Raw genomic sequence first — 55,000 nt, forward strand, 5'->3', positions numbered from 1 at the left:
AGTTTTATAAGCATTCTTTTTATCTTCCTCTTGTAAACGTTTTGTTTTAATTACTAGTCCTTTTTCTACATTGCCGTGGTTTTACCTTACCGATCTTAAGATCAGCCACTAGTAACCTGTGGTCTGAAAATAAACTCACTCCTGGTATTACCTTTATATTGGTGAAAATTCTTCTGTCTGAACATATTATGTAATCGATGATTGATTTTTTATCAAACTGTCCTGTATTTTGATTCCATCTATATCTAGCGAATTTATATTCCTCTTTATGTTGGTAAAAGCCGTTCATTATTTTCAAACCGTTTCTCATGCAGTAGTCTATCAGTTTTTCTCCTTCTGAGTTTCTTGTCTCTTCTCCAAATGTCCCTATTATATTTTCTATTCCTTCTCTTTCCTTTCCTACTCTAGCATTAAAATCACCAATCAAAAGTCCTATATCGCCATCTAGAATCTCACATTCTTCCTCTAAAAGATCTAGGAAAATTTCTTCTTCTTCTTCAGGACATTCCTGTTGTGGTGCATACACTTGATATATATTGTACTTTCTTCCTTTTATTCGTATTGTACACTTCATTAGTCTTTCATTGATCAATTTCACCTCTTGAATATACTGTGTCAGTCTTGGTCCCACTATCATAGCTACCCCGTGCCTTCTCCCTCTCTCTTCTGATCCACAGTACATTAAGGTATATCCCCCTCCGAGGTCTCTTCCTTCATCTTTTCCCCAATGTCTTGTCTCTGCCATTCCTATAATGTCTATAATGTCTTTCTATTCATCATCTCCAAGATTTCTTCTTCTTTGTCTCTATATGTTGCGATGTTAATCGTTGCAAGTCTTACTTTGTGGAGTGTCTTATGCGAATTTCCTTTACGTTTCCGATTTCGTTTACCAAAGAGCCGTCTGGATTCCGAGGCTGGTCGTGGAGTTTCACGAGCAGAAGACTTTTTACACTACCGGCTAGCTAGGCCTGTCGTAGCAACCCTCTTCCTTTCTCATCCGGGATTGGGACCGGCAATGGCTGAGTTATATATATATATATGTATATGTATATGTATATATATATATATACATATATATGTATATAATATATATATATATGTATATTATATATTTATAATACATATATATATATATATATATATATATATATATATATATATATATATACATATATACAGTATATATACCAAAGTTTATTTTTTTCTTACATAAGAACATAAGAATGAAGGAGACTGCAAGAGACCATAAGGCCTACACTAGGCAGCTCCGTATCCATCACCACCTGTCATCCCCATCCATAAAGTTGTCTAATCTTTTCTTAAAACAACTGATAGTTTCAGCGCTTACTACATGGTTACTAAGTTTATTCCATTCGTCGACCACCCTATTAGTAAACCAATTCTTGCCTATTTCCTTTTTAAATCTAAATTTGTCCAGTTTATAACCATTACTGTGAGTCCTGCCCTGTTGTTTTAATATGATGACCTTGTTTGCATCACCCTTGTCAAAGCCTTTGATCCACTTGAACACCTCTATTAGATCACCCCGCTCTCTGCGTCTTTCCAGAATGTGTAAGTTAAGGTGCCTAAGCCTTTCTTCGTAAGGCAAATTTCTGAGTCCATGTATCATTTTGGTCATTCTTCTCTGTACTGATTCTAGTGAATTGATGTCCATTCTGTAGGACGGAGACCAAAACTGTACCGCATAGTCAAGGATGAGTCTAACTATCGCTATATAGAGTTTAATAATTACCTCTGCATTTCTATTCGTTACCGTCCTAGCAATGAAACCTAGTGCTCTGTTAGCTTTCCTGGTTTTAAGGTCCGGACTCACTAGAATTCCCAAGTCTCTCTCACACTCAGTTTTCTCTAAAAGCGTGTTATCTAAGCTGTATCTATTTTCGGGGTTGTGTAGACCTACGTTTAACACGCTACACTTAGAGATATTGAAGTTCATTTGCCATTTCACCGACCATGTGAACAATTTGTTAAGATCATCCTGCAGAATCTCTGCGTCGTCTCCTGACCTAATTAGGCGTCCTATTTTAGTGTCGTCCGCAAACTTACTAACATCACTATTTATCCCGTCGCCTAAGTCGTTTATGTATATAATGAACAACAAGGAACCCAAAACCGAGCCCTGGGGGACCCCACTAGTAATATTGCCCCACCTAGATTTTACTCCATTTATGGTGGCCCGCTGTTTTCTGTTACTAATCCAAGCTCTAATCCATTCTAACACTTTTCCTCTTACGCCATGGGCTTTGATTTTATTTAGTAGTCTCTGGTGTGGCACCTTATCGAACGCTTTGCTAAAGTCAAGGTAAATAATATCGCAATTATCATTGTTATCTGACACCTTAAATACTTTAGTGTAAAAGGATAGAAGATTAGTCACACATGACTTACCCTTGAAGAAACCATGCTGTGAATCACGAATTAGATTATGTCTTTCGATGTGTTCTCTGAGTCTATTTACTATTACTGATTCAAGCATTTTCCTATAACCGATGTCAAACTGATTGGCTAGTAGTTGCATATAGACGATCTATCTCCCTTCTTGAAAACAGGAACAACGTTTGCTTGCCTCCAAGCAGTAGGCACAAAACCAGTGTCAACTGATTTATTAAATATTTCATTTAACTGGTCGCAGATTTCAAATTTACATTCCTTTATCATTCTCGGAAAAATTTCGTCTGGACCCGGAGATCTTGTAGCTTTAAGTCTTTCAATCTGCTTGACTACTTCTACTTTACTAATGCTGATATTAGATAGACTACTTTCTTCATCCCCTCTGAAAATCGGATCGCAGTCAGGTACTTTATCTAACCTCTCATTATTAAACACCGATAGATAATAATTGGGAGATAGCCAATAAACAAAGGCATAAAAACCATTCTTACCCATTCCATCCCCAATACACTCCACTCCCCTCCACCCTCTACCCTCCCTCTTATCTTGGCACCTCCTGGATGACGGGTCATCCCTGTATCTTGTCCACTGCCCTGGGTCAGAAGCAGTGTCGCAAGACACAGCACATCCACAGCAAGGCCGCTTCATTAAATCGGCGACCCCCCCTCTCCGTCCCCCCAATGCATAAAGGAGAAGACGGGGAGAAATCCCTTCGGGCTGCGTCAAAATTTGCTCACACATACTACCTCACCCCCTATCCCCTCACCCATTCCAACATCATCCATATACAACCATTTTCCATTCATCCCTGTCTTCTGTCCTCTCCCGTCCTTCCCCAAAAGCCCCTTTCACACCCATCCATCCATCTCATCTTAGGTCGCCCCCTCATGTTCACTCCCTCCACATTTGCCTTCCATACCTCTCTCACTAGTCTTTCTTCACTCATTCTTTCCATGTGTCCAAACCATCCCAATACTCTTTCATCCACCTTATCTCCCAGCTCCCTTACCGCCCATGTTCTCCTACTCACCTCCTCATTTCTCACTCTATTCAGCCTAGTAACCCCCATCATACTTCTCAGACACCTCATCTCAAATACCTTCAAACTCCTTCTCTCTTCCTCTCTTATGTTCCATGTTTCTGCCCCATACAGTTCTGTTGGCACAATCACTCCTTCATATAATCTCCTCTTAGCATCTATTCCTAAATGTCTATTCCTCATTACACTTTTTAATCCACCAAGGCATTTACTCGCCTCTCCCATTCTACATTCTACCTCCACCTCCGCTCTACCCTTTCCTGCCACATTCGCACCCAAGTATCTAAAACTATCCACTTTCTCCAGTCTCTCTCCCATAATGCTCACTTCCAGTCTGCTGCTACTTTCTCCCCTTGTACATCTCATCACTTTACTTTTACCCACATTTATCTTCCTTCTTTCACACACTCTCCAAAACTCTGTCACCAACTTCCTCAATCCCTCCTCTGATCCTGCTACAAGCGCAGTGTCATCCGCAAACAACAGCTGGCTCACCTCCCACTTTTCTCCATTTTCTTTGGTCATCTCCAATCCCCTGACCCACTACCCTTGCACCTACCTCTCGCACCACCCCATCCATGTATAAGCTGAACAGCCAGGCCAACATAACACATCCCTGACTAAGTCTCATTTTTACCTCGAACCACTCACTCTCTCCATTTCTAATCCTAACACATGCTCTACTACTCTCATAAAAACTCCTGGCAGCTCCTAAAAGCTTTCCTCCTATCTGCATAACCTCCCACATTGCCTTTCTGTCCACCCTATCATAAGCCTTTTACAGATCCATAAAAGCCCCCCCCCCAAAAAAAAAAAAAACATCCTTACCTTTTCCTATAGCTTTCTCACATATCTGTCTTACCACAAAAATCTGATGTACACAACCTCTACCTGTCCTAAATCCACACTGTTCCTCACCAATTACTCCCTCTGTTCCTCTCCTAATCCTCTCAATCAGGATCCTCCCATAAGCCTTCCCAACTACACTTAACAAGCTAATCCCTCTGAAACTACTACACTCACACTTGTCCCCTTTTCCCTTGTAGAATGAAACTATACAGGCATTCTTCCAGTTATCTGGCACTCTACCCTCTCTCCAGCAAACATTAAATAACCTCACCAGCCAGTCCACCATCACTGTTCCTCCTTTTTTTAGACATTCTGCATGGCATCCATCCAGACCAGGTGCCTTACCTCCTCTCATCATCTTAACAACTCCCTTCATTTCATCCTTCCTTATTTCTCCTCATGGAGCAACAGAGATGTGTAAATCTTAGTCTATTAGCGGAATATGTAAAAGAAAATAGGAAAATTATGAAAAATGAACAAGATTGAAGAATTACGATCATCACAATTTATGAAAAATCTTCATCAGGTTTAAACGAACTGAGTGATATGAATTCACATTTTCACTCCTTCGCAGCAGAAATCCCTAGTATATCCCCATTTGCCAAGGATCTTTGTGATGCATGACATCCGTACGACTCGCGACGGTGAATTACCTCTTGTAAACATGCGGATGTACACTGACAGTGAAGAATGTTGTCCTGTTCTTTGTCTCCTTTCTACAGTGGAATAGAATTACCATACTTTTTATGGTATATTGCATGAAAAATACGTGAATAATAGATTGATATTATAAACAGTTACGAATATTGAAAGCATTGTTGGTAGTGCGCTTATACGTACTTATCTCGATTTATTTTATCCCGATTGGTATTTTTTTTAGATTGTCCGCGAATTCATTCAACTACGTGGTAACTTTCTGAGACTATTGTATTTTCATTTGTCACATTTTTTGTTTATTCATATACTTATCTATCTATCTATTCATTTATCCATTTATTTATTGCCACACATTTTACTCAGCCAAGATCTATCTTCTATGATTAAAAAAAAAAGCCTTTGGTATATGTATTATTGTGGCTATAAGTTTGTAACAATGGGGACTTTTGGGCAGTAATGGTAAAATTTGTAGACACAGATTGTGTTGTACATTAAAAAAATGAAGTACATCTGTTTAAAAAATTTGCTATATATTGGTCTGTATTTACACCTGACACTGGCAGATGCCAGGTCTCCCTCTAGGTCCACGTCATCGGTACTTGTGTGGGTGCGGGCAGGGGGATAAAGTTGCCGTAATGCTCTGTGGTCACGCTCCGAGTCCGTTCAAAATTCAATCGTCAGTCTTGGTATTTATTTTCCGCCCTCCCACATAAAACATCCTTCTTTATCGGGCTATATTCCTATCTTAGTACTTTGTTCACCTATCTTCATACCCTACATGGTTTATATATATATATATATATATATATATATATATATATATATATATATATATATATATATATATATATATATATATATATATATATATATATATATATATATATATATATATATCAAATGTGTTGATAATAGCATGTCTGTTTTTGTCTTGCAATCGTACACACACACACACACACACATATATATATATATATATATATATATATATATATATATATATATATATATATATATATATATATATATATATAAAAGTACAACGTACAAAATTGCATTTGATACTTATTCTCATTGTGGTCCTCGGGGGTGAGGCATCTGTTATACGCAACAGCTGAAATTGTTAAATATTGCAATTCATATATCACTTCACAGCCATTTGATTCAAACGGCTTCAAATTCAACAGTGTTCGACAACTGATACTTGCTCTGGCAGTCCGAGCAAACTGGGCACAGGTGACGTCTTCGGTTGAAGCTAAAAATATATCAACGTTAGCTCTTCAGCTCAATTCCTTTGGTTAGCATAATAAAACTCCGCATTCGAATCCGACATTTGCATTCTTCCCATCCGTGTTTAGCCTTTATTCCTTGTGATAATGCGTATATACTCGAGGCATGTGTGTTCAGAGTGATTTGAATCCTTGTGCGCATCACGAGCAGTCTAATCCGGATTATATTTCACGTCAGCCATGCTTGCGCCATGCTGGGAGACCTAGGTTACGTTTTTTTTTTTTTTTTTTTTTTTTGTAGCATACTAAGCACTTTACCAGAATGACGTTCTCGACATTAATGAATTGAACATTATTGAAACATCCTACCTGGAAAAGATCGCAGTCGAAGTCTCTCCTAGTCAAACGAACACTGCAACTGATGTAAAATTCAAGTAGAGTCTGGCATGTAAGCATTAAAAAAATGCAATTCACCCTTCAATATGGCAATGTAGCCTCAGATAAATAAAATTGATCGGCATCAACCTGAATGAAATCTGTAAAGAACACCACCGTACCAATGGGGTTAATTGCAAACGCTTTATCCTGGTGAGTATTAATAATGACATTCTAAAATTGTCAGATGACAAATAGTCACAAAAAAAAAAAAAAAAAAAAAAAAAAAAAAAAAGCGCGCGCACGATGTGTATTGTGGTTGATAAAAATGTATATATGTTCACTGGGACCTATTCAGTGTTGTGCAAATACTTTCCCGCGTTCGTATACTTACCAACTATACTCTCATAGTGGAGATGGATTGAACACAAGATTTCGTGTATGTGTATATAACTCGAGCATACAAATGTATAAGAAAAGTTGCTCTGATGTTATATGTCTCTTGATGGCAAAATCGGTTAAGTCACTAACACTTGTCACGTGCTAGCCCTGGTTCGAGTCGTTGGCCACACATTTTAATTTCTGCATGCTGGCCTCCGCGAGTCTCTCGATGTTGATGGCTAAGAATTAAAATGTATTGTGGTTGATGAAAAACTATACACACACACACACACATATATATATATATATATATATATATATATATATATTGGTGAAAAGTGGCAAGATATTCTTTCTAAGGCATATACTGCTAAAAACGACGCCAAATGAGTTAGTAATTAACTTTTCGTGAGCTCTCAAGCTTTCGAAAAGTAACCTAGATTTCTTGTAGGGGGAGAGGGAATGAATCATATTTTCAAGTCTTGGAAATTTTATTCATTCCCTCTACCCCTGCAAGAAAAAATTAATTACTAACTTGGTTACCTTCGTTTTCAGCAGATATATATATATATATATATATATATATATTATATATATATATATATACATATATATATATATATATATATATAATATACATTATATATATATATATAATATACATTATATAAATATATATATATATATATATTCACTCTTACATACACAAACTCGGTGGCGCTGTTGGTAGAATCCCCGACTATCACTACGGCGGTCCGGGTTCGAATCCTGCTCAGGGCTGAAATGATATCCGTATCGCTGCGCTTCGAGTCGTTACTCTAACTCTCGTGGGCGGGGAGTTGGGTGTTTGTGTGTGTGCAAGGTCACAGCATTACCCATATATCGGTCATAAGAGCTCTGAGCTCTCTTCCGGGAGGGAAATAGCTGTCGATCACGAGTCCAGCATGTGATAAAAAAGACCAAGGTGAACACACACACAATATATATATATATATATATATATATATATATATATATATATATATATATATATATATATATATATATATTCATACACACACACATTACGGGCTGCCGTGTCGACTTGGACGTTGGCCACCATGGAGCTCCATTCCTGTCTGCACATGGCTCTTCTTTAGATGGCATTTGCTATTTCTTCTACAGATGTCCTTAACCAGTCTTCATATATTCTGCGTGGTCTTCCTCTTGCCCACTTTCCTTCTATTTTTCCCATTAGGGCACGTATATTCTAATTGCTGTTTTCTCGTGACGTGTCCTACAAAGTGTAACTGTCTTTTCCTGGTTGTTATTATTTCCCCGTGTTCCTATTTACTGCAGTATTTCTTTGTTTTAAATTCTGTCCATAAAATTTTCAGCATCCTTCTCCAGAACCACATTTCTACTGTTTTTATCCTGTCCTGCATTTGTTTACTAATGTCCAAGTTTCACATCCATATAATAATACTGACCGAGTGTAACGTTTTACAAGTACTTTCCTTATTCTCATTTTAATTTTATTGTTAGTTACCGTTTAATTTTGTTGAAATTATTTTTCGTTATGGCTATCCTCTTTCTCTCTTCGTCGTTTTTCCTATCCCAAGTTAACATGCTTCCGAGGTAATTGAATTGGCACACCTGTGTCAATATTCTTCCTTCTACTTGAATTTTTACCCGTAACACCAATGGAAATTAACAATGAATAAGAGGATGAAGCAGTGTTGTACTTCCGAAAGTGCAATCCTGGCGGTTACATTGTACTTCATAAACTTTTTTTTACTAAAGTAACCTATGTTTAACCTACGAAACCAAATGGAATTTTGAAAAATTATATTTCATTTGACCCACATTCTACTTCCAGTAGTGAATGGAATTGGTGTTTAATAGCGATTTGGAAAATTGCGCTACCCTACCGAAGGCGGGTACAGCTTCGTTTTCTTTGTTGGGATTCGACAATGTTATATAATCGGATCGAATGTTCCGAAAAATATAAATTTCTGAATACCAGAAGCATACATACATATACCAAAGGCTTTTTCCCCCCTTACACGGGGGGTAGCCAAAAAGAAGGCATAGAAATCACTCCCACCCATTTCATTTCCCATATATTCCACTCCCCTCCACCCTCCCTCCTATCTTGGCACCTCCTGGATGACGGGTCATCCCTGCATCCTGTCCACTGCCCTGGGTCAGAAGCAGTGTTGCAAGACACAGCAAGGCCGCTTCATAAATTCGGCGACCCCACCTCTCCGACCCCTCATGCAGGAAAGGAGAAGACGGGGAGAAATCCCTTCGGGATGTGTCAAAAAATTTTCTCATACATACTTCCTCACCCCCCATCCCCCACCCACTCCCCCTCATGCATCACAGCTTCATCCATACACAATCCTTCTCCATTCACCCCTATCTTCTGTCCTCTCCCGTCCTTCCTCTCTTTTGTAAAGCCCCTTTCACCCCATCCATCCATCTCATCCTAGGACGCCCCCTCATGTTCACTTCTTTTACTAATCTTTCTTCACTCATTCTTTCCATGTGTCCAAACCATCCTAATACTCTTTCAACCCTATCTCCCAGCTCCCTTTCCACCCCTGTTCTCCTCCTCACCTCCTCATTTATCACTCTATCTAGCCTAATAACCCCTATCATACTTCTAAGACATTTCACCTCAAACTCCTTCTCTCTTCCTCTCTCATATTCCATGTTTCTGCCCTGTACATTGCTATTGGCACAATCACTCCTTCATATAACCTCCTCTTAGCATCCATTCCCAGATGTCTATTTCTCATTACACTTTTTAATCCAGCCAATACCCCGTCTGGGGTATCGGCTGCATGTTACTGTGGCAAAGTAGCATGCAGTTGATACTTTAGGGTCTATATGGGGCGCCCCTACGGACCAGAGCCACACATCATTTTGTCTGTGATAGAGGAAAACTCTGTTCATTGAGAAATGATGACACTTTCATACTATGACTGTCCCTCCATTATGCTTTCCCCCAACCCCTTGTTACTGTCCTGTACCATTTCTCTGAATATTCATTTCCTTTTTTTGCCTACCTACCCTGTGGTGGGGCCAAAAGAATACTGCCACCAAGTATTTCCACTTGAGTCGTAAAAGGCAACAAAAAAGGGATGGGGGATGGGATTAGGAGTCCTTCTACCTGTAGCCCCAAAAGGGGTCATTCCTAAAAAAGAATACCAGAAGCACTTTCTATTATTTGTAAAGGCGTCTTCCTCCCAAATATTGAATTTCTTTAAATTTAAATTTCTTAAAACGAGAACTGGTATTTGTATAGCACTCCATTTGCCTGCCTGATGCAATGCGCTGCACGACGTGTTTATAAGGTACCCTTTCACTAACGAAGGATATGAAGGCGTTATTGTCAATAGTTCATTTCAGCTTCTATCCGAATATCGATGAGTGACACGAAAGTAGAGTAGCATGATGGTAATCAGGTGATTAATATTCCATCATGACCCTCACTAGCTTTACTCCATACATCTACGACTCAACATTTCTTCCTATTCCAAGTCCATAGAAGCCCCATGTAAACATTTTCGCTTGTATCATCCAACTCTTGTGACTTTAGTGCTCCAATGAGCATTTGATCCAGGCAGTCTGGCAGGTTGGGGGAGCCAACTCTTCACCAAACGTCAATACTCCTTGGAAGATGTAGTCAATATTCACTTGTTTTTTTCCACACTGATCAAAGGCCCTTTCCACTTAATAATAATAACAATGATAATTATAATAAAAATTTATATATATATCATACATATACACACACACACACACACAAATACATATGTACACTTACATATAAAATAAAAAATACAAAAATACGTGATGCCACAGACAATTTTCCCATTCAGAGAAACAAGACTATATTTGGGCTAAAAGTATGTTGAATTCCGACTGACTTGGCCATCCCTTTTGTAAGTGGAATCATGGTCTATGTGTATGTCACTGAGAAAAAATAGCATCACCATTCAACTGGGCCAATAAAACTTACATAACTGTAGGCATAGTTTAATATTGAATCAAAATACAACTTTATATATATATATTTATATATCCTTTTTGGCTGTTTAGTACACAAGTATTTCATTCCAATTGTATTTTTCAATTATGTATCTTAAAAGGGTAAATACTTGCAAACTCCCTATCATTTGTAATACACAAATAAGTAAAACCTGCTATATCACACAGCAAATGCTAGTTTATGAGAAATCATGAATTGAAGCAGAAAATGGGATGGATACATGAAGCATAAATCAGACTGTGGCAGGTTCATATTTGTATCTACGAGAGATGGCATAAAAAATATAAATGAGAAAGCAAGAAAATCTTCATCCCCCAATGCAAAAACTAATCAAAATACTAATATCAGTGTTTCCACAAGTCCAACAAAAGAAGCTCCTGTCAAGTCCATACGTGGATGAAAGAAGATCACCCCAGTGTCCTCCTCACACTTCCCACCTATGATAAACAAATGTCTACAGCGAAGCAGAGCCTTAGAACAGAATTTGACCAACCTCAGATTCTAATAGCATTTTGTTACATTTCCTGTGTGTGAATCAGTTACCAAGTGCTACTATAACTACAATGTTACATCCTTTAGTATTTCATACATGTGCTCTTATCTGCACAAAATATCAGTTACAGTATATGCTTGACCCATGTCATGATGCAAGTGGTGCTGAGATGGGAGTTATTTATTTATTTTTTTATTTATCCATTATTATTATTATTTTTTTTTCATATGGCTTCAACTCCGCTATCCTCATACCAGGGGGAGAGGGCCTTTAGCACATTTATGTCAGCTTGATAACTAACACACATACAGGTAAAGTAACAAAACACGTATGCTCAAGTTGGTCTTTCTTTTATTCTACTTCTCTGCAGTGAAGGCGCCAATGTGAGTTGGCCAAAAGAATGGCAAAGAAGCCCTAAATCTAGGGAAAGAAATAATAATAAAAATATAATAAAATAAAAACAAAGGCAAAATCCATCTCACATCTTTACAGCCATTGAAATGAAAAATTATTGTTATCCCCACCCATTTTATATCTCCATGAACTTCACCTATAAATATGAAACAAACCTTGAAGTCCCAAGGAAAACCACTCTGTCCACAAAATCCCACAGTATCAAGTAAAAGAATACATATAAATGATTCCATGATCAATGTTTTTTCCTTACAACAAAACTGCAACAGTAAAGCTACAAAAGTTTGACTGTCACACCACCCACATTATTACTACCTATCTGCCCCAAAACCTCTTCAATGTCACTCTTAACCATGCATTACAAATAATAACCACTCCCTATTTTTTAGATTATGTTAAAAAATACTGCTTTTTAAAGAATGACTTGATCAAAAATCAAAGTAAAAAAAAAAAAAAAAAAAAAAAAAAAAATGGAAGGAAGGGAGATGATGAACACACTGCAACAAAGCCAGGAGGAAAATGGGGAGTCAGGTCCTCCATGAATTGGAAGGTCCTTGCATCTTTCTCCTGCAAATTTCATCAATGCCATCATCCTACTGGATAGCCTTACACTGGTTACACTGTTTGTGCAACTTGTAAGAAAACTTTAGGTATCACACTCAATTTCATGGTCCTTCAATTCTACAGATTTTTCCCACCCCCAGTGTAGGAGGAGGAGGAGGAGAGAAAAGGAAATGAGACAAGAAATAAGGATACAGACTGGAAGAAGAGAAAAGAAAGAAAAAATAAAATAAAATACAAGGTGTTGTATTACATACAGAAACTTAGAAGATGCACCAGTACACAAGAGGGCTCAAACTAACCCTCAGTCATCTTGCTTTCCCTAAGCTCAGAGACCAAAAATAGTTGTCATAAGTCCTATGTTGTTGCCTGTCACCTGGCAACTGTACGTGAACAGCTCCAGAACAACAGATGAAGATAAAAGATATATACTTGAATAATTTTGTCCAGGAGCTGTTCACCCTCTTCTTAGTGAATACAAGTAATATTCATGTTTCTACTGAATATATGTAATCTTCACATCTGCATAAATGGTGTGGGAACCTGTATACTGTATAAAGCCCTCCTGCAATATCAGTTCTACTAGGGACCATGTAATTCCATGGGCTAGTGCATAAACATCCCTCAGGTTCATATTCCTTACATCTTTGCGAAACTATAATAAAGCATTTGAACTATACGGAAAGAGACAGAAGAAAAACATCCTCTTTATATATATATTACTGTCTAAATCAATACTCTCCTTTGCAATGCAGAAGATGGAACTGAACCAACAGCCTGCCAGTCTCCTCTATCCACTGAAATCATCCCAATACAGCCTTTATGTGTCCAAGCTATGTGCTGTTATTCTGAAATATTGGCAGAGTCATGACCCTTATTTGTGATATGCTACATGTTCCCACGACTTGCCTTCTGGCTTTGCCACTTGAAATATGAATATGTTGTAAATAAGATACAAAAGAAACCTTATTGCTGGGACATCATCATGTCATGTATTTTTTCTCTTCTTTGGAAGATGGGTGGTCTGCCTTAGCTTGATACAACACAAGAGAATTCTTTGTCACCTAATACCAAGCTTTCTCCAAAGCTGGGCAAGCACTATCTTTCCATCCTACCTCACATAGATGACTTTCTGCTCAACCTTCAGGCTGACAACTTTTCACTCTTACATCTCCACCTGCACAAAGCCCTTAGTTGTGCAGTCTAGCAGCAGGAACTGAGGTGGTGTTGCAGTCCCCCACCTGAAGTTGCTGTGGCTGTTGCCTGGGGGGAGCAAGAGTGTGGCGAGGGTTGTCCATCTGGCCCTCCTGAGCTGAAGAGGTGGTGGCAAAGGCAATGCCACCACATGCCCCAAGAGTGGAGGAATCTGTAAGGGTGGCTCCCGCCTGAGCATAATAGGCTGCCATGGCCATATCGTATGAAGGTGGTGGTTCTGGGAAAAGACCAGAGAGCTTCTTCCTGTGAATGAAAATTAAAAAACAATAAGATAAAAGGTAGGGAGGTGCTTAGAGTGAACTCTTTAAATGAAAAGGAAAAGGAGAAGGAGTACAAGAAGAAGCTGAGAGAGGAGTGGGAGGGAGTGAAGGATAGAGTAGAGCTAGGAGTGGTGGAGGAATGGGGATGGTTCAAGAAAGGATTCTCAAAGTGTGCAAAGATGGTGTGTGGAACAAGAAGGATGGGAGGAAATAGAAGGAAGGGCAGTGAGTGGAGGGATGAGGAAACAAAGAAGGTTGTAGAAGAGAAGAAGCGAGCTTTCACAGACTGGTTACAAAATAGGATGAGGGAGTTATATGAGAGGTACAAAGAAAAGAAAAGAGAAGTAAACCACAAGGTAAAGGAGGCAAAGAGGAGAGGAGATGTGAAATGGGAGAAGAGTATGACAGAAAATATTGAAAGTAATAAAAAGATGTTTTGGAAAGAAGTTAAAAGAGGAAAAGGAGGCAAATCAAGTAGAGAAGAAAAGGTAAAAGGTGCACATGGTGAGATGATAATGGAAGAGAAGGCAGTAAGAGGAAGATGGGCAGAGTATTTTAGGGAGTTGCTAAATGTGAAGGACGATAGGGAGGGAAAGGTAGTTGCAGAAAAAAAAAAAAAAAAAAGGGTACAATGATGGTGGACTGGTTGGTGAGGTTATTTAATGTTTGTTGGAGAGAGGGTAGAGTGCCAGGGGACTGGAGGAGTGAGTATATAGTTCCACTCTACAAGGGAAAAGGGGACAAGTGTGAGTGTAATAGTTTCAGAGGAACTAGCTTGCTGAGTGTAGTTGGGATGGCTTATGGGATGAGCTTGATTGAGAGAATTAGGAGAGGAACAGAGGGAGTAATTGGTGAGGAACAGTGTGGATTTAGGACAGGTAGAGGTTGCGTAGATCAGATTTTTGTGGTAAGACAGATATGTGAGAAAGCTATAGGAAAAGGTAAGGATGTTTTTTGGGCTTTTATGGATTTGGAAAAGGCTTATGACAGGGTAGATAGGAAGGCACTGTGGGAGGTTTTGCAGATATATGGGATAGGAGGAAAGCTTTTAGGAGCTGTCAGGAGTTTTTACGAGAGTAGTAGATAATCTGTCAGGATTAGAAATGTAGAGAGTGAGTGGTTCGAGGTAAAGGTAGAACTTTGTCAGGGATGTGTTATGTCACCCTGGCTGTTCAACTTATACATGGATGGGATGGTGCGAGAGGTAAATGCAAGGGTGGTGGGTCAGGGATTGGAGATGGTTAAAGAAAATGGAGAAAAGTGGGAGGTGAGCCAGCTGTTGTTTGCGGACAACACTGCGCTTGTAGCAGGATCAGAGGAGGGATTGAGGAAGTTAGTGACAGAGTTTGGGAGAGTGTGTGAAAGGAAGTTGAAGATAAATGTGGGTAAATGTAAGGTGATGAGATGTACAAGGGGTGAAAGAGGCAGCAGACTGGAGTGAGCATTAAGGGAGAGCGACTGGAGGAAGTGGACAGTTTTAGATACTTGGGTGTGAATATGGCAGGAAAGGGTGGAGTGGAGGTGGAAATAGAATGGAGATTGAGAGAAGCGAGTAAAGCCTTGGTGGATTAAAAAGTGTAATGATAAATAGACATTTGGGATTGGATGCTAAGAGGAGATTATGAAGGAGTGATTGTGCCAACGGCACTGTATGGGGCAGAAACATGGAACATATGAGAGGAAGAGAGAAGGAGTTTGAATGTGTTTGAGATGAGGTGTCTGAGAAGTATGATGGGGGTTACTAGGCTAGATAGAGTGAGAAATGAGGAGGTGAGGAGGAGAACGGGGGTGGTAAGGGAGTTGGGAGATAGGGTGGATGAAAGAGTATTAGGATGGTTTGGACACATGGAAAGAATGAGTGAAGACTAGTAAAAGAGGTATGGAAGGCAGATGTGGAGGGAGTGAACATGAGGGGGCAATCTAGGATGAGATAGATGGATGGGGTGAAAGGGGCTTTGGGGAAGAGGGGAATGTCTCTTGAGGAAGGATGGGAGAGGACAGAAGACAGGGGTGAATGGAAAATGGTTGTATATGGATGATTTTGTGATGCATGAGGTGGAATGGGAGGGGGGATGGGGGGTGAGGTAGTATGTGTGAGCAAAATTTTATGCATCCCAAAGGGATTTCTCCCTGTCTTCTCCTTTTCTGCATGAGGGGATGGAGAGGGGGTCACTAATTTAATGAAGCGGCCTTGCTGTGGATGTGCTGTGTCTTGCGACACTGCTTCTGACCCAGGGCAGTGGACAAGATACAAGGATGACCCTTCACCCAGGTATTGCCAATATAAGAGGGAGGGTGGAGGGGAGTGGAGTGTATTGGGGATGGAATGGGTAGGAATGGTTTTTATGTCTTTGTTTTTTGGCTACCTCTCTTGTAAGGGGGAAAAAGCCTTTAGTATATGTAAGATAACACACATACTTTACATACACATAACAGACTACCTGGAAGAATATGTGTGTAGATTTCTTTGTCACTTCTACTGAAGGCAGGAGCAGGCACTCATTAAGATGGAATGGAAAATTTACAAAGGATTACAAAGGCAGAGCATACAGACAGGAGACCTTTTGGTCCATATCTACGTCGGATGCAAAAAAAAATCAAATAATAAATGAATAAATAAAAACTATAATAATGTACATACATACATATACCAAGGCTTTTTCCCCCTTACAAGGGAGGTAGCCAAAAAGGAAAAGGCATAAAATCATTCCCACCCATTCCATCCCTGAATACACTCCACACCCCTCCACCCTCCCTCTCATCATAGCACCTCCCGGATGATGGGTCATCCCTGCACCTTGTCCACTGCCCTGCATTTATTTATGTATTCTATTTGTTATTTACATTATTATTATATTAAACTCTATAATAATGTAAATAACAAATAAAATACATAAATAAGTGCATAGGTATAGTTAAATAATAAACAAACAGATAAATAGTAAATAATAATAAATTTACATATAACTAATAATCAATTAGAATCAAACAGACAAATGATAACAAAACAAAAACAAATAATATAAAATAAATGACAATCATTACAGCATCTTGCTTAGGTGTATATCTAAATGAATCTTAAAGCTTTGAACTGAACTACATTGCACTGCCTCTGCAGGAAGTTTATTCCATTCATTAACTATACGGTTGGCGAAGTTGTTTCTACCCACTTCCAAATTGAATCTATTTCTGGACAGTTTGAAACCATTGTTTCTTGTTAGATTCTCATTCAGTGTGAAAATTTTGTCACTTTTGATGTTGTCAATTCCCTTTAGAATTTTAAAGACCTGTATCAAGTCTACGCTTTTTTAGGGAAAACAGATTAATATGTTTTAGTCGATTTTCGTATGATTTATTTTTGATATTTGGAATAAGTTTTGTGATTCGTTGTTGTACTTTTTCCAGTCTGTCAATGTCTTTAATGAGATTCAGTGACCATATGAAAACAGCATATTCCAAATGTGGAAAAGAATACTGCCACCAAGTAATTCCACTTGGATAGTAAATGGGGAAAAGAATACTGCCATCAAGTAATTCCACTTGTATCGTAAGAGGCGAGAAGAAAGGGACGGGGATTGGGACTAGGCATCCTTCTCCTTGTAGCCCCACAGGGGACATTCCTAAAAGAAAAAGCAAAGGCATAAGAGGGTCTGGGAGTTTTCCGACCAGCACCCTAAGGTTTGGGTCTTTTAATGTGCGTGGATGTGGTACAGATGAGAGTAAAAGGGAAGATATAGGTAGTATGTTTGTGAGAAGAAAGATGGATGTGTTAGCTTTGAGTTAAACTAAGCTGAAAGGGAAGGGTGAGTGTAAGTTTGGGAGGGTAAGTGGGAGGTTATCAGGAGTGAAGAGAGGGCAAGGGAGGGAAGGGGTGGCTATACTAGTAAGTGAAGAGATAGGTAAATGTGTAGTGGAGTGGAAGGAGGTTTCCTCAAGGATAATGTGGATGAAGGTGAAACTGGGAAAGGAGATGTGGGTTTTAGTAAGTGCATATGGGCCTAGTAGTGAGAAGAGTGTAGAAGAAAGGGAGGCTTTTTGGATAGATTTAAATGAGTGCATAGAGGATTTAGGGAGAAATATTAATGTAATAGTGCTGGGAGACCTTAATGCTAGGGTAGGAAATGATCCAATTGATGGAGTGGTTGGGAAATGTGGAGTTCCAGGAAAGAATTGTAGTGGAGAATTGATGGTGGAGATGTGTCTAGAGAGTTGATGATAGCAAATACAGTGTTTCAGAAGAAAGTCAAGCATAAGTACACATGGAAGAGGGTAGTGGAGGGAAGGGTGGTAGATAGAGCGTTAATGGACTATGTAGTGGTAAATAGGATTATGATAGGAAGAGTTAAGGATGTACATGTGCTAATGGGAGAGGGTGGGGGAATATCAGATCATTTTTTGGTGGAAGGTAAGTTGAGAGTGGAGGATAGATGGAGGAAGAGGAAAGGGACAAAAGGTAGGGAGGTGCTTAGAGTGAACTCTTTAAATGAAAAGGAAAAGGAGGAGTACAAGAAGAAGCTGAAGGAGTGGGAGGGAGTGAAGGATAGAGTAGAGCTAGGTGTGGAGGAGGAATGGGGATGGTTCAAGGAGGGAGTCCCAAAGTGTGCAAGGATGGTGTGTGGAACAAGGAGGACAGGAGGAAATAGAAGGAAGGGTTGTGAATGGTGGGATGAGGAAACAAAGAAGGTTGTAGAAGAGAAGAAGCGAGCTTTCACAGATTGGTTACAAAATAGGACGAGGGAGTCATACGAGAGGTACAAAGAAAAGAAAAGAGAAGTAAAGCAAAAGGTAAAGGAGGCAAAGAGGAGAGCAGATGTGAAGTGGGGTAAGAGTATGACAGAAAATTTTGAAAGTAATAAAAAGATCTTTTGGAAAGAAATTAAGAAAGGAAGAGGAGGCGAATCAAGTAGAGAAGAAAAGGTAAAAGGTGCAGATGGAGAGATGATAATGGAAGAGAAGGCAGTAAGGGAAGATGGACAGAATATTTTAGGGAGTTACTAAATGTGAAGGACGATAGGGAGGGAAAGATAGTTGCAGAGGGAAATGCTAAGAAAATGACCATGATGAGTGAGGAAAATGGAGGAGAAATAAGGAGGGATGAAGTGAAAGCAGTTATCAAGATGATGAAAGCAGGTAAGGCACCTGGTCTGGATGGATGCCATGCAGAATGTCTAAAAAAAGGAGGTACTGTGATGGTGGACTGGCTGGTGAGGTTATTTAGTGTTTGTTGGAGAGAGGGCAGAGTGCCAGAGGACTGGAGGAGTGCCTGTATAGTTCCACTTTACAAGGGAAAAGGGGACAAGTGCAAATGTAGTAGTTTCAGAGGGATTAGCTTGTTAAGTGTAGTTGGGAAGGCTTATGGGAGGATCTTGATTGAGAGGATTAGGAGAGGAACAGAGGGAGTAATTGGTGAGGAACAGTGTGGATTTAGGATGGGTAGAGGTTGTGTAGATCAGATTTTTGTGGTAAGACAGATATGTGAGAAAGCTATAGGAAAGGGGAAGGATGTTTTTTGGGCCTTTATGGATCTGGAAAAGGCTTAAGACAGGGTAGACTGAAGGCACTGTGGGAGGTTTTGCGGATATACGGGATAGGAGGAAAGCTTCCAGGAGCTAAGAGTTTTTATGAGAGTAGTAGAGCTTGTGTCAGGATTAGAAATGGAGAGAGTGAATGGTTTGAGGTAAGGGTGGGACTTCGTCAAGGATGCGTTATGTTGCCCTGGCTGTTCAACTTATACATGGATGGGGTAGTGCGAGAGGTAAATGCAAGGGTAGTGGGTCAGGGATTGGAGATGGTTAAAGAAAATGGAGAAAAGTGGGAGGTGAGCCAGCTGTTTGCGGACGACACTGCGCTTGTGGCAGGATCGGAGGAGGGATTGAGGAAGTTGGTGACAGAGTTTGGGAGTGTGTGATAGAAGAAAGCTGAAGATAAATGTGGGTAAAAGTAAGGTGATGAGATGTACAAGGGGTGAAAGTGGCAGTAGTCTGGAAGTGAGCATTAAGGGAGAGCGACTGGAGGAAGTGGATAGTTTTAGATACTTGGGTGCAAATGTGGCAGAAAAAGGTGGAGTGAAGGTGGAGGTAGAATGTTGATTGAGAGAAGCGAGTAAATGCCTTGGTGGATTAAAAAGTGTAATGAGGAATAGACATTTGGGAATGGATGCTAAGAGGAGACTATATGAAGGAGTGATTGTGCCAACAGCACTGTATGGGGCAGAAACATGGAACATAAGAGAGGAAGAGAGGAGTTTGAATGTGTTTGAGATGAGGAGGAGGACAGGGGTGGAAAGGGGGTTGGGAGATAGGGTTGATGAAAGAGTATTAGGATGGTTTGGACACATGGAAAGAATGAGTGAAGAAAGACTAGTAAAAGAGGTATGGATGGCAGATGTGGAGGGAGTAAACATGAAGGGACGTCCTAGGATGAGGTGGATGGATGGGATGAAGGGGGCCTTGGGGAAGGATGGGAGAGGACAGATGACAGGGGTGAATGAAGAATGGTTGTATATGGATGATGTTGTGATGCATGAGGTGAAATGGGCGGGGGAATGGCGGGTGAGGTAGTATGTGTGAGCAATTTTTGACGCAGCCCGAAGGGATTTCTCCCCGTCTTCTCCTTTATGCATGGGGGGGACAGAGAGGGGGGTCGCCGATTTAATGAAGCGGCCTTGCTGTGGATGTGCTGTGTCTTGCGACACTGCTTCTGACCTAGGGCAGTGGACAAGGTGCAGGGATGACCCGTCATCCAGGAGGTGCTAAGATAAGAGGGAGGGTGGAGGGGTGTGGAGTGTATTCAGGGATGGAATGGGTGGGAATGATTTTATGCCTTTTCCTTTTTGGCTACCTTCCTTGTAAGGGGGAAAAAGCCTTGGTATATTAAGTATGTATGCATGTTAATGAGTGATGGACTTTTGAAGTCAAAAGATCGCACAATCAGTCCTAGAATCTTATTTGCTTTCTCAGAGGCTGAAATACACTGCTTGGATGATTTGAGATCGTTACTGATAATTACGCCGAGATCTTTTTCACTATTCACTTTTGTTAACGAATTTCCAAATAACTTGTAATCGTATTTACTGTTATTTTTACCTATGTGCATTACCTTGCATTTACTTGAGTTAAATTTCATTAGCCCGAGTACCTGGTACCTGGGCAGTGTTGCTGGGGACAGGGATTACCCTTCACCCATGTGATACACTAAAGTGAGAAGGGCAGTATAAGGGAATGAGTTTGTGTGTGTTGTGAATCAGCCAACTCCATATATGAGGAAAAAGATTCTTTGGTATGCATAAAGTAATTTCACATTTATAAGGGAGAGTTGGCCACTCAAGGCATACACCCACCCTACACCCAATTTGTTTTCCCTTTTGATCTTATCTCCTTGAGGATGAAGGACCATACACATCCCCTGCCCACTACCTGAGGCAGAAGCAAATAATTCAATTAGATAATGGTCTCAAAAATGTATTTGAGATGAATGGTCTGAGAAGTATGTTAAGGGTTGCAAGGTTGGATAGAAGAAGAAATGAGAAAGTGAGAACATGGGTGGAAAAGGAGATGGCAGATAGGGCTGATAAAGAGTATTGGAATGGTTTGAATACATGGAAAGAATGAGTGAAGAAAGATTAGTAAATGAGGTGTGGAAGGCAGAGGTGGAAAGAGTGAATATAAGGGGGTGACCAAGGATGAGATGAATGGATCGGGTACATGGAGCATCGGGAAAGAGGGAAATGTCTGTTGAGGAAGGACAGAAGAAGAATGTATGGAGAATGGTTCTGTATGGATGATGCTGTGATGCATGGAAAGGAGTGGGGGGGGGACTATGTGTGAAAAATAATTTGATGCAGCTTGAAGCGATTTCTTCCTGGCTTCTCTTTTCCTGCATGAGGGGTCAGAGGGGAGGGGGTGCCTATTACATGAAGCAGCCTTGCTCTGGATGTGCTGTATCTTGTGACTGCTTCTGATCCAAGGCAGTGGATGAGATGCAGGGATGACCTAACATCCAGGAGGAGCCAAGATAAGAGGGAGGGAGGGGGTGAATGGGAGTGGAGTATGTGGGGTTGGAATGGGTGGGAGTGGATTTTATGCCTTTGTATTCAAGATCACATCAGAGGAGATGGTTAAAAATAAGGTCAGTACTATAAGTGTTCCCACTTGAGTCGTAACTGGTGACAAAAACGGGATGGGGATGGGACTAGGCATCCTTCTCCCTGTAGCCCCACAGGGGACATTCCTAAAAAAAATCAAAGGCATAAGAGGGTTTGGGAGGAGTTTTCCAACCAGAACCCTAAGGTTTGTGTTATTTAATGTGCGTGGATGTGGTACAGATGAGAGTAAAAGGGAAGAGCTAGAAAGTATGTTTGTGAGAAGATGGATGCGTTGGTATTGAGTGAAACAAAGTTGAAAGGAAGGGGCAAGTTTAAGTTTAGGGGTGTAATTGGGAGGGTCTCAAGAGTGAAGAGAGGACAAGGGAGAGAAGTGTTTTCTATTCCAGTATATGAAGAGATAGGTAAGTGTGTGGTGGAATGGAAGAAGTTTTTTCAAGATTAATGTGGATGAATGTGAAACTGGGAAGGGAGATGTGGGCATTTGTAAGAGCATATGGGCCTGGTAGTGAGAAGAGTGTAGAGGAGAGGGAGGCTTTTTGGATAGATTTAAAACAGTGCATAGAGAGTTTCGGGAGAAATGTCAATGTAGTGGTATTGGGAGACCTTAATAATAAGGCACAAAATGAACCAATAAACAAAGTGGTTGGGAAGTGTGGAGTTCCAGGAAAAAATTGTAGTGGAGAGTTGATGGTGGAGATATGTCTAGAAAGAGAGTTGATGATAGCAAATAGTGTTTGGGAAGAAAGTCAAGCATAAGTACACATGGGGAAGGTTGGTGGATGGATGGGTGGTAAAGCATTAATGGACTATATATTGGTAACCAGGAATATAGTAAGAAGAGTTAAGGATGTACATGTTCTAAGGTGAGAGAGTTGGGGAATATCAGATAATTTTTTGGCGGAAGGTTGAGAGTGGAGGATAGATGGAGAAAGAGAAAAAGGACAGAAGGGAGGTGCTTAGAGTAAATTGCTTAAATGAAAAAAGTACAAAAAGAAGCTGAGACAGGAGTGGGAGTGAAGGATAGAGTAGAACTAGGAGTGGAGGAGGAATGGGGATGGTTCAAGGAGGGAGTCACAAGGTGTGCGTAGATGGTATATGGAACAAGGATGGGAGAAAATAGAAGAAAGGGTAGTGAGTGGTGGGATGAAGAAGCAAAGAAGGTTGTAGAAGAGAAGCACACATTCATAGATTAGTTACAAAACAGGATGAGAGAATTATATGAGAGGTAAAAAGAAAAGAGAAGTACAGCATAAGATAAAGGAGGCAAGGAGGAGAACAGAAAATGGAGTAAGAGTATGACAAAACTTTGAAAGAGAAAGATGTTTTGGAAAGAAGTTAAGAGAGGAAGAGGAGGGAAATCAAGTAGAGAAGAAAAGGTAAAAGGTGTAGATGGAGAGATGATAATGGAAAAGACGTAAGAGGAAGATGGGCAGAGTATTTTTGGGAAATGCTAAATATGAAGGAGGATAGGTAGGGAAAGGTAGTTGCATTGGATAGAGCTAAGAAAATGACAGTGATGAGTGAGGAAAATGGAGGAGAAATAGGGAAAGATGAGGTGAAGACAGTTGGTAAGATGATAACAGCAGGTAAGGCACCTGGGATGGATGGGTGTCATGTAGAATGTCTAAAAAAGTGAGGTACAGTGATGGTGGACTGGCTGGTGAGGTTATTTAATGTTTAAGAGAGGGTAGTGGTGCTAGAGGACTAGAGGAGTGGTTGTACAGTTCCACTTTACAAGGGAAAAGGGGACAAGTGTGAGTGTATTATTTTCAGAGGGATCAGTTTGTTAAGAGTAGTTGGGAAGGCTTATGGGAGGGTTTTGATTGAGAGGATTAGGAAAGGAACAGAGGGAGTAATTGGTGAAGAACACTGTGGGTTTAGGACAGATAGGGGTTGGATGGATCAGATTTTTGTGGTAAGATATTTACATGAGAAAGCTTTAGGAAAAGGTAAGGATGTTTTTTTTGGCTTTTATGGATTTGGAAAAGGCTTATGACAGGGTAGACAGGAAGGCACTGTGGGAGATACTGTAGATATATGGGATAGGAGAAAATCTGTTGAGAGCAGTCAAGAGTTTTTATGAGAGTAGTAGAGCATGTGTTAAAATCAGAAATGGAGAGAGTGAGTGGTTTGAGGTAAAGGTGGTACTTCACCAGGGATGTGTTATGTCACCTTGACAAAGATGTACAAAAGGAGAAAGTGGCAGCAGACTTGAAGTGAGTATTAAGGGAGACTGGAGGAAATGGATAGCTTTAGATACTTAGGTGCAAATGTGGTGGAAAAGGGAGGAGTGGAGGTTGAAGTAGAATGTAGATTGAGAGAAGCAAATAAATGCCTTGGGGGATAAAGTGTAATGAGAAATAGACATTTGGGAATGGATGATAAGAGGAGAGTGTATGAAGGAGTGATTGTGCCAACAGCACTGTATGGGGCAGAAACATGGAACATAAGAGAGGAAGAGAGGAGTTTAAATGTGTTTGAGATGAGGTGCCTCAGAAATATGATTGGGGTTACTAGGCTGGATAGAGTGAGAATTGAGGAGATAAGGAGAACAGGGGTGGAAAGGGTAATGGGATGGTTTGGACACATGGAAAGAATGAGTGAAGAAAGATTAATAAAAGAGGTGTGGAAAGCAGAGGTGAAAGGAATGAACATGAGGGGTCAACCAAGGTTGGATGGGGTAAAAGGGGCATTGGGAAAGAGGGGAATGTCTGTTGAGGAAGGATAGGAAACAGAAGATAGGGGTGAATGGAGAATGGTTGTGTATGGGTGATGCTGTGATGCATGAAAGGGAGTATGCTTGAAAAATAATTCAATGCAGCCTGAAAGGATTTCTCACCAACTTCTCTTTTTCTGCATGAGGGGATGGGAGAGGGGGGTTGCCAATTAAATGAAGCGGCCTTGCTGTGGATGTGCTGTCTTGCAACACTGTTTCTTACCCAGGGGAGTGGGCAAGATGCAGGGATGACCTATCATCCAGGAGGACCCAAGGTAAGAGAGGAAGGAGGGGGATGAATGGGAATGGAGTATGTGGGGATGGAATGTCTTTGTTTTTTGGCTCCCTCCCTTTTAAGGGGGAAAAAGCCTTTGGTATATGTATGGGTGCAAATGTGGCAGGAAAGGGAGGAGTGGGGGTGTAGTAGAATGTAGATCGAGAGAAGCGAGTAAATGCCTTGGTGGATTGAAGTGTAATGAGAAATAGACATCTGGGAATGGTTGCTAAGAGGAGGTTATATGAAGGAGTGATTGTACCAACAGCATTGTATGGGGCAGAAACATGGAACATGAGAGAGGAAGAGAGAAGGAGTTTGAATATGTTTGAGATGAAATGTCTGAGAAGTATGTTAGGGGTTACTAGGCTAGATAGAGTAAGAAATGAAGAGGTGAGGAGGAGAACAGGGGTGGAAAGGGAACTGGGAGATAGGGTTGATGAAAGGGTATTAGGATGGTTTGGACACATGGAAAGAATGAGTGAAGAAAGATTGGTAAAAGAAGTATGGAAGGCAGAGGTGGAAGGAGTGAATATGAGGGGGCGTCCTAGGATGAGATGGATGGATGGGGTGAAAGGGGCATTACAAAAGAGAGGAATGTCTGTGGAGGAAGGATGGGAGAGGACAGAAGATAGGGGTGAATGGAGAGGGGTTGTGTATAGATGATGCTATGATGCATGAGGGGGAGTGGGTGGGGGGGTGGGGAGGTATGTGTGAGAAGAAAATTGACGCAGCCCGAAGGGATTTCTCCCTGTCTTCTCCTTTTCTGCATGAGGGGATGGAGAGGGGGGTCGCTGAATTTATAAAGCGGCCTTGCTGTGGATGTGCTGTGTCTTGCGACACTGCTTCTGACCCAGGGCAGTGGACAAGATGCAGGGATGACCCGTCATCCCGGAGGTGCCAAGATAAGAGGGAGGGAGGAGGGTGGAATATATAGGAAATGGAATGGGTGGGAGTGGTTTCTATGCCTTTTTCTTTGTGGCTACCCCCCATGTAGGGGGAAAAAGCCTTTGGTATATGTATGTATGAATGTATATGTATGTCCACTGCAAACATACCTGTACTGTGGGTCAGCCACTGCTGTGTCATAATCTGGAAGGTCTTGTCCCATAACCAGTGTTTGACTCTCCTGATCCACAGGTCCAGTCACACCACTGAGGTACCTCAGGACTGACCGGCCAGCCTGGGCCTGAAGAATGAGGTACTTGTAGCAGCGCCAGACGATGCTGATGCAATATGCCTGCAACAAAGGATAGAGGCATATGTTAATAATGACAATTTAATTAACCTCTCAATCCACTGCCCCAGGTCTCTCTTGCATGCTTTAACAATATCAACCAATTTGCAAACCAGTTCAATTACTGTAAAATTTGTTAGTATTGTTAGCTGTGGGTATTTGGCATCTACCATATTCTTTGAAAACAATGCTAAAATTTGGGGAGGAAACAGCGTTCATACTGTGTATAGCATATGCTGATAACCAGTAGTGCATGCAAGTAGCACTTTTTCCATAATGATGGATGCAACCCAGCCATTATACTATCGTATTTCATATTTCTATTAAACATTATGTATAGATTATAACACTTGTAGACATGCAGGAAATTCAAGTAAATGCGTAGATATAATGTACAACGAAAATTGATGTGGCATTCTGTGTGTGCGTACATGTGTGAAACAGGCGTGAATCTTCTAGAATATTCTTATTGTATGTGTGAGTAATTTTTGACGCAGCCCAAAGGGATTTCTCCCCGTCCTCGCCTTATATGCAAAGGGGGACGGAGAGGGGGGGTCGCCGATTAAATGAAGCGGCCTTGCTGTGGATGTACTGTGTCTTGCGACACTGCTTCTGACCCAGGGCGGTGGGCAGGGTGCAGCGATGACCCGTCATCCAGGAGGTGCCCAGATGAGAGGAAGGGTGGGAGGGGTGTGGAGTGTATTTAGGGATGAAATGGGTGGGAGTGTTTTTATGCCTTTCCCTTTTTGGCTACCTCCCTTGGAAGGGGGAAAAGGCCTTGGTATATGTATGTATGTATGTATGTCTATTAATTAATTATCAATTTATTTGTAATGCAAAAGTTGAATGAATGGGATATAGATCTTTATTACTATCAAAATTTGAATTATTGTATAACTGAAATACGAATGAATGTGAATTTCTGTGTGCAAGGAATAATTGTAGAAAATTAATAATTAGCAACTGCCTTTGGGCACGCCAACAGCATGAAAGCATCACGCACGTCAGTCACGTGCGAGCTGCAATTTGATTCAGATCACGTGAGTTGTGTGAGATAGTGAGAGTGAGAGATGTATATTGTACATTCCATGTACAATTACAGTTAGAAAATACCTGCCGTGTTTTACTCCACCTAATTATTGAACATACAATAAATGGTGGCTCTAAGGGATATGAACTCCGAACAATTATTACGACAGGGCATATGTCAGAAGAGAAAAAGCTTTTCTCTCAAGGTGTAGACTGTGACAATGACTATCTCCTCTAGCTCCCACTTCCCAGGACACTGTACAGCCATCGTCTGAACCTTCTCTTTAGAATTCACTTCCTCCTTCTAGTGAACCTAACTTGCTCAAAGTTTCCACCTGTACAAAGCGATTGCGTTCTTCTCACATGCCTAAATCAAGGAAAAGGAATACCAAATGTCCTTCCCCTTCTACAGAATTTTCTCCAACAGAAATCCAGATTTCTCCTTCCTTGGATGATTTAATAATTACCTCCTCCCCTGTTTCCAATGTGCTTTCCACAATGTGTCGTACTACTCATGCAGTGTTAACAAGAACCGTGACTCTTCCACCACACGAGTATTGCAAAGTGCAGCTTCACATTTTCCGTGCTCTGGAATGCGATGTTCTCTGTATGCCAGAGAACTTCAGCCTATGCACTACCTCCAAGAAAGGTCATACTTCTTGAACTTCCAAACCTTATAGCTGCCAAAATGTTCTCCACTACCGTCCTTTCAAATCTTTCATGTTATTCCATGTATATATATATAATGTTCCTTATGCCTGCATGTCTAATTCAATTAGCTTCTTGTGTAGGTCGCTGAGGCCAGCTCCTGATAGGTGGCTGAGCGCTTATTGTATTACATATTTCTATTAAACATTATGTATAGATTTTAACACTTGTAGACATGCAGGAAATTCAAGTAAATGCGTAGATGTAGTGTACAATGAAAATTGAAGTGTTATTCTGTGTGTGCGTACATACATGAAACAGGCGTGAATCTTCTATTCTTATTGCCTATTAATTATCAATTTATTTGTAATGCGAAAGTTGAATGAATGGGATATAGATCTTTATTACTATCAAAATTTGAATTATTGTATAACTGAAATACGAATGAATGTAAATTTCTGTGTGCAAGGAATAATTGTAGAAAATTAATAATTAGCAACTGCCTTTGGGCATGCCAACAGCGTGAAAGCATCACGAACATCAGTCACGGGCGAGCTGTGATTTGATTCAGATCATGTGAGTTGTGTGAGATAGTGAGAGTGAGAGACGTATATTGTACATTCCACGTACAATTACAGTTAGAAAATACCTGCTGTGTTTTACGCCACCTTATCTATTGAACATACAATAATACTCAGCTCTATGGTAAGCCATCAATATTGATGGGGTCAACCATATTTGGTTAAAAGAACTGACATTACTCTCTCATTTACCAAATACATATACCAAGGGCTTTTTCCCCCTTACAAGGGGGAAAAAGCCCTTGGTATAAATACACTCCCCCCCATTTCATCCCCACACACTCCACTCCTATTCACCACCCCTCCCTCCCTCTTCTCTTGGCTCCTCCTGGATGACAGGTCATCCCTGCATCCTGTGGTATGGGAGAAAGAATGCTACCACTGAGTGTTCCCACTCGAGTCATAAATTGTGACAAAAAAGGACAGGGATAGGACTAGGGATCCTCTCTGTAGCCCCAAAGGGGACATTCCTAAAAAAGGCAGACTACTAGATTCTATTCTGTTGGGGGAAGACCTATCTTCTGACAGGTCTAAAAACCAAGACATATTCAACACCTAATATCTACCTTCCCTGACCCATTTTGACTGCTTAATCTGTGGCAGAAGACATGGTTGACTATTATTCCCATCTTTATTGTCATCTACTAATTTTTCCTCTTGAAGAAGTATTATGATACTTCTTTACCAAAATATATATCCAGATCAGCTCTCTAATCCTGTCCATCAGAAATGTACATCAAAGGAAAATATCAATGCAAACGCAAACATCCTTTTATATGTTAGTATACCCTATGCCATGTATTCTAGTCACCTGAGGAATATGCACTGGGAAGAAAGGGGGTTATTCCCACAATTGAATATGTACAGTTTGCCACCACAATGAACCCTGGTCCTTTTCATTAACTCTCACCTTGGCCATGAGTGTGGTGATAAAGATGAGCATGACAAAGAAGGTGAGACACTTTCCATTCATGGACAACAACTGCTGCTGGAAGGGAAATACTGGAGTCTCGCGGATCATTTGCCGCACATTGGGTAGGTAGGAAAGGTAACCAATCATGGTCATGCTGCAAACAGAGAGGGACGTGGGTTAGCAAAAGACAACTGGAATGGCTTATACATCATTGAAAGAACAAATGTTGTACAGCTGCCTGCAACATGTACATGTAGAATAATTAAGTTTGATGTACCACATCTACTACTTGTGAACATTGGGACATGTGGCAAGGTACAATACCATGTATATTAGTTTTGGACACATTCTTAATAATCAAGTTTGTTTCTACTTATACTATTTACATTAAATGTCAAACCCTGTGGCTGAGTCAGAAGACAAGAGTGAAGTAGTGGTGACAGAGTTTGGGAAGGTGTATGAGAAGAAATAGCAGACAGTAAACTTGGGCTAAAGTAGGTAATGAAATGCACAAGGGGTGAGGGTAAATTAGCCTAGTCTCTTGGGTCCTGTTGTGGGGATGGTGTGTTCTGTTGCAATGCTTCTGTCCCAGGCTAAGGGTATGGGGACAGGGATGACCCTTCTTCCATGAGGAGCTAGAGTGATGATGATTTAACTTAAGCCCTTGGGTGTGGCCAGGTAAATTCCCAGGAACCCATGCTGTTGCCACATCACTCCATGACATAAGAGGGGCTTACTAGCTCTCTCTCTTTCTCTTCATGATATTTATATATGCCTTTTCTTGCAAAAAATATTTATTTACATACATGTTTGTGTCAACTGACATTTGGAAATAAACTCTCCTACTGGGATTCGAACCTTCGCCTGAGCACCTTGCTTCTTACGAGACGAAGATCGTACCATCATACATACACTAAAGGCTTTTTCCCCCTTACAAGGGAGGTAGCAAATATTTATTTACATTATACATAATCTCATGTTATATATAATCATCATCCATGAGGACCTAAGATGAGAAGGAGGAAAGGATGGAGGATGGGAGTGGATATATGCATTTTGACTTGGCTACTTACTTTGTAAGGGGAAAAAAGCCCTTGGAATATAGATATAGATAGATCTATAATCTTTTTTGCTTGGCTGTGCAGGATGCAAGAAGGCAATCTATGATAAGTCTTCCATGGTGGCAGAAGTATAAATGATCTGACTTCCCAAATCTGTCAGGTCAAGGACACCTCAGGAGGCAACATCACATTAGCCATGTTCCTAAATTAAATGGGGTAAGAGTATGACAGAAAATGTTGAAAGTAAAAGATGTTTTGGAAAGAAATTAAGAGAGGAAGAGGAGGTGAATCAAGTAGAGAATGAAAGGTAAAAGGTGCATATGGAGAGATGATAATGGAAGAGAAGGCAGTAAGGGGAAGATGGGCAGAGTATTTTAGGGAGTTGCTAAATGTGAAGAAGGATAGGGAGGGAAAGGTAGTTGCAGTGGGAAGTGCTAAGAAAATGACTGTGATGAGTGAGGAAAATGGAAGAGAAATAAGGAAGGATGAAGTGAAGGCAGTTGTTAAGATGATGAGAGCAGGTAAGGCACCTGGTCTGGATGGATGCCATGCAGAATGTCTAAAAAAAAAAAAGGAGGTACAATGATGGTAGACTGGTTGGTGAGGTTATTTAATGTTTGCTGGAGGGAGGGTAGAGTGCTGGAGGACTGGAGGCGGGCCTGTATAGTTCCACTTTACAAGGGAAAAGGGGACAAGTGTGAGTGTAGTAGTTTCAGAGGGATCAGCTTGTTGATTGATTTATGAAATTTTTGGCTTGAGGGCCAAGTGCCGGATCAGCTTGTTGAGTGTAGTTGGGAAGGCTTATGGGAGGGTCTCAACTGAGAGGATTTGGAGAGGAACATAGGAAGTAATTAGTGAGGAACAGTGTGGATTTAGGACAGGTAGGGGTTGTGTAGATGAGATTTTTGTGGTAAGACAGATATGTGAGAAAGCTTTAGGAAAAGGTAAGGATGTTTTTGGGCTTTTATGGATTTGGAAAAGGCTTACAATGGGGTAGACAGGAAGGCACTGTGGGAGGTATTGCAAATATATGTTATAGGAGGAAAACTTATAAGAGCAGTCAAGAGTTTTTACAAGAGCAGTAGAGCTTGTGTTAGGATTAGAAATGGAGAGAGTGAATGGTTTGAGGTAAAGGTGGGACTTCTTCAGGGATGTGTTGTCACCCTGGTTGTTCAATCTATAAATGGATGGGGTGGTGCGAGAGCTAAATGCAAGGGTAGTGGGTCAGGGGTTGGAGATGGTTAAAGAAAATGGAGAAAAGTGGGAAATAAGCCAGTTGTTTTTTGCTGCCGACACTGCGCTTGTAGCAGGATCAGAGGAGGGATTGAGGAAGTTAGTGACAGTTTGAGAAAGTGAGTGAAAGAAGGAAGTTGAAGAGAAATGTGGGCAAAAGTAAGGTGATGAGATGTACAAGGGGAGAGAGTGGAAGCAAGCTGGAAGTAAGTATTAAGGGAGAGAGACTGGAGGAAGGGATTTCTCCCTGTCTTTTTTTCTGCATGAGGGGATGGAGAGGGGGGATCGGCGAATTAATGAAGTGGGTTTGCTGTGGATGTGCTGTGTCTTGCTGACCTAGAGCAGTGGACGGGATGCAGGGATGACCCGTCATCCAGGTGCCAAGATGTGAGGGAGGGAAGAGGGTGGAGGGGAGTGGAGTATGTAGGGGATGGAATGGGTGGGAGTGGTTTCTATGCCTTTTTCTTTGTGGCTACCTCCCGTGTAGGGAGGAAAAAAAGCCTTTGGTATATGTATGTATGTGTGAAATGTTCTACTATACCCGTTGCATTGAGAAATGGCCGTTAGGGCGGAGCACTGGGAGTCTCCCTGTGGTGCCACATATAATTATTTTATAAATTTATTTTATTCTATATTTCTATTTTATAATTTTACAATGTTGCCACATATAATCATATTATAATTTTTTGTCACACACCACTACTGAGGTAAAAATCAAAGCAATGTTTTCTATACAAAGGTTTCGTTTCCTCGAGTCTAGATATGGCATATGATGAAGAGAGAGCGACGTTGCCGCTACATCTAATCTCTGGCCCCGCCCCCCTCACACTGCATTCAGAAAACATTACATCCACACGCATGTTCTCGCCATGGATGCCCATGTGTGGCAACACCGGGAAATCTCCTAGCCACGCCTTAGCGGTCATTTCTCGTTGCGCTGACTATAATGAAATGCACTTCATGAGTAAATATGTGCTTGAAATACTTCTGACATACCTTAAGATGCAGAAATCAAAGACCTGGAGGAAGAAGAAGGGCATAAGGTGGGAGGGTTGTCCTCTGAAGGCCCCGTAGACAAGGAGAAGGGTCACCACAAAAGTACAAAGAGTGATGAACAGGGCAACATTCACTTCATCTGGAAACAAAATAATGTCCTGTAGTTAAGAATTGATACCCTTGGATATACTTAAAGAAATTGTCCTTATCTACCTGAACACATCACAGTAAATCATTATTTAGGGCACCTAAACTAATTAAACCATTTATCACTAAAACTATTACTATCATCACTATCAATATTACTTAAATTACTTTCACTAGAATCAAACACAAACAAATCCATTCATATCACCACCCAGCACTGAATAAATACCTACACAAAATGAACCTGGCCACTGACTCAAAATTGCCCTAGACACAATCACCACACCAAGGACAGTGAATATCTCATCCTGGTCCTAATCTCATCATACAAAGACAGCAGCACATATCCTACTTGAGTGACATGTGGATCAAACTGGAGGTTGTTGACTGTTACCTGAAAACCAATCTCCTGCTAGACCAACATGAGGCAACTGATTTAATGATTGGATTTAACTGTTCTATTAATGTTTTTAATGGAAGGCCACTTCATTAATGAAGGGGCTTTGCTGTGGATGTTCTGTGTCTTGTTGCATTGCTTCTGACCCAGGACAATGGGCAAGATATAGGGATGATCCATCATCCAGGAGGAACCAAGATGAGGGAGAGGAAGGGGTGATGAATGGGAGTGGAATGGGTAGGAGTGGAAATATGCCTTCTGACTTTGGAGGGGGGGAAGAATACGGCCACCAAGTCTTCCCACTTGAGTTGTAAGAGGCGACAAAAATGGGACAGGGATTAGGACTAGGCATCCTTCTCCCTGTAGCCCCATAGGGGACATTCCTAAAAAAAGTAAAGGCATATGAGGGTCTAGGAGTTTTCCAACCAGTACTCAAGGTTTGGGTATTTTAATGTGTGTGGATGTGGTACAGATGAGAGTAAAAGGGAAGAGATAGGTAGTATGTTTGTGAGAAGAAATATGGATGTGTTGGCTTTGAGTGAAACTAAGTTGAGAGGGAAGGGCGAGTGTGAGTTTGGAAGTGTAGATAGGAGGTTCTCAGGAGTGAAGAGAGGAAGAGGGATAGAAGGGGTAGCTATACTAGTAAGTGAAGAGATAGGTAACCACGTAGTGGAGTGGAAGGAGATTTCTTTAAGGTTAATGTGGATGAAGATGAAACTGGGAAGAGAGATGTGGGTTTTTGTAAGTGCATATGGGCCTGGTAGTGAGAAGAGCATAGAGGAAAGGGAGCCTTTTTGGGTGGATTTAAATGAGTGCATAGATTAGGGAGAAATGCCAATGTAGCGGTATTGGGAGACCTTAATGCTAGGGTAGGAAATAAAGCAAAAGACGGAGTGGTTGAAAAGTGTGGAATTCCAGGAAAAATCATAGTGGAGAGTTGATGGTGACGTGTCTAGAGAGTAGATGATAGCAAATAGTGTTTAGGAAGAAATTCAAGCACAAGTATACATGGGAGAGGGAGGTGGATCGAAGGGTGGTAGATAGAGCATTAATGGACTATATAGTGGTAACCAGGAGTATAGTAGGAGGATTTAAGGATGTACATGTTCTAAGGGGAGAAGGTGGGTTGGTGGAAGGTAGGCTGAGAGTGGAGGTTAGATGGAGAAAGAGGAAAAGGACAGAAGGTAGGGAGGTGCTTAGAGTGAACTGCTTAAATGAGAAAGGAGTACAAGAAGCTGAGAGAGGAGTGGGAGGGAGTGAAGAATAGAGTAGAACTAGGAGTGGAGGAGGTATGGGGATGGTTCATGGAGGGAGTCACAAGTAGTGCAATGATGGTGTGTGGATCAAGGAGGATGGGAGGAAATAGAAGGAAGGGTAGTGAATGGTGGGATGAGGAAGCAAAGGTCGTACAAGAAGCAAGCTTTCACAAGTTGGTTACAAAATAGGATAAGAGAATCATATGAGAGGTACAAAGAAAAGAGAAGTAAAGCATAAGATAAAGGAGGCATAGAGCAGATGTGAGATAGGGGAAGAGTATGACAGAAATTTTTGAAAGTAATAAAAAGATGATTTGGAGAGAAATTAAGAGAAGAGGAGGTGAATCAAATAGAGAAGAAAAGGTAAAAGGTGTTGATGGAGAGATGATAATGGAAGACAAGGCAGAGGAAGATGGGCAGAGTATTTTAGGGAGTTGCTAAATGTGAAGGATAGGGAGTGAAAGGTAGTTGCAGTGGAAAGCACTAAGAAAATTATAGTGATTAGTGAGGAAAATGGAGGAGAAATAAGGAAAGATGAAGTGAGGGCAGTTGTTAAGATGATGAGAGCAGGTAAGGCACCTGGGTTGGATGGATGTCATGCAGAATGTCTGAAAAAAGTACTGTGATGGTGGACTGGCTGGTGAGGTTATTTAATGTTTCTTTAAGAGAGGGTAAAGTGCTAGAGGACTGGAGGAGTCCCTGCATAGTTCCACTTTACAAGGGAAAAGGGGACAAGTGTGAGTGTAGTAGTTTCCTACGGATCAGCTTGTTAAGTGTAGTTGGAAAGGCTTATGGGAGGGTCTTCATTGAGAGGATTAGGAGAGGAACAGAGGTAATTGGTGAAGAACAGTGTGGGTTTAGGACAGGTAGGGGTTGTGTAGATCAGATTTTTGTGGTAAGACAGGTATGTGAGAAAGCTATAGGAAACGGTAAGGATCAGCGAAAAAAATACACAGGAGCGACGAGCGATTTCACTCGGGAAAGTTCCAATGTAAGTACATATGTTTACACGGTATAGCTGCTAGAGTTCAATGGCTTACCTAGCCTAGCTTTGTATCAGCTGCATGCGCATGTATACTAGTACATGTTGACTAGACTCTACACGACTATTGTGCTACATAATGCCGCTAGTTGCGAATTGCATGGTACCTGTATGCAGGGAAGTTCATTGGTTGCATGCAGCTAGCTGCCCAATCAATGCGCTGACTACATGTACAATGTACCATACCCAATACCACATCACCGCATGCATACGTACACTGTACATATGCAAACTCGCTCGAGGCCAAGAAGGGAAACTGGGAAATCCCATTTATAACCTCGTTCGCGTATTTATGAGAAAACAAAATAGAATCAAATGTTTGGTTAGTAATTGAAAGTAAATAAATTTAAGTATAAATATGAACATTTGATAATGATATATTTAGTTCATAAATATGGATCTTTGGAGGGAGAATAAAAAATACAAAAATAAAAAATTATTTGTTAGCTAGCTTAGGTTTACGGTAGCTAGGTCTACGTTTGTACGTCACGTCCATGCCAAACTTTCGATGATCGTACATCATGGAGTGATTTCTAGTGAAGCGAGTGAAGATGGTTTGCCCTCAGATTCAGTCTTTTCAGAATCGAGGGAGAGTGTTTTGACGGCAGGAACCACTTCTGGACCAGCAAAGCCTAATTCAAACTCTACAGGCAAGGGCCAAGGAAAACGAAAACCAGTAAAGCATGAATCTACTATACCCTCGTGGAACCTAGATTGGCTTGAAGTGGATCGGGGCAGTGATGGTACTCTAACAGTGTATTGCAAGGCTTGTCGTGCATTTCCACCCCCAACCACTGCCAGTGGAAACAGAGGCACTGTGTCTGCTGATCAGTTTCACCCATTTCCCTCCCCCCAAAATTAAAGGCTGATTTGAAGAAAAAAAAAAAAAAAAAAAAAAAAAAAAAAAATTATATATATATATATATATATTTTTCATGCACACGAGTAATGAGTTAGCCTTCCAATAGTTTGAAGGAAATCAAACCTGCAAAAACATGGGTCTGGAAGTATCAAAAATGGCTCTGGTAATTAAAAAAACAGCTCTGGTGAAATTTAGAAAAAAGAAATGAAAAATGACTGGAAAAAAAAGTATATTTTTTCCCTGATAAGAATGTTTTATGGGGTTTTATGGATCTGGAAAAGCTTATGAGAGGGTAGACAGGAAAGCATTGTGGGAGGTATTGCATATATATGGGATAGGAGGAAAGCTGTTAAGAGCAGTCAAAGGTTTTTATGAGAGTAGTTGAGCACGTGTTAGGACTAGAAATGGAGTGAGTGGTTTGAGGTAAAGGTGGGACTTTGTCATGGATGCATTATGTCACCCTGGCTGTTCAATTTATGCATGGATGGAGTGGTGAAAGAGATAAATGCAAGGGTAGGTCAAGGATTGGAGAAAAGTGGGAGAGAAGCCAGTTGTTGTTTGCTGATGACACTGCACTTGTAGCAGGATCAGAGGAGGGATTGATGAAGTTAGTGACAGCATTTGGGAAGGTGTGCAAAAGAAGGAAATTGAAGATAAATGTGGGTAAAAGTAAGGTGATGAGATGTACAAGGGAAGAATGTGGCAGCAGATTGGAAGTGAGTATTAAGGGAGAGAGACTGGAGGAAGTGAATAGTTTTAGATACTTGGGTGCAAATGTGGTGGGAAAAGGAGGAGTGGAGTTGGAGGTAGAATGTAGATTGAGAGAAAGAAGTAAATGCTTTAGGGGATTAACCTCTTCAGTACGGGCCAAAATCTCGCGGGCAGCATTATCTGCCAGACGTACGATGTGTTGTAATAATACTTGCATCATAAAATATAGTCACCGCTTATATCGATCGCTCTCTTTCACCCGTGAATTTTGATAACCATAGAAAATGTGATGAAGACAGTTTAGAGAGTATGTCATTACGCAGGGGCAACTACAATAAATATAATCAAGACGCCGATATGGCAGCTTCACATATCCACTTGCTCCTCATGCCGCCTACGTATGCGGCACCGTATGGAAGGGGTTAAAAAGTGTGACAAGATATAGACATCTGGGATTGGATGATAAGAGGAGATTGTATGAGGGAGTGATTGTGCCAACAGCACTGTATGGGGCAGAAACATGGAACATAAGAGAGGAAAAGAGGAGTTTGAATGTGTTTGAGATGAGGTGCCTGAGAAGTATGACAAGGGTTACTAGATTGTTTAGAGTGAGAAATGAGGTGAGGAGGAAAACTGGTGTGGAAAGGGAGTTGGGAGATAGGGCTGATGAAAGAGTATTGGGATGGTTTGGACATATGGAAAGAATGAGTGAAGAAAGACTAATAAAAGAGGAGTGGAAGGCTGAGGTGGAAGGAGTGAATGTGAGGGATCAACCTAGGATGAGATGGATGTATGGGGTAAAAGAGGTATTGGGAAAGAGGGGAATTTGTGTTGAGGAAGGATAGGAGAGGACAGAAGATAGGGGTGAATGGAGAATGGTTGTGTATGGATGATGCTGTGATGCATGAGATGGAGTGGGTAGGGGATGGGGGCTGAGGGAGTATGTGTGAGAAACAAAGTGATGCAGCCCAAAGGGATTTCTCTCCATCTTCTCCTTTTCTGCATGAGGGGACAGAGAGGGGGGTCACCGATTTAATGAAGTGGCCTTGCTGTTTCTTGCGACACTGCCTCTGACCCAGGGCAGTGGGCAAGATGCAGGGATGCCCCATTATCCAGGAGGTGCCAAGATAAGAGGGAGGGAGGTGGAGTATGTTAGGGATGGAATGGGTGGGAGTGGTTTTTATGTCTTTGTTTTTTGGCTACCTTCCTTGTAAGGAGGAAAAAGCCCTTGGTGTGTGTGTGTATTAATATCTTTCTGATCTGTATGTCATTAGCCACAAAATGAAATGGTTATGCATGGGAGAACATCATCCTCACCTATTTATCTGGTAGGAACATTTGTTGCCTTGTATCACTGGTTCCAACTCATAAGTATACACCAAAGGCCTTTTCCTCCTATGAGTGGGTGGCCACATCAAAACACACCCACACCACAAACAAACAAAATCTGTTCAAGCACACCTTCCATCTCAGCACTTTGGAGATGAAAGGTCACCTTGTCCCCTATCACACTACTGGAATCAAAAGCAATCCTCCAAGTCACTACTCTTCTATAATATAATCCAAGAGCCAAACCTGGTTTAGCCCCACCACTTCATATATTCATTCTTCCCTACCTGTCTTCATTCACTCAAAATAGATTAAGACAGATATGAGGAACATCACCTTCAGACCTGTCATCAACTTCTTCCACTCCATTTCATCTTTTGTACTTTTTCTTCCTTGTTCAACAGATATTCCACATGCATCTAAAACACCCTCCACTAGCATTTCTCTGCTAGTCTTTCTTCATTTGTTATTTCCATATGTTTAATAGGTTAATTTCAACAATAAAAATTACTCCAGAACCAACCATTATTAAACCTATGTGTGGAAAGAAGGTTGCCCACACTGTATGACAAAGAAAAATCATTCTTTGCATTACTGAAGTGACCATCTCCCTGTGTGGCCAAGATGCAGGGTTCTTTGGTGCAGTTAACAGCCATGAGCTCTGGGTCATGGTATTTATGGGAAGTCATCTCCTGCAAAGAATAAAATGCCATTTTAACATCAGCTTTATATCTTCATCTAAATTCTTACATACATACATATACCAAGGCTTTTTCCCCCTTACAAGGGAGGTAGCCAAAAAGAAAAAGGCATAAAAACCATTCCCACCCATTCCATCCCTAAATACACTCCACTCCCCTCCCTCTTATCTTGGCACCTCCTGGATGACGGATCATCCCTGCACCTTGTCCACTGCCCTGGGTCAGAAGTAGTGTCGCAAGACACAGCACATACACAGCAAGGCCACTTCACTAAATCGGCAACCCCCCCTCCATCCCCCCATGCAGAAAAGGAGAAGACGGTGAGAAATCCCTTTGAGGTGCATCAAATTTTTCTCACACAAACTACCTCACCCCCCATCCCTACACCCATTCCACCTCATGCATCACAACATCAACCATATACAACCATTCTCCATTCACCCATCTTCTGTCCTCTCCCTTCCTTCCTCAACAGACATGCCCCTCTTCCCCAAAGCCCCCTTCACCCCATCCATCCATCTCATCCTAGGTCGATCCCTCATGTTCTCTTTTCTTTTCTTTGTACCTCTCATATGACTCCCTCGTCCTATTTTGTAACCAATCTGTAAAAGCTTGCTTCTTCTCTTCTACAACCTTCTTTCTTTAGCCATCCCACCATTCACTCCCCTTCCTTCTATTTCCTCCGATCCTTCTTGTTCCACACACCATCTTTGCACACTTTGTGACTCCCTTGTTGACCCATCCCCATTCCTCCTCCACACCTAGCTCTATTCTATCCTTCACTCCCACTCCTCTCTCAGCTTCTTGTACTCCTTCTCCTTTTCCTTTTAAGAGTTCACTCTAAGCACCTCCCTACCTTTTCTCCTTTTCCTCTTTCTCCATCTATCCTCCACTCTCAACTTACCTTCCACCAAAAAATTATCTGATATTCCCCCACTCTCTCCCCTTAGCACATGTACATCCTTAACTCTTCCTATTATATTCCTATCTACCACTACATAGTCCATTAATGCTCTATCTACCACCCTTCCATCCACCACCCTCTCCCATGTGTACTTATGCTTGACTTTCTTCCGAAACACCGTATTTGCTATCATCAACTCTCTTTCTAGACACATCTCCACCATCAATTCTCCACTACAATTCTTTCCTGGAACTCCACATTTCCCAACCACTCTATCAATTGGTTCATTTCCTACCCTAGCATTAAGGTCTCCCAGTACTACTACATTGACATTCCTCCCTAATCCCTCTATGCACTCGTTTAAATCCATCCAAAAAGCCTCCCTTTCTTCTACACTCTTCTCACTACCAGGCCCATATGCACTTACAAAAACCCACATCTCCTTTCCCAGTTTCACCTTCATCCACACTGTCCTTGAGGAAACCTCCTTCCACTCCACTACACGTTTACTTATCTCTTCACTTACTAGTATAGCCACCCCCTCTCTTCACTCCTGATAACCTCCCAAACTCACACTCGCCCTTCCCTCTCAACTTAGTTTCACTCAAAGCTAACACATCCATACTACCTATCTCTTCCCTTCTACTCTCATCTGTACCACATCCACGCACATTAAAAGACCCAAACCTTAGGGTGCTGGTTGGAAAATTCCTACACCCTCTTATGCCTTTACTTTTTTTAGGAATGTCCCCTGTGGGGCTACAGGGAGAAGGATGCCTGGTCCCAATCCCCATCCCATTTTTCTCACCTCTTATGATCCAAGTGGTAATACTTGGTGGCAGTATTCTTTTCCCCCACCACAGGGTAGGCAAAACAAGGATATGAAATTCAGAGAAATGGTACAGGACAGCCACAAGGGGTTGGGGGACAGCATAATGGAGGGACAGTAGCAGTAATAAAAGTTTCATCATTTCTCTGTGAACAGTCTTCCTCTATCACAGACAAAATGATGTATGGCTCTGGTCCATAGGGGTGCCCCATATCGACCCTAAAGTATCAACTGCATGCTACTTTGCCATAACAACCTGCAGCCAATACCCCAGATAGGGGTACATACATATACCAAAAAGAACCTTTCTCCATTATAAGTATGGGTAGGGGACAGCAAAGACATGCACACATCCTTCACCCATCTCACAACTATCCAGTACCGATTTGTTGCTCCCTGCCTCATCTGAGCACTTTTACCCAAGGCCCACCTTTTACCCCACCATTATCAGTCTTCCCCTCAAGTTCACTCTATCATCTCTGCTTTTCACACTCTTCTTGTTAGTTTTTCTTCAGTCTTTCTATATACCCAAATTATCCTATATTATTTTATCAACTCTATTTGCCAGTTCTCTTTCTAGCCCTCATCTCACCTCACTCAATCTTTGTAAACCTGCTGACACTTGGTCTCCAGACTGGACTCAAGATCAACTATATTTCTTCCACCTCTTCACATAAGGAGAGCTGACAATCCTTCCTCCTACTATCATAAGCTGATGACACAGAAAGTCACATTAATAAAATATACACACCAGTCCAAAGGTTTTTCCTAGAGTTCAATAACAGGGCACAAGGACCATTTCCAGCCACTGTAGGCTTGTAGGTTCCCAGTTACCATTAGGGCTATTCCGATTCTATTCAACCAAAGGTAACCTCTCCTTCATTAAATATATATGAATACAGCAAAAGGTGTATCTCCATTCCTTATAAGGGAAATTGCCAAGTTAAAGCACACACACACATGAAATACATAAGGTATGTTGTTCCACACAATTTTAAATCTATTGAAGGGCTATCACTGCTGTGGAGAGTTTTGCAAAGGGGTAAAGGATAGAACTGATCATGCCATTAACAAATGCAAATTTCTTACCACAGTGAGTTGATCACTACTGTCTGCTTGAAGACCTTGGTTGCCCAACATCTCTGGATGCACCACAACCACTGCTATCAGTGACAATGCCATCAGGTTCAGTAGCTGCCAAAGATACATAATACCAATGAAATACCCAAAAAGAACACCTTAAGTGCCACCATATTCATAAAAACAGGTTCTGGTACTAATTTATCTCATGACAAGCATGCACACACTATACAAACATTAATCTCTCACCATGTGCCAAAACCCTATGAAGATTGTTCCGATTCGAACATGACAACAGAGGAAGCAGGTCCATGGGTCCTGGTTATTACGCATGGCCTCCCACCGTACCCTCATCATACGTACCCCCTCTGCCCCCCATACACACCCTGCTTCAGAGCTTGCACGGGGTGAATGACATTCAAGACCAGGAGGAGGGTCCTCCGTTGGTACAGAGCCAACTGTGTCATAGCCAGCTGTGTCAGGAGAATTCATAAATAAATATTCATCTTAGATATCAATTCTCACACTCTTAAACCCAATCCACTGACATGTCACTTCACTTAAGAATTCTATTTGGACTCATGACAATTTTATCTAAATGATTTTCCACTTCTCAAATGAGATAAAACAAATTCTGCATTAAAATTCCTCACCAGCACATGGTCTGCTTGATCCCTCTGCCCCTATATTTCTGCGGTCGAAATTAAAGGTGCGCATTGGGGCAGCTGTATCAACTACATTAGGTTCTAAAATACTGGTCACCCTCCTGCCCTGGTCTACTGTCGCTTGCGGTCCTTCTTCCTCTTCCTGCTATAAAAGAAATGAAACGTATTAATCTATGTCTCTAATCCATATGTAGATGAAGTAAATGTATAATACACTAAAGCAAATGGACTAGTAGGCCATCATACATAATAGCAGTACTGTATTGTGTTGCAAGGCCATGGACTTCATACAATGAGTTGAGACAATAGATTGGTTGATTGAGGGAGAGAATGGATCAATGTTAACAAAACAGCAGTTTTGCAATCCAGTTATATATATATATATATATATATAAAAGGCTACATGGTAACCAGGTAAATAGCTCCTGGGGTGGTTACCTAGCCAGTCATTGGTCAAATAGCCCATATGGAAGTATATGGCTATTTAGTCAGGAAGTATCCTGGATAGTGTATATAGGAAGAACCTACTTAAAATTATTTTCATGTCTGAATGTTTTTAAAAATTATGCAACAGTAATTATAAGATGCATTTTATATATTCTTTTTATTCATCTTCAAAATATTTATTATTAAGGCAAACTATTGCCCTCAAAATCCTAATCAATTTTACATTTCATCCAAGTCTCAGTGTGTGGGGGATCCAGGGCTCTGGTTAGCCAGCCAATTAGAGGAAATACAAAGTTCACAACCTCAAGGTGTGATCCTTAATCATTTCTGTGGCTCAGTATTGTGATATCAAAGGTCACCACCTTGTTCACCATGTAGGGTGTGAACCTTGAATATTCATACTTCAAGATTCATGTTGCAACACTGAAAACTAGGTCAATATAATCCCCTCTTTCATCAACTTTACCCAATAACCAATTAATACAGTATATGGAGCCTGGACACCTATACAACCCCATGCCTTTCATTTACCTTTCAAGCAGGGAGCAAGCACATAAGTCCTTTGCTACCTTGTTTCACCTAGAGACGCAACACTTGCATTTGTAAGACTCAGTTTTGTTAAACATGGGTGGAATCTAATCGAGACAATTTCCCAGACATTATTTTTGATGATCACACTGACATTTCTAAAATGAGACAATATTTCACAACACTTGCATTCGTAAGACTCAGTTTAGTTAAACATGGGTAGAATCTAATCAAGACAATTTCCCAGACATGATTTTTGATGATCACACTGACATTTCTAAAATGAGAATATATTTCACAAATGATACATGGTCTGTCACACAAGTGTGTATCACAAGGAAATGTACACTTGTGGGGATGACCTTCATAGCAAATCATCAGCTGTGTGTAATGTTTGTCTTCACTGGAATCACTTGGGCTGTGTTGGCAGGAAAACTAAACCGAAGACAAAGTTCTGGTTCTGTAGACAGTGCTATCTGTACAATCTTATAGATCATGCATGGAAATTCCAGTCATCACAGTTTATTGAACTTAATATGCAATAGTCATTATAAAAATCTATTAATTTTTCAATATGTCTCAAATATCGGTGAATGAATACTTTTAATTTAGCATGTTTGATGTATAATGTAGAAATGTGTGTAAATTTATCTTATAAATGAAGTTTGATTTTAAATACATTCCAAGGTAAATTAACTGAGCATGTATAATTGTGTCATTTTTATAATGTTTACAGCATCCAGAATTTGAAAGGACTAAATGTAGCATAGCATATTTATAATTAGTGTTGCACAGATCTTAAAACAATCCTACATGAACATAATCTAAATATTGGTGCTACTATGTACACCATTCAGGATTCTTAACCCACACATAGTTATTGTATTAGATCCACTTCAATTTTGCCCCCCCCCCTTCCAATTCCAAATTATCTTTTTGTTTTATTTAAAATCCATCTAGGGAGCATCTGAGACAATTTCCTTTCAATCAGTATATCATATATCATATTTATCCAGCAGCTGTTGATTTTTCTGTAAATCTCCTAAACTACAAAATATTTCTTAAAGAGTACGGAAGAGACTATGAAAATAAAACAATAAATACAAATCACCTAAGCAAAATCGTTCCATTTCCTCAAGACATCATCCCTTCAATATAACCAACTCAAACTGTTTTGACTACATACCAACAATTTCATGAAACCAACTGAGACAAATTGCTGCATGAAAGGAGTCATGACAAAAAACTCTCCTTTAGGCTCGAGATCACTCCCCTTCTTTATTTACTTTAAAAAATTCTGTACAACCATCAATACAACATTCTTCTGAAGAACACCTCACTTGTTCACATTTTCATGGGCTGCTCTGTTATTTGGTACATTTTCCTGAGCACTCTCCAGGCAATATCATTCATATCTAGAAATACTCTGTTAACCTCTTGTATGTGGCTCCACCTTCTCCTGAATAAAATAATTTAGCACTAGCAAGTAAAAAATCTGGTGTGTCATGACTAAGAGGTTCAATGAGGCCATAACTGAATAAAATAATCTGGTATTGATCAGTCAAACACATAAAGTGTGTCACTGTGATCAAAAGGGTTGACTTGTCTATCCCTAAATTTTCAAACTTCTCCTCTTCACCTCATTAATCATCTTTATATCTCCCCTTCCACTTCTTCTCAGATGCAGATGAAAAGTATGAGGAAGGGAATGAGGAAGAAGTGAAGGCAAAAGAGAAGAAAGAATATAAAATCTTGCAATGAATATTATATACTATGATATGCCCTCCTACTGCCCATGATATACATGGCACTAATCAAAACCTGTATGTCTACTCAACAATTATGATTCCTTTTAACCAGTTTGGAAACAGTTATAAGATATATCCCAAGTTTCATTTAGTTTAGTTTTTATTTTACAATCAAATACACAGATATAAAAATACAATGTCTAAAATTGCAAGGATGACACAAAAAGCATTTGAAACTTGTTTCCATTGTGGTCCTCATTAATAAACCAATAGTGATGCTCATTTATAAATTTTCTGACCAATACCATAGGTCATCTTGCCATTTGTATGTACTTTGCCCTTTCATAAGAAATTTAGTTGAAAATATCATGTGAAACTCAAAAATAGACCTGCAAGTCTTTTTTAAATCCCAAAATTTGCCCCCTATCCCAAAACAGGTCTACAAAAACTATCATTACTAAATCTTCTATAACCTATACTCACAAGTATTCCCATGTATTTAATCTCCTTCTTGAGTCAATTTCTTTCATAAGATAAAGCCACAACCATAGAAATCAAATTTCCAAAATTAGTGCTCTCCGTTAAGTTCGTATGCATGCTCATAGATTAAAACTCACTGACAACCCCATGCTTAAGGTGAAGTGCAGCCTCTCAATTATTATCAAGTTAGGTTAAAGCAGAATATTAGGGGTTTAGGCTCTGAAATGTCAAATTGTCTTCTCCAGAATTACCAACTGCTGGTATAAATTCTACTTTGATTTTTTTTTTACATCAGTTTGAAGTTCACCTAATTAATTGAATCTTGAGTTAGGTGCAAAGCAATAGCAAAACAATTAAATTTCACTTCCATAAATCCTGGTTTAGATCTACGAACTGTTTCTGATTGAAATAAAACTGCTTTACTATTACACTGTAACACTGACTTACAGCTGGCTGGCTGGTTGGCTGGCTGAAAAAATAAAAAATCCTCATCCAAACATTTCTAAAATGGTTACATAGTATAATTACATGCCCTCATAATGGTCACGCAAGAAAAACATTCAGCTGTCAAACAAAATCGTCAAGAATATATTTTAACATGATGGCTACTACGATTTTGCGATCTATGCCACCTGAGTAAGCAAATACTACCTCAGTCCCAATGGCAAACGTGAAATATCTGATTGTGATCGCTCAGAGATATAAAGAGCACAGAAAGATTATCCCTGTTCCGGCAACGATGGCCTATGGTACGATCCTGATAACAAACGAGCAGTATTCCTTAGCTAGAAGTTGTACATGTCTCCAAGGCGAGCTACGCTCACAATCAAACTTATATCAATGAATAAACACTATTACTTACGTCCGAGGGCTTTCGAGACAACATTAAGCTATGAGAGTTGACCCTCCGTCAGTGCACACAATAAATATTTCAAGTAATCATGAGAGCAATCTGTCAAATAAAAGATACGAGACTTTTCCAGCAACGCTTTCACAGTTGATGACAACAAATATGGTGAAGAAGTGCAGTAGTACGCATGCGTTGATTGGTCCGCAGCAGCCGTGACGTCACAAGAAAAACAGTAATCGCGTTGGTACCGCACACCATTCAAGGTGGGTGAGAGAAAGGCAGATAGATAGATAGATAGATAGATAGATAGACTTTATTTGGCAATAAATCAATGTACATGAAGTGCAAATAATGAGAAGAACACATAGTTCGAAATAATAAATGTAAATTGCCGAGGATAACACAAAAAGCATGAACGCTTATTTCCATTGTGGTCCTCATCAGGTAATTTTTCTACATTAAGTCACACGGACAAACATACATAGGGGGTTGAGGGGACCAGAGACACTCATGAGTAATACCAGTCAGTACACATATGACACGTAAACATTGTTATAGATTTGCTAATATTACTGAAATGTTTGTACACATAGGAACATTGAGTCCGAATATTTAAGCACCATCCAAAAGGAACCTTGCATTAATCAAAGGAACAACAAAATAATGTACTGTAACAAAACAGTATGAGTGAGTACTATATCAGAGTAGTACCATTAATAATATATTGCATTTTTCTACATCTGTATCAACATGTATGAGTGAGTACTATATCAGAGTAGGACCATTAATGATATACTACAATTCGACGTTTGGTGGTCAGTGTTGCAGTTTTGAAGCGTTGTAGCCTTCCCTTTGCTCCCTGTTTGCGGAAGTGTGGGGTCCAGGTAAGGCCACTATCAAGTGTGCTACCCAGCACACAGGTATGGTCTTTCACTGGGATGTTTGTGTTGTTTATTTTAAGAGGAGTGTTTGTGATTGTTCTGATGGTTCGCTTGCAGAAGAAGTATACAGCTTTGCATTTCGACGCGTTGGTCTTAATGCGCCACTGTTGCTCCCTCGCGTGTGCCCCGTCTAGGATGTTTTGCATTACGTGTAACGCTCCCTGCAGCGTTTTGTGTCTGCTAATGTGGTTAGTGTCGTCCGCATACGAAAGAATTAGAGCTCGGTTGCGTGGATAAGCTTGCTCTGGCAGGTCATTCGTATATAGATTGTACAGAGTGGGGGCAAGGACTGACCCTTGCGGTACTCCAGCCTTCGGCACAAAAGGTTGGGACAGACAGCCCCGCCACTTTATTCTTATTGTCCTGTCGTCCAGGTAGTTGCAGAGCAACCTTGTGAACGGCAGGGCAAAGTCGAAATTGCGGTACAATTTGTACTTAAGGCCTTCATGCCAGACAGTATAGAATGCCTTCTCCACATCCTTACAAACCAAAATGGCCTTACCAGGGCGACCGTCTGGCGGTCTTTGAACCCATTGAGTGATCATGGAAATGACGTCGTCTACACCGCGCCCCGGCCGAAAACCAAATTGGCAATCCCTCAGCACATTCTCCGTCTCTAGGTACACGGTCAGGCGGCGGCAGAGGACGTGCTCAAACATCTTACCAAAGTACTCCAAAAGGGAGATCGGCCGGTATGAAAGGGGGGCGGAGGCGGGTTTCTGGGGTTTAGGAATGAGGATGGCGTGGGAGGCCTTGAAAAGATGCGGGAAGTACCCAGAGGCTAGTGAGCTATTGTATAGTGTCGTCATGTGTGAGATTATGTTGTCTGGCATACGTTTGAGTATGTGTGCATCGGTGCCTGAAGGGCCAGGGGATTTTAATCTTAAAGCCCTTTACCTCCTCCAAAACGATGGGGGCAGAGAAGGGGATCATCTTCATCTAACTGAGAGAGATCAACAGTCTCGTCGGAATGATGTCACTACATCTGTTCATGAAATAGTTAACACTGTGCAAGGTGCTAAACCAATGTGGTCCTTGCATAGGATGGGATTTAAAGACCTCACTCCATGCTGACACCAGAAGGTCAGCTTGGTGTTGGGGGGAGTGTGCAGAATGGTTCAGATGGTTGATGACCTTAGGTGGAGGCACAGAGCACTCCTCCAACTGACGTTTGACGGTCCTCCAGAATTTGGAAGGGTCGGTCTCACAGGCGCCAGAGAGCGAGGCCATCAGTTGCTCCTCCTCACGATGTGAATCGATGTAGAGGGACTTCCTCAGGCTTCTCTGTAGCCAGTGCATGTCTTGTAGGATGGCGACACGGGCCTCTAGGGGTGCTTGTAATAGGTCTGTAAATCTGTTCTGTAGTGCAATGCGTAGTCTGTTAGTGCGCATAGAAGCGGTGAACGTGGCAACTTTTCGGTGCTTTGTACTAGGAATGTGCTTTTTTACAGCGTCTTTGACAAACTTTGTAAGTGAGCGCCATTCCTGCTCTATCGCCGTACGTGGAGAGTTGTTCATGTTTGTGTATGTCGTGAGTGTGTTTTTAAAACCTTCCCAGTCGGCCTGACTGTAGCGTAACCGAGGCTCACTGGGAATAAGGATGGGTGAGGTGGAGATGCGAAGGATTAAGGGTATGTGGTCTGAGAGGTTGGGGGCACCGGGTGAGATAGTAGAGTTGAGGAAGAAAGCTCGGCTGTTGGAGAACACCAGGTCGGGCATACCCTGCAATCCATGACCTATGAATGTGGGAAAGTCCGAACCTAGGAACTTCAGCCGGTGAAGTATAGTGAGAGAATGCAGTTGCCGACTCACTGAGCTGCTGCTGTGCGTTCCAGGGCTCCAGGCAGCATGTCTGCAGTTGAAGTCGCCAATGAAGAAGGTTGGGACTTTGTATGACATCACCTTGGCAATGTCAACAAAGGGGAGGAAGGGGATACGGGGAGGGCGGTAGAGGGTACACAGGAGGATGGGACCGCGAATGGTGCTCAACTTGATCGCGAGCATCTGCTCATAGTGAAATTGATCAAGTATAGTTGCCTGAAGGGACTTCCTGGCTAGAATACAGACGCCCGAGTGCAAAGCAAGACCCCGACTCCAAGTGTTGAAGCCCTGAATCTTGGGGAGAGAGTCGGGGGCTGGATCACCCATCGAAGTCAAACAAATGACATCAGTACCGTGTCTGGCAATCTCTAACAAGCTGCTGGTCCTTTGTGGGGTCCAGTTACGGACGTTCTGGTAGTACACACGTAAATCCAATCTATACATAGGAATAGTTGGCTTCAGTGAGCCCTACTAACTGGAGGGAGTTTTGGAAGGAAGTTTAGTTAGCCTTAGGGGCTTGGAGGTTAAGCACTTCGCTGTCGGAGGAGGAGGAGGATGCACTATCGTTAGACTGGACAGTGTCTGGAGTAGTGCTGGTGAAGGGGATTATGTCTCGCAGCGTCTCCTTTGTGAGCTTAGTCAGGTTCAACTTAGGCCTCCCAGTCGAGCTGGCTCGTGGTATGGCCACGCGGCGCGGGAGCCCGGAGGAGGTTTTGGTTGCCTATGACGAGGAGAAGCGAGGGCTCAGGATTGGGGAGCGTGAGCGATTGCTACGTTGGAAGGATTCGAGTCTGGATGCCCTGGACTTGGGGCGTGATTGCCTTAGGTTAGGTTCTTGCGCAGCCTTCTTGGGGGAGGTGGAGGAATCAGAGGGAGGGAGAGAGGGTGGAAACGGAAGGAAAAACAGAGGGAGCGGTGGTGGGAAGGGTAGGGGCTAGGTGGGGATAGGATGGGTTGCTTGGACCAAAGGAAATAGCCTCTAGGACGTGAGGTGGAATGAGGAAGGCAGGTAAACCGAGGTGAGTGAGTGCTGTTGATAGCATCTCCTGCACCTGCTCCTTGCTCTTGGACATAAACATTGCCGAATAGACAATACTCAGAGCAAGCACGTGAACATCCCTTGCTTGGTTGCATCTTGCGTCTCCAGACGGGCACTGGAGATTACCGACTGCTTCCCTTTCCAAGGTGCTGCCGATAATTGATGAGACCGTACTAGGGCTTCCGGTACAGGAAGAGGGCTTGCTCGCATCCTGTCGAGAACGTTTGGATTTCGTTCTCTGTGCCCGCTGCTCCTTGGGGGCACAAGTAGGCTCCTGGTCTGGGGCTGCAGCAGGGGAGCTAGCCCTCCTCTTTACACCTGGGTGGGTTCTGGGTTTGGGGGTGGGGGTTGAGGGATTTTGCCTTGGGATGGGGAGGAGGAGGAGGAGGAGGGGTGGAGGAGGTCTTGGTTTGAGGCAGAGGATTAGAGGGTTGCGCAGGCAGGGAGCGGGTGTTGGGAGCTGACCTCGCCACCGGTTGTGCTGGCTGCGTGGTGTCAGCTGCCTTTCTCCTTTCTGGGCAGGAGTTGGAGATGGCACTATGGGTTTCTCCACATAGGAGACACTTGAGTCTCTCAGCTTCGCATTTCCTATAGCGATGTCCATCGGAAGCACACTTCGAGCACCTAGTGAGCTTGGGTTGAGGACAGGAACGGGATATATGCTTTAAAGAGTAACATATCAGGCATTGCCTGACCTTGAGCTCCTTTACCTCTCTGATTTCTGATGGGGGCAAAAACATGAAACTTATCTTGAGTCCTACCTTAAGAACCTTCTCAAGGTCGGACCTAGATTTTAGAGAGATTCTGACGATGTCAGAGGCCCGAGGCCGGAAGGCGTCGACCAAGTCAACATCCGTATTCTTCTCCTTTAAATCACGCAGAATGGCGTCCTTATCTCCGAGCGAGTCAAGGACCATCCTGCCCACGTACATGGACGCTCTAACATGAGTATAAGTGGGAGTGACCCTACGGGGAGAGAATCCCAGCTTCTCCAGTCTTCCGACAGTCTTTTTCTTGAAGCAGGCGTCGAGACTTTCCTGATCCATCAAATGGAAAAGGATATTAGTCCCTTCCGTCTGGGCGAAGCGCACAGGAGCACTGCCTATCACACCGCTCAATTGGTTGACATCGTCAATGAGCGAGACGCCATCCGGGCGTGAGTTGCTTCTCACAAAAAACACTTGAAAGTTAGTTCTCATAATGAGGGCGCTTGACGGTAACCCGTAGACGAGAATCAGACACGTCAGAAAAGGAAAAAATAAGAAAGAGAAGAAGCACCTTCGGAGAAGACGGTATACACACGAACTTTCGCTATGCGCTAAGAGAAGAAGGTACAGAAGAGGGGCAGTGTAGTTGTGTATTGACTTAATCAAGTCAAAAGCTTGTTGCTAGTGTCTTATGTGTTAGCTGTGACCTAGATGCAGGTACAGCTAAATGTTTGTGTTCATTCTCTTTTCTACGAAAGCACGACTCTGAAAACAGAGAGCGATTACGTGATTTCGGAAATGTTTGTGTAAATAAAGTACACCACTGAGTATCAATGGATATTAAGCACTTTTATGTCTGTGTTTACCCTGAGAGTTTTCACTACTTACGGAGACTGAAGAAGCGTTGCTTGGTCCCCCTCCTTATAAAGGAGGCTGGTGCGGACCCAGGCAACTTCGCCACATAACCAGTTCAACTATCGTTATCGATTAACGCGTCTTTCGATCTTACTAGAGAAAGACTGATCAACGTTTTACAAGAGGACCTTACAAGATATCTAAAAATGTGAGGAACACAACGTACATTCAAAAGATACTAATTTTCAGTGTGTTTGGAAAGGGCATGATGTATTCATTGGCGACCCAAAATGTCATAACTGTATAGAGCAGGGAAGAAAGACGACAGATTGTTTGTAAATGTCATTATTTTTTTGTATTATATTTCATTCGTTGATCTATCTTACAAAAAACAGATAAATAAATGAATGAATACAGGAACACCTCGTTATCCGATCGGATTGAGACCCCGTGGAGAACGATCGTACAATGCACAGTGACATTTATTCTCACTCCTGTGGACATCCATTTCGAGTTCACTGTTGAACCAAGGTCTCTCTCAACCTCCAGTCTGTGTGGCACGATCGTTCCAACCTCTGCCACGTCACTCCTACAAACTTCTCTCTGGTCTCTCTCTTTCACATTTTCCATCTCGCGGCGCCCAATTAGTACCACGTTTCTTCTGTCATCTTTTTAGTTGGCTGATTGTCCTCCCGAATTCCATCTCTCTTCCTCCACAGTACATTTCATTCTGGTCTGTTCTCCTACCCAGTTTGCCCTCGCCTTTCAGTGTCATTTCCAGCCATAAACTTTCCATTTACCCTCTGTGCACTCCGCTTTGTCTCCCTTGTTTTAGCCAGTCCCCAAATTTCCCATCTGTAGAACATAGCTATTACACACCGATTGTAAACTGCTTGCTTGACAAACGGAGCCTCTCATACTGTTCCTCTATTCATCATTTACATTAGACTTTTTATACTAAATTTATTCACAACTCAAACAACATCTTTTCATTTTAATGTCTCACTATCAACGGAAAGGGGTATGGATATTGGTGTAGCATAGCACAACAAATATGGTGAATGAATTAGTAATATGAAGTTTTCAATTTTTAATTTATCTCTACCTATATTTTCAATAAACCTATATTTTCAATATAGTTATCGGACATTTTTGAAGACAACAAGCACCTGGCTTCGCCAGCCATGGCTTCGCCATGGGTGCTTGGCTTGCGGCGCTGCGAGGGCTACGCCCACGTTTTTTTAATGTATGGTTTGGTAAATAAAAGAGAAAAATCCATAGAGGTTTTTATTCAACATCAGTAATCAGTAATAACAACATCTTTGGACATTTTATGTCTTTTACGTGATGGAGTCCTTCCAGTTTCGCCTTCCGAACCATCACTGTCATCATCGTCACTCCATCTCTTGACCGCCTTGATGATGATGTCTTGCCCCTTCTTCTTGCCCCTTCTTCATTTCTTCTCGTTCCTTCTTAATTTCTTCTTGTTTCTTTTCCAACACTTGAAATTTTTCCTTAAACTTTAAGTCTAACAATTCCTCTAAATCTTTCTTGGAGATCAATACTTGTTCACTCGTTTGGAGCGTACAAACGCTCTATATGACATATCGAGATAGTGCATCTGATAGTTTCTGTGGTCAGATTTAGCACCGTTCTTCACAAAATTTGAGTATCCGGCAAGGTAGTGTTTCATAAAATTGTCGGAAGCCCCGTCCGTGATATCCCCGTCAAAAATCTCTAATTCGTCAAACATTTCATCACAATATTTAAAGTCTTTTAATTCCCGTAGAGTGCTGTTAAATTTAAGGACTTTTCGATGAAACTCTCTTACCGACTCTTTGGTCGTGAAAGATTTGACTATGTTCGGTCCTTAGCTGGTAAAGGTACCGTCTGTTGGACTGCAGGACGGCTTTTGGACTTTTTTTTTCTGATCTGTCACCCATTTCCAAAAGTGGCGTTGCCGCTTCTTCTTTATGGCCTCGGATTCCTGTGGCATTTCGCCGGTCAACCGCTTGATGGCAACGTGTGCGGCGTAATAAGTGCGAAATACCTTTACGTGAGTGTACTCTGAGATGGAGACACGGGTGTCTCCGTTTTACCGTAGGGAGGGTTAGGCATTGAGAGACCGGATTGACACCTGACAAAGTTTATTTTTTATTGTATATAGATACACATCAGACTGTTTTTTAAGGAACCAAATAATTTATAATCCGTTCTTATACTTTCTCAGATGAGAAAAGCCTGTCACATGTTTCGAAATAAATCGACGCGTATCTATTTTTCTTTCCTGTTTACAATTTTTGGTTAGCATTTCCGCCGTCATCGACAACAGCACACGAACACCATGGCTTGCGTCAAACAACATTGTTTTTGAGAAATAGGTGTACGTTGAAGCAAATATCTTTGAATTACGATGAAAACCATAACTGTTTTTTTATTATTATTATTAATAGAGGCTGAATTATATATATTGGGAAATGCGATATTCATTTTACCATAGCATAATAGTCAGCGTGAAGGGCAATGCTAAGTAGTCTCACAGCTTCACTACCTATTCTACATTTTGAACAGATCAAATTCAGTGGAACTGCCTTCCCGGAAATGACCGACCTCTCCCATCAGGCGGCGATATGGAGTTCGGCATCACGCGCTCTGGAGTGTTTATTATTGCCCCAAGCTGGACATGAACCCTTCAACTATATTCCTGTTCCTGAACCATTATGAGTCATCCCACAGCGCCCAGTAAATGTTTAAAGTAAAACCAATATCTGGGATTGTGGCGACGATCACAGCCTCAGTTCGATTCGTTTTTTAGACCTTTATACTTTCATTTTTATTTTTGATGCTGTCAGGTAGTCGTGCACACACACACACACACACACACACACACACACACACACACACACACACACACACACACACACACACACACACACACACACACA

General features: G+C 41.4%; 1 protein-coding gene across 5 annotated transcripts; it reads right to left on the reverse strand.

The window, feature by feature from the left end:
- Positions 1 to 10,954: 10,954 nt before the first annotated feature.
- Positions 10,955 to 46,873, reverse strand: LOC143027758 (tetraspanning orphan receptor). Of its 5 annotated transcripts, none has more exons than XM_076189489.1 (10): positions 46,705 to 46,847; positions 46,290 to 46,311; positions 42,628 to 42,784; positions 42,224 to 42,447; positions 41,984 to 42,088; positions 38,984 to 39,152; positions 32,717 to 32,855; positions 29,424 to 29,580; positions 26,077 to 26,258; positions 10,955 to 13,907 (listed from the first exon to the last, which is right to left on the reverse strand). In XM_076189489.1, the coding sequence occupies exons 3-10, from the start codon at positions 42,689 to 42,691 to the stop codon at positions 13,640 to 13,642; spliced, it is 1,308 nt and encodes a 435-aa protein (XP_076045604.1). In that variant the 5' UTR covers positions 42,692 to 42,784; positions 46,290 to 46,311; positions 46,705 to 46,847; the 3' UTR covers positions 10,955 to 13,639. The 5 variants fall into 5 exon arrangements, with proteins under 5 accessions (XP_076045604.1, XP_076045706.1, XP_076045434.1 ...); XM_076189591.1 differs by lacking the exon at positions 46,705 to 46,847 and adding an exon at positions 46,494 to 46,553 and having other exon boundaries at positions 42,628 to 42,781; XM_076189319.1 differs by lacking the exon at positions 46,290 to 46,311 and having other exon boundaries at positions 46,705 to 46,873.
- Between the last annotated feature and the right edge of the window lie 8,127 nt (positions 46,874 to 55,000).

This window comes from Oratosquilla oratoria, chromosome 1 (genome assembly GCF_046742065.1).
Source record: "Oratosquilla oratoria isolate Oo_2021 chromosome 1, ASM4674206v1, whole genome shotgun sequence".
NCBI classification, from domain to species: domain Eukaryota; kingdom Metazoa; phylum Arthropoda; class Malacostraca; order Stomatopoda; family Squillidae; genus Oratosquilla; species Oratosquilla oratoria.

What these genes read in the sequence shown, in the direction of transcription:
- LOC143027758 (XM_076189319.1), bottom strand. Translation starts at nt 46,728, where the DNA reads ATGTTGTCTCGAAAGCCCTCGGAC. An exon ending in GTAGTGATCAACTCACTGTG is followed by an intron (nt 39,153 to 41,983) that starts GTAAGAAATTTG and finishes TATTCTTTGCAG; the next exon opens with GAGATGACTTCCCATAAATA. An exon ending in TCACCACACTCATGGCCAAG is followed by an intron (nt 26,259 to 29,423) that starts GTGAGAGTTAAT and finishes CCTTTGTTGCAG; the next exon opens with GCATATTGCATCAGCATCGT.